At 59.3% G+C, this 68464-nt stretch overlaps 3 protein-coding genes across 9 annotated transcripts in view; 1 reads left to right on the forward strand and 2 right to left on the reverse strand.

Annotated features, from left to right (window-relative positions):
• Positions 1-13204: 13204 nt before the first annotated feature.
• Positions 13205-28838, reverse strand: LOC122464371 (EPM2A-interacting protein 1-like). Its single transcript, XM_043538900.1, has 4 exons — positions 25893-28838; positions 23752-23754; positions 23178-23188; positions 13205-13335 (listed from the first exon to the last, which is right to left on the reverse strand). The coding sequence occupies exons 1-4, from the start codon at positions 26452-26454 to the stop codon at positions 13309-13311; spliced, it is 603 nt and encodes a 200-aa protein (XP_043394835.1). The 5' UTR covers positions 26455-28838; the 3' UTR covers positions 13205-13308.
• A 1342-nt stretch (positions 28839-30180) lies between these two features.
• Positions 30181-54396, reverse strand: PARP10 (poly(ADP-ribose) polymerase family member 10). 4 transcript variants are annotated; one of them, XM_043538899.1, is made up of 11 exons: positions 54334-54396; positions 52000-52166; positions 51528-51773; positions 41787-42020; positions 40539-41407; positions 39837-40049; positions 39360-39489; positions 37808-38824; positions 32721-32866; positions 31915-32089; positions 30181-31538 (listed from the first exon to the last, which is right to left on the reverse strand). In XM_043538899.1, the coding sequence occupies exons 2-11, from the start codon at positions 52163-52165 to the stop codon at positions 31228-31230; spliced, it is 3507 nt and encodes a 1168-aa protein (XP_043394834.1). In that variant the 5' UTR covers position 52166; positions 54334-54396; the 3' UTR covers positions 30181-31227. The 4 variants fall into 4 exon arrangements, 3 of the variants coding, with proteins under 3 accessions (XP_043394834.1, XP_037747693.1, XP_037747692.1); XM_037891765.2 differs by lacking the exon at positions 54334-54396 and adding an exon at positions 54176-54266 and having other exon boundaries at positions 39360-39486; XM_037891764.2 differs by lacking the exon at positions 54334-54396 and adding an exon at positions 54176-54266.
• Positions 54397-61373: 6977 nt separating this feature from the next.
• Positions 61374-68464, forward strand: part of GRINA (glutamate ionotropic receptor NMDA type subunit associated protein 1) — a 22301-nt gene continuing 15210 nt past the window's right edge. For 3 of the 4 annotated variants that reach the window (XM_043538901.1, XM_037891766.2, XM_037891769.2), the window contains exon 1: positions 65493-68464. This exon is cut by the window's right edge. The gene's annotated coding sequence lies outside the window, so the exon portion shown is untranslated. Of the gene's footprint in view, positions 61497-65492 lie in introns of those variants that run through there. The other variant, XM_037891767.2, reaches the window with a different exon arrangement.

Here is a 68464-nt window from a genome sequence, read left to right on the forward strand (position 1 = left end):
CTGAGAACCCAGCTTCTATCCCACGGTTCTTGCTGGGAGATGTCAGCAGGTGGGTGGCACCATGCCTGGCACTGCCAGGTCTGTCTGCCTTGCTGCACAGCTGGGCACTGGCCCTGGCAGCTGTGGGGATGCAGTGTGCAGTCCTTGTGCTGACATACCCCGGAGTGTGCTCTGGGTCTGGCCCCGGGGGTGCTGCTCCCATGGCCCGGGAGCCCCGGCTGCAGCTGCCCATGGCTAGGCCTGGCGGCTCTGGGAGAAGTGGCTACTCCTCTGAGCCAGCTGCAGGAAATGGCTGTGTCCCCCTCCCCCCAGTCTCCATGCACACTGGGGGCAGCGACCGACGCCAGAACCATGCCTCTGTGGGGGCTGCCCATCTCACCACTGGGACCATGAGGGACCTGGTGCCAGGATTCACATGCTGCAGGGGAGTGAGGGAGCAGCGGGAACTGCCAGTGCCTGCAGGGGGCAGGGAGCCACCCTCTGCCGTGGGGTAGGGGAGTGCAATGGGGGAGCAATGGCGCAGCGGGGAGATGGGCCCGGGCAGGGAGAAGGGATCTGCTGGGTGTGGCTCTAAGTGGCTGGATAGGTGAGTCCCCTGGGCCCGGGGCCAGGCCAGTACACGCAGTGCCAGCCCGGCCCAGTTGCCCCCCCCCCACCCCAAGTTCACAGTGGCTTTAGGCAACGCATTGGGCTGGCCACGGCGGCCTGATTTCCACAGGCACCCCCCCACACCCCAGCGTGAATCAGGAGTTGTGACGAAGTGGGACTGTTCTTAATGTTTCCTCCGAATATTGTGGGGGTGCCTCAGTTTCCCCTATGCAGTTCTTAAGTATCTAGGGGGTGGGAGAAGGGTGTATGATCATTGCAGAGCCCTAGAGGGCAGGTGTGTGCAGGGGTCTGGACACAGAGGATGGCCGACACCCTGTTTCCTGGCAACTGATGGCCTGAGCCCTTCCCCCCTGCAAGGTGAGAGCTAAAGGGTTGGAGAACAAAGGAATCAGGTGACCTCCTGGCTCGGGAAAGGAACAAAGCCCAGAGGAGGAGGGGCTGGTGGGAGTTTCAGTTTGGGGCTGGCTGGGACATGGAGTGAAGTGCAGACGTGGTTGTCTGGCTCACTGCCCCCCCCCAAAATGGACCCAGCTGAGGGGTCCTGTTCTCTGCACCAGCAAGCTCTGTTTTAGACCATGTTCCTGTCATCTAATAAACCTCTGTTTTACTGGCTGGCTGAGAGTCAAGTCTGACTGCGAAGTTGGGGTGCAGGACCCTCTGGCTTCCCCAGGAGCCCTGCCTGAGCGGACTCGCTGGGGGAAGCGCACGGAGGGGCAGAGGATGCTGAATGCTCCGAGGTCAGACCCAGGAAGGTGGAAGCTGTGTGAGCTGTGTGTCCTGAAGACAGGCTGCTCACAGGAAGGCGACTGCCCCAGAGTCCTGACTGGCTTCATGGGGAGCAGTTCCAGAGTATCGCCCAGGGACTCCGTGACAACTGGTGGCAGTGGTGGGATGTACTGCACCCCGTGGACGGCGCTTCCGGCAGTAAGTGACTGGGGAACAGTAAAACGAAGGGGGATTGACGGGGACCAGGCGTGCTGAAGATTCAGAGAGAGACGGTTTCAGGGGGTGGTTAACTCCTGGAAGTGTGTGACCAGAGAGGAGGACTTTTGCAGTAACAGGGTCCCCCGGGGGATTGCAGCGAGCGGTCCCAGGGGCGGAGGAGTCTGCAGCTCGACCCTGGCAAAGAGGTGGTGACCTCGAGAAGGGCTGGCACACTAGGGGTTCTCCCTGGAAACCGTGGGGAGCTGAGAGCGCACAGGCCTGTGAGTCCACAACAACTTGGGAAGAGTGGAGTGATGGCCTGTCACCGTCTCCTTAAGAAGGACGTTGTAACCCTGTGCAGAAAGAGAGGGTTGAGCATTGGAAAGTTCAACAAAGCAGAGTTAATCGTGCAGCTGGAGGAGGATGACCGCTCTAAGGGACAGATTCCTGACCCCAAATGGGGCGATAGCAGGATCTGGGAGCAGCTGGAGTGGGAGCCAGGCATCGCCAAGACTCCTGTCCCTGACTAGACGAGGGTCTTCACGATCGGGTTCCCCATCCGGGGATCGGAGACGGACGGGATTGGAGCTGAGTCCGAGAGAGCCAGAGGACTATGAGAGACAGCGAGAGCCCGAGAAAGAGCTGCAGAAGCAGCAGCAGCATGAACTGGCGGTGGGGGAGCGGAGAGGCCTAGGGGACCTCCCAGGTGTGCGTGGGGATAGACCCCGGGGGGCCAGCTCCGCAGGGAACCTCGAGACTAAATTGCTGCCCCTGGTTAAGGAGGGGGGGGATGTGGATGCCCACCTCACTGCCTTTGAGCAGGCTGGAGATTTGAACCAGGGGGATCCTGCGGAAAAGCCCCGGTGTCTAGCTCCCTTGCTGGGTCCCAAGGCCGTAGACTCCGTCAGCCAGATGGGTGGGGAGGTGGACAGGCTCCCACTCCCGACCCCAACCTATATGTCTGTGTGGAGTTTCCTGGGGCCAGGCCCCTCGGACCCCCAGTGGCAGCGGAAGGTGATGGCCAGCTTGTCGGGGAGAAGACCCAATCCCAGTTTGACCCCCTGGGGTTTTGGGGTGGCCAAAGGGCACGGGTCGCAGAAACCTTCCCACATGCGGCCTGCGAGTGCTAACGACCACCCCCGACCTAAGGGAGGGCGTGAAACTGGAAGGGCCTGGTGTAACTCCTACCAAGGAATCGGAGAGATGCTGGGGCATCCATGGGAACGTTGGTGGCTTCGAACTTCCCCAGGTCACCGGGTAAAGTGACCCCGCTCAGTTCGATCTCGAAGGGGGGAGAGATGTGACGAAGTGGGACTGTTCTTAATGTTTCCTCCGAATATTGTGGGGGTGCCTCAGTTTCCCCTATGCAGTTCTTAAGTATCTAGGGGGTGGGAGAAGGGTGTATGATCATTGCAGAGCCCTAGAGGGCAGGTGTGTGCAGGGGTCTGGACACAGAGAATGGCCGACACCCTGTTTCCTGGCAACTGATGGCCTGAGCCCTTCCCCCCTGCAAGGTGAGAGCTAAAGGGTTGGAGAACAAAGGAATCAGGTGACCTCCTGGCTCGGGAAAGGAACAAAGCCCAGAGGAGGAGGGGCTGGTGGGAGTTTCAGTTTGGGGCTGGCTGGGACATGGAGTGAAGTGCAGACGTGGTTGTCTGGCTCACTGCCCCCCCCAAAAATGGACCCAGCTGAGGGGTCCTGTTCTCTGCACCTGCAAGCTCTGTTTTAGACCATGTTCCTGTCATCTAATAAACCTCTGTTTTACTGGCTGGCTGAGAGTCAAGTCTGACTGCGAAGTTGGGGTGCAGGACCCTCTGGCTTCCCCAGGAGCCCTGCCTGAGCGGACTCGCTGGGGGAAGCGCACGGAGGGGCAGAGGATGCTGAATGCTCCGAGGTCAGACCCAGGAAGGTGGAAGCTGTGTGAGCTGTGTGTCCTGAAGACAGGCTGCTCACAGAAAGGCGACTGCCCCAGAGTCCTGACTGGCTTCATGGGGAGCAGTTCCAGAGTATCGCCCAGGGACTCCGTGACAGGAGTGATTCCCTGGCATCCCATGTAGCAGGGGCAGGGAGCAGGGAGTCGGGTCTGGGGTCTCTTGCAGGAGTGTGGGTGGTTAGGTGGTGTGACGTTATTGACATGAACTGGGACCGTATAGATCGTTGTTGCAACCAAAGTCCTGGTTAGTGGCACCAAATCTATAAAGGGGGTTAAATAGGGTGTCTAAGACAAGGTTATGGTTTGCTGCTTATGATTATGCTGTCTGTGCGTAAAAAGAAAAGGAGGACTTGTGGCACCTTAGAGAGTAACAAATTTATTTGAGCATAAGCTTTCGTGAGCTACAGCTCACTTCATCGGATGCATTCAGTGCATTAACACGGCTGCTACTCTGAAACCTTTCTGTATGTGTGTCTCATTTTTGTAGTTAAAGTTATGAATATTGGCTCTGTACTGTCTGCATTTCAAACTTCTGCTCTGCTTCTGGGTGACACGCCAGACAAGTTGGTGTCAGCTCTGCCTAGCCTGCTGGATGGCCCATTAAGGACCATCCGCTATACAACTGACCCATTGAGAGAAGGCAGACACGCCTGGGGACTCAGGCAGGTAGGCAGGGACTTGCCATGTGACTCCAAATTCTATTTTTGCTGTAATTTTCCACAGTAAGAACAAAGAGGGGTTCTTACACCTGGAGGAGACTATAAAAGGCTGATGCCTCATCTCCATCTGGTCTTCAGTCCTGCTTCTTACCTCTGGAGGGACTTTGCTACAAATAGAAGCTCTACACAAAGGACTGAAGGACCCATCCCAGCTGGGGATGTTCTCCAGAGACTGGATTTGAACCTGCCGTTTATTCCCTCACTGCTGCAAGGCTGAACCAAGAACTTGGCCGTTCCTCTCTGTCATTGATTCCATTTCACCCATTCTAGCTCTCATCTCTATTCTTTTCCTTTTCTGAATAAACCTTTAGATTTTAGACTGACGCCTGGGGGGGCTGGCTGTGCTGTGGGGGGCAGGACCTGGCCCTATAGCCTCTGTAAGTGGCTCCCAGGGCCGGGAACTGGCTGTGTTGGCCAGCAATGTCCCTTGGGAGGAGCCTGTGAGCCCGGCACCTATCCCAGCCCCAGGGTGGGCGTCTCTCATCTCCCGGGCTTCTGACAGGAGGCAGCGGATTCTGGCAGGGACCCGCTGGCTGGCTCCCTCGTCTGGGGGGAGAGGGGCTGTGTAGGTTGCTGGCACCAATAACAAAGGGTGGGGGTACAGAGGGGGCAGATCTGAGCACTTAGCACCAAATCTAGATGTTGAGAATGAAAATGATGAAGGACCCAAAGGACACACAGTGAAGAAATGTGTGAAGTGCCTGTCATGGAGTCCCCGGGCAATGCTCTGGAGCTGCTCCCTACGAAGCCAGGCAGGACTCTGGGGAAGTCTCCTCTCTGGGAGCAGCCTGTCTGCAGGACACACAGCTCACCCGGCTCCACCTTCCTGGGCCTGACCTCGGAGCATTCAGCATCCTCTGCCCCTCCGTGCGGTTCCCCCAGCCAGCCCCAAACTGAAACTCCCTCCAGCCCCACCTCCTCTGGGCTTTCCCCTTTCCCGGGCCAGGAGGTCACCGGATCCCTTTGTTCTCCAACCCTTTAGCTCTCACCTTGCAGGGGGGAAGGGCCAGGCCATCAGTTGCCAGGAAACAGGGTGTCGGCCATTCTCTGTGTCCAGACCCCTGCACACACCTGCCCTCTAGGGCTCTGCAGTGATCATACTCCCTTACCCCACCACCTAGATACTTAAGAACTGCCTAGGGGAAACTGAGGCACCCCCACACTATTCAGAGGAAACATTAAGAACAGTCCCGCTTCGTCACAGTGCCCCCACCCTACCCCAGTGCTTGGGGCCAGGGGAGCAAACAAGGGGACTTGGAATGGCTCATGGGTCAGTGTAAATTTGATCGAGCTGGTATATCTGAAACCAGGTGGGATGATTCCCAGGACTGGGCTCTGAAAATCTATGGTTATAACGTGTTTAGGAAGGATTGAATGGTCCAGAGGGGAGGGGGCGGGGCAGAAATGGGTCTCTCTACATGTCAAAAGCGGCATTATCTGTTTCGGAGTCACTGAGAACTCAGAAGAAAATGGTCTTGAATAAGATGGGGTGTTAGTGGCTGCTACAAATCTCCAAATCCCACTGGGGAACAGGCGGACCAGCTCCTTTCACACCTATCTGCACTGTGTACGAAGAAAAGCTGCGTGATCACAGAGGATTTGGGGGACGGACACTTCAGTCTGCGTGACACATGCTGGAGGTCTCACGCTGCCGCGGATGTACTCAAACATCCTCAGTCTTTCCACAGTATGCATCCGATGAAGTGAGCTGTAGCTCACGAAAGCTTATGCTCAAATAAATTGGTTAGTCTCTAAGGTGCCACAAGTCCTCCTTTTCTTCAAACATCCTCGGAATTCCTAAACGTTACAGATGATAATTTCCTAACTCAGAAAATGTTGCAACCAACACAGGAGAATTCTGTGTTGGACTTTGTCTCGACAGATAGGGAGGCACTGATCAGAGAACTAAAACCTAATGGTAACTTAGATACAATTGTCACAGAGAGTGCAGGAGTCCAGGCCCTGCACCCCTCTTCCTGGGATTCACTGTGACTCTCAGCCAGCCAGTAAAACAGAAGGTTTATTGGACAACAGGAACACAGTCCAAAACAGAGCTTGTGGGTACACCCAGGACCCCTCAGTCAAGTCCTTCTGGGGGGCAGGGAGCTTAGACCCCAGCCCTGGGGTTCCCTGCGTTCCACCACCCAGCACCAACTGAAACTAAACCCCCCCAGCAGGTTCCCTCCTGCAGCCTCCGTCCACATTCCCGGGCAGAGTTGTCACCTCCCCCTCCCCCTCCTGGCTCAGGTGACAGGCTCTCAGGTCTCCCACCCCCAGGGCACATTCCCAGGTCAACACTCCCCCCTCCCTGCTGCGTCACATCGTCACATCTCTCCCCCCTTCGAGACTGAACTGAGCGGGGTCACTGTGACCAGTGACCTGGGGAAGTTCGGGGCCCCCTCTCCGGGACAGCACATCCGCTATCATGTTGGCACTTCCCTTCACGTGGACCACGTCCATGTCGTAATCCTGCAGGAGCAGGCTCCACCTCAGGAGCTTGGCGTTGGCTCCTTTCATCTGGTGCAGCCAGGTCATGGGAGAGTGGTCGGTGTAGACGGTGAAGTGTCGCCCGAAGAGATAGGCCTCTAGTTTCTTGAGGGCCCACACCATGGCCAGGCACTCCTCCTCGATGGCTGCATAGTATTGCTCCTGGGGTAGCAACTTCTTGCTCAGGTACACGTGGGGTGTCTCTCCCCCTTTTCATCCTCCTGCATTAACACCGCCCCCAGTCCCGTGTCCGAGGCATCGGTGAACACCATAAAGGGCTTGTCAAAGTCTGGGTTTGCCAGAACTGGGCCACGGACCAGAGCCTCCTTCAGCGCCCGGAAAGCCTCCTGGCACTGCTCGGTCCAGACCACCTTGTCTGGCTTCCCCTTCTTGCATAGCTCAGTGATGGGGGTGGCTATGGTGCTAAAGTGGGGCACAAACCTTCGGTAGTATCCTGCCATCCCAATAAAGGCTTGGACCTGCTTTTTGGTGTGGGGAGCGGGCCAGTCTCTGATCACCTCCACCTTGGCCGGTTCCGGCTTTAGGCGGCCGCTCCCCACCCGATGGCCCAGGTAAGATACTTCAGCCATCCCCACCTTGCACTTCTCCGCTTTTACAGTCAGCCCAGCCCCCTGGAGTCGGTCCAGCACTTGTCTAACCTGGGACACGTGGTCCTCCCAGGTCTGGCTAAAGACACAGATGTCGTCAATATACGCCACGGCAAAACTCTCCATCCCCCTCAGTAGTTGGTCCACCAGGCGCTGGAAGGTGGCCAGCGCTCCCTTGAGGCCGAAAGGCAGGGTCAGGAACTCATAGAGCCCCAGAGGGGTGATAAAGGCCGATTTCAGCCAGGCATCTCCATCCAGCGGCACTTGCCAGTAGCCCTTTGTAAGATCCATGGTGGTAAGGTATCGAGCTCCTCCCAGCTTGTCTAGGAGCTCATCAGGCCTGGGCATGGGGTAGGCATCAGATACAGTGATGGCATTGAGCTTCCGATAGTCCACACAGAACTGGATCGACCTGTCCTTTTTGGGGACCAGCACCACCGGCGAGGCCCAAGGGCTGGCAGATGGCTGGATCATCCCCAAAGCCAGCATGTCCCGGACCTCTCTTTCCAGGTCCTGAGCAGTTTTCCCTGTGACTCGGAATGGGGAGCATCTTATCGGCGGGTGCGACCCTGTCTGCACCCGGTGGACAGTCAGATTAGTGCGTCCAGGCTGGTTGGAAAACAGCTGTCGGTACGGATGCAGCACCCCCCTGATCTCAGCTTGCTGGGCAGGGGTGAGCTGATCCGAGAGGGGAATTGTTTCCAGGGGGGAACCAGCTCTGGTCCCAGGGAATAGATCTACTAAAGGGTCATCTCCCTGCTCCTCCCACTGTCCACACACGGCCAACACCACATTCCCCCTGGCATAATATGGCTTCATCATATTCACATGGTACACCCGGCGATGGTGCGCCCGGTTCGACAGCTCCACCACGTAGTTTACCTCATTGAGCTGCTTGACGACCTTGAAAGGGCCCTCCCAGGCGGCCTGTAGTTTGTTCTTTCTTACAGGGATGAGAACCATCACCTGATCCCCGGTGGCGTAGGCACGGGCCCGCGCCGTGCGGTCATACCAGACCTTCTGCTTCCTCTGGGCTCTGGCCAGATTCTCCCTGGCCAGGCCCATGAGTTCAGCCAGTCTCTCTCGGAAGATCAGGACATACTCCACCACTGACTCTCCATCGGGAGTGGCCTTCCCCTCCCACTCGTCTCTCATCAGGTCCAGGGGGCCCCTCACCCTCCTGCCATATAACAGTTCGAAAGGTGAAAATCCGGTAGACTCCTGGGGCACCTCCCTGTACGCGAACAGCAGGTGAGGTAAGTACTTGTCCCAATCCTGCGGGTGCTGGTGCATAAAGGTTTTCAGCATCATCTTTAGCGTCCCATTGAACCTCTCCACCAGCCCATTGGACTGGGGGTGATACGCTGAGGCCCAGTCGTGCCGGACCCCACATTTCTCCCACAGGCACCGGAGCAGGGCCGACATGAAGTTGGAGCCTTGGTCTGTCAAGACTTCCCTGGGGAACCCCACTCGGCTGAAAATGGTCAGGAGCGCATCTGCCACGGTGTCTGCTTCAATGGAAGCTAAGGGCACTGCCTCGGGGTAGCGGGTGGCGAAATCTACCACCACCAGAATGTATTTCTTCCCCGACCGGGTCATCTTGCTGAGAGGCCCCACGATGTCCATGGCCACCTTCTGGAAAGGCTCCTCTATGATGGGCAAAGGTCTCAAAGCCGCTTTCCCCTTGTTCCGGGTCTTCCCCACCCTCTGACAGGGGTCGCAGGATCGGCAATACTGCCGGACCGTGGTAAAGACCCCGGGCCAGTAAAAGTTCTGTAGCAACCTCTGCCGGGTGCGCCGGATTCCCTGGTGCCCTGCGAGGGGGATGTCATGGGCCAGGTACAGGAGCTTGCGGCGGTACTTCTGGGGGACCACCAGCTGCCTCCTGATCCCACAGGACTCCCCTTCCCCTGGGGGAGCCCATTCTCGGTACAGGAACCCCTTCTCCCACAGGAACCTCTCCTGGCAGCCTCTCCTCGTGGTCCGTCCCACACTGAGGTCAGCCAGGTCCCTGAGCTTCCGCAAGGAGGGATCTTTCTGCAACTCGGCCGGGAACTCAGCGGCTGGGGAAGGGATGGGGACTGGTTCCCCCTCAGTGGCCAGGTCTGAGGCCACAGCCTCTCCGAGCCGTGCCCCTCGGCGCTCCCTCGCCACCAGAGTAGGGTCCTGCGCCTCCGGTGTGGTACCCTCCCCAAGGTCAGGGTGCAGTGCCCCTCGCCGGCTCTGGCTACGGGTCACAACCAGGGCGGTCTGGGGGTTGCTTGGCCAGTCCTCTAGGTCTCCCCCCATCAAAACTTCAGTGGGCAAATGGTGGTGCACCCCCACATCCTTGGGGCCCTCCTTGGCCCCCCATTTCAGGTGTACCCTTGCCACGGGCACCTTGAATGGGGTCCTGCCCACCCCCGTTAGGGTTAGGTAGGTGTTGGGCACCACCCGATCTGGGGCCACCACCTCGGGCCGGGCCAGGGTCACCTCCGCGCCCGTATCCCAGTATCCATTGACCTTCCTCCCATCCACCTCCAGGGGAACAAGGCACTCTCTCCGGAGGGACAGCCCCGCACCCACCCTGTAAACTGAGCACCCTGAGTCCGGATCATCCGGCCCTCTGGCGGAGCTGGCCGGGGGTACTCTTCCCTCCCGAGCAGGTGGTAAACTGGTAGCCCCCCTTGCCTGGGTCGTCTGCCCCTCGTCCAGCTGGGTCCCTACCCAGTTAACCCTGGGTAGGTTGGGTCTGCTCAGTTTGTCCCTGAGCCCGGGGCACTGGGCCCGTACGTGGCCTCTCTGGCCACAGTGATAGCAGCTCAGGTCACGTTGGTCCCCTCGAGCGGGTCGGAGGGGCCCGACGCCAGGCGTTCCCCTTGGGAGGGGGTTCTCCCTATTTCCCCGCTGGGAGGCCCCATGGTGACTCTCTCTCTGCATCGGGGGGGGGGGGGCCTGCTCTTTTGGGACTCCTCCCGGCTACCCCCTGACCGACTGTTCACAAACTCGTCGGCCAGCTGCCCTGCGTGCTGGGGGTTCGCGAGCTTTTTGTCCACCAGCCACAGCCTCAGGTCGGAAGGGCACTGTTCATACAGGTGCTCCAGTACGAACAGGTCAAGCAGGTCCTCTTTAGCTTGGGCCCCAGCTGTCCACTTGCGGGCATATCCCTGCATCCGGTTGACCAGTTGTAGGTAGGTGGCCTCAGGCATTTTACGCTGACTCCGGAACCTTCTCCGGTACATCTCGGGGGTCAGCCCAAACTCACGGAGCAGGGCCTGTTTGAACAGTTCATAGTCCCCTGCCTCTGCCCCTGTCATCCGGCTGTACACCTCCACGGCTTTGGGGTCCAGTAAGGGGGTGAGGAACTGGAGCCTGTCTGCAGGGTCAACCCTGTGCATCTCGCAGGCATTCTCAAAGGCCGTCAGGAAGCTATCGATGTCCTCCCCCTCCTTCCGCTGGGCCAGGAAGCACTTATCAAAGCTCCCTGCGGTCTTGGGTCCCCCCGCACTCCCCGCAGCCGGGGCCCCACTGCTCCTCAGCCTGGCCAGCTCCAGTTCATGCTGTCTTTGTTTCTCCTTCTCCTGACGCTCCCCCTCCTTCTCCTCCTGCTCATGTTGACGTTGTTTTTCATGATCCTCCAGCTCCCTCATTTTCCTCTCCCTCTCCCATTCCAGCCGCATCCGCTCCAGGGATGGGGAGCTCCGCCGGGAGGATCCCCTGCTGGCTGCTGGGGTCAGGGTGCCCTCGGTATTCGCTGGGCTTCCCACAACCCCTCCCCCAGGCCTAGGAAGGAAGGGTCTCGGGATGTCCTTGGCAGCAGTCTGACCCCTCCCAGCCCGGTCAGGCCCCAGGGCCCACGCTGCGTCTGCCGGACGGCTTCCCTCCGGGACAGGGATCGGGTCATCCAAGCGATCCCTCTCCTCCAGCTGGGCAATCAGCTGTTCTTTGGTGGACCTCCCAATGCGCAGCCCCCTCTGCCTGCACAGCTCCACCAGGTCGCTCTTCAGGCGTTTAGCGTACATCTCCCGGCTGGCCACTCGCAGGCCGGGCAGCTTTCTACGGTTTCCAGGAAGAATCCCTCATGTGCCAGTCCTTTTTGAGGTCACCACCTCTTTGCCAGGGTCGAGCTGCAGACTCCTCCGCCCCTGGGACCGCTCGCTGCAATCCCCCGGGGGACCCTGTTACTGCAAAAGTCCTTCTCTGAATCTTCAGCACGCCTGGTCCCCATCAATCCCCCTTCGTTTTACTGTTCCCCAGTCACTTACTGCAGGAAGCACCGTTCACGGGGTGCAGTACATCCCACCACTGCCACCAGTTGTCATGGAGTGTGGGGGAGTCCAGGCCCTGCACCCCTCTTCCTGGGATTCACTGATACTCTCAGCCAGCCAGTAAAACAGAAGGTTTATTGGACAACAGGAACACAGTCCAAAACAGAGCTTGTGGGTACCCCCAGGACCCCTTAGTCAAGTCCTTCTGGGGGAGCAGGGAGCTTAGACCCCAGCCCTGGGGTTCCCTGCGTTCCTCCACCCAGCACCAAACTGAAACTAAACCCACCCAGCAGGTTCCCTTCTCTGCCTGTCTTCACATTCCCGGGCAGAGGTGTTACCTTCCCCTCCCCCTCCCGGCTCAGGTGACAGGCTCTCAGGTCTCCCATCCCCAGGGCTCATTCCCAGGTCAACACTCCCCCCTCCCTGCTGAGTCACATCGTCACAACAATGGATCAGGACTTGATCACATTTATAACGTGCAAATGGAATAAAGTCCAGACCATAAGATATACACTTGGTAATTTAAAAAGGGCAATTTCCCAAAGCTGAAAACAATTATATGCCAAATTAGCTGTGAGGAAGAATTTAATCAGAAAAATGTGAATGATAATTGGGAAGTGTTTAAGAACAGTGTACTAGATTTCCAAAAAGCCACAATCCCACGATTGAGGAAGAAGGCCATGTTGGTTAAAAAAAGTGACCTGATTTAGAGGTTTCAGAGTAACAGCCGTGTTAGTCTGTATTCACAAAAAGAAAAGGAGTACTTGTGGCACCTTAGAGACTAACACATTTATTTGAGCATGAGCTTTCGTGAGCTACAGCTCACTTCATCGGATGCATACATCCGATTTAGAGGGGAAGTGAAGACAGCTGCTACGAATTATACCTCACAGGTCACACACACAAACTGCAACGAATTATACCTGATAGGTCACGCACAGTTCGAATCTAGGCTGAGGCACATAAGCAAAGTCCACAACTGCAGAGTTCCCAAAGATACTGAGTTGATTATGCTCGAGCGTGGTGCCCCCCTGCTAGCCAGGAGGGGACCCCGAACACAGATTATACAAAGGTTATATACCTCTTAGCAAAGCATGTTGCCCTCGTGCATCGGAAACCTTAGCCAATAAACAAACCCTTGTCTTATCTACCACCTATCCCTGCTTGGTGCATTCCTCGTGCTAAACCAGTATGTTAATGACACAGCAAGGTCCTAAAGCGATGCATCAGTAACTTTTATTATCAGGATGGGAGGCCTCACATCAAAGGCCAGGAGATAGGGAGTTAGGGACAGACAAAGAACAGATACCGGGAGTCAAGGCAGGCTGGAGACAAGAAGGAGGATTTTCACAGGAATGCAGTATCTAAGGAACACTCCTCCTGGTGCATGATGTGCTTGCTTTTAGACAATAGTGGGCTCCAAACCAAAATGGAGTCACATGTGCTAACTTTTCCTTAACACAGCTATAATAAAAATAACAGTATATAACAAATGGCAGAAAGGGAAAGTTGATAGTAATGAATATAAATCAGAAGCTAGGAATTGTAGAAAATAGATAAAGGAAGCAAAGGGACACAAGGAGAAATGTATGGCCAGCAGAGTTAAGGACAATAACATGGAGATTTTTAAGAATATTAAAAACAAACAAACAAAAAATCCTAACAATGGGATTGATCTAGTACTAGACAGAAATGTTAGAATTGTAAATAATAATGCAGAAAAGGCAGAAGTATTCAATAAATATTTCTGTTCTGTATTTGGGAAAAAACAGATGATATCATTATACCCTATAACACTCTTTCCATACTGTCACGGAGTCCCTGGGCAATGCTCTGGAACTGCTCCCCATGAAGCCAGGCAGGACTCCGGGGAAGTCTCCTTTCTGTGAGCAGCCTGTCTGCAGGACACACAGCTCACACGGCTTCGACCTTCCTGGGTCTGACCTCGGAGCATTCAGCATCCTCTGCCCCTCTGTGCGCTTCCCACAGCCAGTCCGCTCAGGCGGGGTCCTGGGGAAGCCAGAGGGTCCTGCACCCCAACTCCGCAGTCAGACGGGACTCTCAGCCAGCCAGTAAAACAGAAGGTTTATTAGACGACAGGAACATGGTCTAACACAGAGTTTGCAGGTGCAGAGAACAGGACCCCTCAGCTGGGTCCATTTTGGGGGGCAGTGAGCCAGACAACCACGTCTGCACTTCACTCCATGTCCCCAGCCAGACCCAAACTGAAACTCCCTCCAGCCCCCCCTCCTCTGGGCTTTGTTCCTTTCCCGGGCCAGGAGGTCACCTGATTCCTTTGTTCTCCAACCCTTTAGCTCTCACCTTGCAGGGGGGAAGGGCCAGGCCATCAGTGGCCAGGAAACAGGGTGTCGGCCATTCTCTGTGTCCAGACCCCTGCACACACCTGCCCTCTAAGGCTCTGCAATGGTCATACACCCTTACCCCACCCCCTAGATACTTAAGAACTGCCTAGGGGAAACTGAGGCACCCCCACACTATTCAGAGGAAACATTAACAACAGTCCCACTTTGTCACACATACCACTAGTATCTCAGGAGGATTTTAAACTACAGCTAATAAAGTTAGAAATTATTAAATCAGGCTGTCCAGATAACTTGCATCCAAGAGTTTTAAAAGAGCTGGCTCAACAGCTCGCTGGACCGTTAATAGGGAACACTGGAGAAGTTCCAGAAAACTGGAAGACAAATGTTGTTCCACTATTTAAAAAGGGTAAAGCAGATGACCCAGGTAATTACAGGCCTGTCAGCCTGACACTGATCCTGGGCAAAATAACGGAGCAGATGATATGCGACTTGATTAATAAAGAACAAAAAGAGGGGAATGTAATTAATGCCAATCAGTTTGGGTTTCTGGAAAATAGATCCTGTCAAACTACCTAGATATTTTTTTGACAAGATCACAAGTTTGGTTGACACAGGTAATAGTGCTGATGTAATGTACTTAGACTTCTGTAGGGTGTTTGACTTGGTACTACACAATATTTTGATTAAAAACTAGAATGATATGAAATTACCATGGCACCCAGTAAATGGATTAAAAACTGGCTAACTGATAGGTCTCAGAATGTAACAGCAAACGGAATCACCATCAAGCAGGTATGTTTCTAGTGGGGTCCTGCTGGACTTGATTCTTGGCACTGCGCTATTGAACATTGTCATCAATGACCTAGAACAGAACATAAAATCATCACTGATAAAGTTTGCAGCTGACACAAAAATTGGGGGACTGATGAATAACAAAGAGGCCAGGTCACTGATACAGAGTGATGTGGATCACTTGGTGAGCTAGGCACAAGCAAAAAATACATATTTCACTACAGCCAAATATAATGTCATTCATCCAGGAACAAGGAATGCCGGCTGGACTTACAGGATGGTGGACTCTAGCCTGGGAAGCAGTGACTCTAAATGAGATTTGGGGGTTGTGGTGGACAATCAGCTGAGCGTGAGCTCCCTGTGCGATGTTGGAGCCTGTTACGAATTACACCTGGTAGGTGAATGAGGTTCAATGAGGTTCAATAAGGATAAGTGCAGGGTCCTGCACTTAGGACGGAAGAACCCAATGCACAGCTACAGACTAGGGACCGAATGGCTAGGCAGCAGTTCCACGGAAAAGGACCTAGGGGTGACAGTGGACGAGAAGCTGGATATGAGTCAGCAGTGTGCCCTTGTTGCCAAGAAGGCCAATGGCATTTTGGGATGTATAAGTAGGGGCATTGCCAGCAGATCGAGGGACGTGATCGTTCCCCTCTATTCCACATTGGTGAGGCCTCATCTGGAGTACTGTGTCCAGTTTTGGGCCCCACACTACAAGAAGGACGTGGATAAATTGGAGAGAGTCCAGCGAAGGGCAACAAAAATGATTAGGGGTCTGGAACACATGACTTATGAGGAGAGGCTGAGGGAACTGGGATTGTTTAGTCTGCAGAAGAGAAGAATGAGGGGGGATTTGATAGCTGCTTTCAACTACCTGAGAGGTGGTTCCAGAGAGGATGGTTCTAGACTATTCTCAGTGGTAGAAGAGGACAGGACAAGGAGTAATGGTCTCAAGTTGCAGTGGGGGAGGTTTAGGTTGGATATTAGGAAAAACTTTTTCACTAGGAGGGTGGTGAAACACTGGAATGCGTTACCTAGGGAGGTGGTAGAATCTCCTTCCTTGGAAGTTTTTAAGGTCAGGCTTGACAAAGCCCTGGCTGGGATGATTTGATTGGGGATTGGTCCTGCTTTGAGCAGGGGGTTGGACTAGATGACCTCCTGAGGTCCCTTCCAACCCTGATATTCTATGATTCTATGATTCTATGACACGCACACAACTGCTGTGAATTATACCTTGTAGGACATGCACACCAATGCTGCGAATTACACCTGATAGGTCACGCACAGTTCGAATCTAGGCTGAGGCACATAAGCAAAGTCCACAACTGCAGAGTTCCCAAAAGATACTAAGTTTATTACGCTCAAGCGTGGTGCCCCCCTGCTAGCCAGGGGGGGACCCTGAATACCGATTATATAAGGTTATATACTTTTTAGCAAAGCACGTTGCCCTCGTGCATCGGAAACCTTAGCCAATAAACAAACCCTTTTCTTATCTACCACCTATCCCTGCTTGGTGCATTCCTCGTGCTAAACCAGTATGTTAATGACACAGCATGGTCCTAAAGCCATGCATCAGTAACTTTTATTATCAGGATGGGAGGCCTCACATCAAGGCCAAGAGACAGGGAGTTAGAGACTAACAAAAACCAGATACTGGGAGTCAAGGCAGGCTGGAGACAAGGAGGAGGATTTTCACAGGAATGCAGTATCTAAGGAACACTCCTCCTGGTGTATGATGTGCTTGCTTTTAGACAATGGTGGGCCCCAAACCAAAATGGAGTCACATGTGCTAACTTTTCCTTAACAAGCCAAAAGAACAAATGAGACCCACGGACATGTAAACAGGGGAATCTCGAGCAGGAGAGCTGTTACTGTACCTCTGTATTTGGCCCTGGTGCAAATGCTGCGGGGATCCTGGTGCCCACAGTTCAAGAAGGACATTGATAAATTGGAGAGAGCCCAGAGAAGAGCCACGGGGGTGACTGAAGGATAGAAACCTGCCTTAGAGCGAGAGACTCCAGGAGCTCCCTATTGAGCTGACCCAAGAGAAGGTTAAGGGGTGACTTGATCACAGTCTACAAGGCTAAACCCTGGCCACCCTGCGGCGCTGGCCCCACCTCACCTGCCAGGCGTCTGTGCAGAATCACCTGGCACCTAGCTCTGCACTCAGCGCCAGGACCACCACTGCACCACCTGCTCCTGACTCTTGGGGCGGTGGCAAAGTTTTCAGACAAGACAAAACCACTCAAGACAGTTAAGTCCCAGGCAGACTGTGAAGAGCTACAAAAGGATCCCACAAAACTGGGTGACTGGGCAACCAAATGGCAGATGAAATTCAATGTTGATAAATGCAAAATAATGCACGTTGGAAAACTTCATCCCAACTATACATACACAATGATGGGGTCTAAATTAGCTGTTACCACTCAAGAAAGAGATCCTGGAGTCAGTGTGGAGAGTTCTCTGAAAACAGTTGCTCAATGGGCAGCGGCAGCCAAAAAAGTGAATAGAATGTCGGGAATCATTAAGAAAGGGATGGAGAATAAGACAGAAAATATCCTATTGCCTCAATATAAATCCCTGGTACACCCACAGCTCAAATACTGCAAAGAGTTCTGGTCTCCCCATCTCAAAAAAAAGATACATTGGAATTGGAAAAGGTACAGAGAAGGGCAGCAAAAATGACGAGCGGTTTGGAATGGCTTCCGTATGAGGGGAGATTAATAAGAGTTGGGACTTTTCCGCCTGGAAGAGAGACGGCTAAAGGGGGATACGATGGAGGTCTGTAAAATCATGGTCGGTGCAGAGAAAGCGAAGAAGGAAGTGTTATTTACCCCGTCTCATAACACAAGACCGAGGGGTCACCCACTGAAATGAATAGGCAGCAGGATTAAAACAAAGCAAAGGACGTATTTCTTCCCACAGCGCCCAGTCAACCTGTGGAACTAGTTAGCAGGGGAGGATGTGAAGGCCCAAAATATAAGTGGGTTCAAAAAAGAACTAGATGAGTTCCTGGAGGACAGGTCCATCAATGGCTGTTAGCCAGCATGGTCATGGACACAAGCCCATGTTCTGGGTGCCCTTAAACCTCTGACTTGCAGAAGCTGGGGATGGATCACTTGATAATTGCCGTGTTCGGTTCATTCCCTCTGAAGAGCTGGCCACTCTCAGCAGACAGGACCCTGGGCTGGATGGACCATTGGGCTGACCCAGGCTGGCAGTTCTTACGTTCTGTTCTTACAGCAGCCCTCCAGCATCTGCCAGGTCACTCTACCCCGTAAGTGCCGGTCCGGCGATTCAGCACCTTGGGGTTGGGGGTGCTGCTGTTGCTCAGGGCTGGGCCAAGACCTGCAGCCCGCGCTTTGCCAGCGTTCTGCTGCGGGGTGGGTTAACCAGCGCTGGGAAGGGGGTCTGGAGTAGCACTGTGTGGGCAGAGGGAGGGGACACGCCCCCAGGTGTTGTCTGCACTAGGGAAAGGTCTGTCCTGACCACGTGCTGGTTACCTGCCCCCCGTACCCTGCGCCCGGCTCCCGGGGGAGCTACAATCACCCTGTCCACGAGTGTTTTGCGGGTTAGTCGCCCCCAGGGGGAGGAAGGTGGCCAGCAGCCAGCCAGGGCTCCAGCTTGCGGGAACAGAAGCAGCAGAAGCCAGGCCCTTTGAGCCCGTGGCCAGCCCAGGCCGGGGGCCGAGTGCCCGGCCCTACCCCCGAGGGGCTACTTGCACCAACCCTGCCCTCCTCGGTCTCCTCACCTCAGCTGCACCCCCACCTGCCCCTCTGCCCCCCTCATCCCGTCCCCTCCCTGCTCTGCCCAGTTAGCTGCTCCCCTCCTAAACAACCCCCCTCCTGGCACTAACATCTACATGGCACCGTCCGCATGCCCACTCAGCTGGCGTGGGCTGCCCCGTCCCCCACCCTGGGGCTGCCGGGGCCAGGGGACACTCTCCGCTGGCTGCAGGAGGGGCTGGGGAAACAGGTGTTGGCCCTAGAATGCGAAAGGCCTTTTCCCTACAAGCTGGGAAGGGGTTACTGCAGGTCAGTTAGGGACACCTGAGTCCAATTAAGGGCTGCCTGAAACCTGTTAAAACCTCTCTCCTGGGCCAGGGGACAAACCGCTGCAAGGCTGGGGCAGCAGGGAGATCAGCCTCTCCCATGGGAGAGACACCCAAACCCAATGCCTGGTTAGGGGAAGGACTGAGCACACGGGGCCAGCCACAGGCCAACACCTGCCCCAGTGAGGGGGCCAGGGAAAGGTCTCCCCTTTTGTTTTGACAGGTTTCAGAGTAACAGCCGTGTTAGTCTGTATTCGTAAAAAGGAAAGGAGTACTTGTGGCACCTTAGAGACTAACCAGTTTATTTGAGCATGAGCTTTCGTGAGCTACAGCTCACTTCATCGGATGCATGCTATGCATCTGATGAAGTGAGCTGTAGCTCACGAAAGCTCATGCTCAAATAAACTGGTTAGTCTCTAAGGTGCCACAAGTACTCCTTTCCTTTTGTTTTGGTGCGTTATAGACTTTTCCCCTTTGTTGGGCAGGGGAGGGCTCCTCCGGCCTGCCCCGGGACAGTTCTGAGAAACAAGCCCCGAAGAGGGGAGACAGACACCCTCCAGTGTGGGGCTGATTTTCCCCAGGCCCTGTCCCTGCCATAGGAAGGAGCACTAGGTCCGGTGAGGCAGAAGGGGCCTTGCCCCAGTAGCTCCTTGTGCCCTGGGGCTGGGCCCTCTCTGGGGCAGGGCCCGGCTCTGCTCTGGGGTTGTGCCATGCAGCGGTGCCTGCAGCTGTCTGCACGTTTCGGAGGGCGGGCACCAGTGCCAGCGTGGGGGGAAGTTGCCCCCAGCTCCCCCTTTGAGAGGCCTTCGAGCTGCATGGCGTGACTGGCACGTGGGGTCACAGCACCACTCAGCTTCAGCTTCATGGCCCCTTGCCAAACCCACGGGATGCTGCGACCCTACCAGGAGACGTTCAGCCGTGCATACCATTGGCACCCCCGGGGCACCCAGTGCAGCGCCTGGCACCGGGGGTGGGCGAGCCTTGGCAGGGCTCTACGGTAACACAGTCAATCCGAAGGGAGAAGCCTGTCTCTACTGCCTGACGAGGACGGGGTATGGCTCTGTCCCACGGGCCCCCTGGCCCAGTACGCCGCACCCGGGCTCGGAGCAGGGGCCCCTGCAGGCGCGAGTGCAGGGGGAGCTGCCCGACGCTCAGGGCCTGGGCTGGCCGGACATGCCGGGACACATTAGGGTTCCTGACAACGTGGCCCTGGGGCTGCGGCATGCGCAGAGTTAACCCGCGGCGCCAGCCCTCCCCGGGCTGCAGGGGAAGGAATGTTTCCAAAACGATTCTTTTCATGTGTGACATGAACAGTGGCTCCCGCGCCAAACCACAGCCCTGGCAGGGCAGCTCAGGGCCGGGGCTCCCACCGAACCAGGCAAAGGAAGAGGGCAGGGCAGAGGGAGGGGAGCGAGGAACGGGGGCCAGGGTCTTTGGCTCAGGCTGTTCAAACTCGAATGACCTTTTCAGCCTGTTACTCGAGGCCATTTGGCGCCTGTGAAATGGAGGATCCGAGAGACCCAGCGTGTGAGGGACGGGAGCTGGGCAGATTTCAGCCGGGGCTCTGCTGATGCCCCTCAGTCCTGACCCACAGCCCCCGGCTAGCCCAGCCCTGGGCTCCCCCCACCCCCGCAGCTCGGCCGGTGCCCCTCACTCCCGACCCGCAGCCCCCGGTTAGCTCAGCCCTGGGTTCACCCCAGCTCGGCCGGTGCCCCTCACTCCCGACCCGCAGCCCCCGGCTAGCTCAGCCCTGGGTTCACCCCAGCTCGGCAGGTGCCCCTCACTCCCGACCCACAGCCCCCGGCTAGCCCAGCCCTGGGCTCCCTTCTTCCCCCCAGCTCTGCCGGTGCCCCTCACTCCCGACCCGCAGCCCCTGCTAGCCCAGCCCTGGGCCTGCCCGTGCACCCACGGGCCCTCACACCGGTCTGTGGCTGGGGACGTGGGAAGCGCTGAACACAGACCAGCTCCGACTCCTTCACATCGTTTCCCTGATCTGAATTCAGAGCTGAGACCGAGATCCCTGCGTGGCTTCCCAGCCTCCACCCTCTCCACCCCCACGGCAACCCCCTCCCAGCCCCCAGGGCTCTGACATCCCTGCCCCACTGCACCCCCCTCCCAGCCCACATGGCAGCCCCTCACTGCCCCTTTCCCACGGGCACGCAGCTCCTACCCCCAGGCTGTTGCCCCCTAGTGCCCAGGAACCTGCCCCCTGCCCCTCGTGAGCCTGCCTTCCCCCTCCCCCTGCCCACTGAGCTGCCGTCCCAGGGGTCCCGAGGGCAGCGTCCCCCCCTTTTTCTGTAACAGAGGCCCCCACTGTTCTGGGGGGTGAGCACAAGTCCCCATCCCCTACCCCACACAGAACAGCCCCACATGTGCGGGGCGGGGGCCACGCCCTATTTGTCTTTGCTGGAACATTCCCCCCCCTCCCTCCCCCCGCCCCCGGTTAATGAGCCCAGGGAGCAGCCACACAAAGGGGCGGAAATGCGGCATGCACAGAGCTGCCAGGGCAGGCCGGGCAGCGGGCCAGGCCAGGCCTGGCACATGGCACTGCTGCAGCGGGGACGCTGCCCCCCTCTTGTGCCAGGAACCGGGAACGGCAGAGCCCTTTCCAGCCACGCTGCTCACGGGCCGGAAGGGAGGTTCTCAGCTCGTCTGGGCCCCTGGGATGGGCTCAATGCACCGAGGGACGCTCTGGGCAAAGAACCAAGCCCCCCAAGCCCCACCCAGAAACCTGGGAACAAACCCCCCGCTTCCCCCGGGCTCCCGGCTGGCAGCAGCTCCCAGTGGCAAGCAGTGGAGTAAGGGAATCCTGCCGCGGATCAGGGCCAGCCCGCTCCACAATGGACACGCCTGTACGGAGCAAAGCCCACGCCCGGCCCAGGAACGCTGGCAGCAGCCCAGCTGGCAGCCTGCCCACCCTCCAGCGCTCACGTCCCCCGAGTTCCCAGAAGCTCGTCTGACCCCGTATGTTCCCGGCCAGGGAACGGCTCCCAAATCGCTCCTGTGTGAATGAAAGCAGATGGTTTAGAAACGTCACATCCATGCTTGAGTTTAAGGAGAATCCACCAGGAGCCCTGGGAAATGGGTCCAATAGTTAATTCCGCTCACCGGGAAACCTTTACACCCCAGTGTCAGCCTGTCTGTCTAGCAGCAGCGTCCCGCCCTTGGATCGTGTTGGCCCTCGGAAGAGCCCTGTTCTCCCCGCAGGTCCTTACAGCCTCGGGTCCAATCACCCACAACCGTCGCTTTGCTCAGCTCACTAGACGGAGCCCCCTGAGTCTCTCGCTACGAGGCAGGTTTTCTGACCCTTTAATCATTCCTGGGGCTCCTCTAGGCCCCTGCTCCGTGACAGGGCCAAGTAACCCTAGCACAGGGGCGGGCAAACTTTTTGGCCCGAGGGGGTGCGAAACTGGATGGAGGGCCAGGTAGGGAAGGCTGTGCCCCCTAAACAGCCTGGCCCTCGTCCCCTATACGACCCTTCCCACCTCCCCCGACTGCCCCCCTTAGAATCCCCAACCCATCCACCCCCCATGCTCCTTGACCCCTGACTGCCTCCCCAGGACCCCACCCCCTATCCAACCCCCCCTGCTCCCTGACCCCTATCCACACCGCCGCCCCCTGACAGGCCCCCCGGGACTCCCATGCCTATCCAACCCCCCCATTCCCTGTCCCCTGACCACCCCTCCCCAGAACCTCTGCCCCATCCAACCGCTCCCTGCTCCCTGTCCCCTGACTGCCCCCTGGAACCCCTTGCCCCTTATCCAAGCCCCCCCCGCTCCCCGCCCCTTACCATGCCGCTCAGAGCACCAGGACTGGCAGCTGCGCCGTCCGGCGTGGGGGGCTCGGCGGCATGGCTGCGGGGGAGGAGGGACAGCAGGGGAGGAGCCAGGGGCCAGCCTCCCTGGCCGGGAGCCAAGGGCCGGGCAGGATGGTCTCGCGAGCCGTAGTTTGCCCACCTCTGCCCTAGAGCATCCCTGGCAGGTGTTTGTCCAACTGTTCTTAAAACCCACCAATGATGGGGGTCCCACAATCTCCCTGGGGCACCTGTTCCAGAGCTTCCCCCCTGAGAGCAGGAAAGATTTTCCTAATCTCTGACCTAACGCTCCCTTGCGGCCGGTTGAGCCCGTTACTTCCTGTCCTGCCCTCAGTGGCCCCGGAGAACAGCTGATCCCGGGTCTCGGAGGACTCTTCTCAGCCCCCCCTCGATGCTTCTCTCAAGACTAAAGGCGCCCAGAGTTTCACCCTTTCCTCACCGGCAGGGTCTCTAACCCTTGATTGTTTCTGTGGCTCTCCTCTGGCCTCTCTCCAATTTGCCCCCATCTTTCCTGCGGTGCGGAGCCCAGAACTGACCCAGAGCTGCAGCTGCGGCCTCCCCGGTGCTGAGCAGAGCGGGCCAATGACCTTTATTAACCAAACTGGTCAGCTCGGCCAGCTAGTCCGGCAGGAGCCATCCCAGTAACCCCCCTGGACTGGCAGTAATGACACGACCCTCTTCTAATTCTTCAGTAAGTCCCGTATCAGCCGCCCCGTTACGTCGCCCGGGCGCGGGGTCAGGCTGACCTGGCCCAGCCTTCGCCCTCCCCCAGGCCCCCAGAGCGACCGAAAGCGACCAGGAGCAGCCCAGCGAGCGCGGCAGCAGCTGTCATGCCCCCCCCCGGGCGCGGCCGCCCCCGAACCCTGCACCACAGGGACCAGCAAGTAGCAGCATCCGCGCCTCTTCACCCCCCGTCCGTGCCACAGAACCCACATGCTGCACCCCAGAGGTGCCCGCCAAATCCCCCTGCCTGGCTGCCTGGCTCAGCTGCCTGGAGGGGCTGGGGTCAGGGCTGCCCTGCTCTCCCAGCACAGACGGAGCCCCCCTGCAGCCTCCCCCAAAGCCAAGTGCCTGGCTCGTTATGGTGACTGAAGGAATTATGGGGGCAGCCCATGCAAATGAAGCTCCATGGCAGCACGTTCCCCTTGTCACCAGCAGAGGGCGCAGGGAGCTCCAGCCTAGGCTCTGACAGCCCCCTAGCCCCAAACCTCACCCCGTGCCCCCTGCACCCGGCCGCTCGCACCCGCTGAGCCAGGGGCCCCGCCGGCCGGGATTACAGACTCCCGGCAATGGAGACTCTGCCCCCTCACCCCCCCAGCCGAGCTCTTCCAGTGGCTAATGATCCTCATTTCAAAACGTGCCACCGAATCGAGGCTAGCCAGCTGGTGCCCCCCGGCTTCCCACCATGGGGTCCCGTTCTGCCCTGGCTGACAAATCAAAGAGCCGGCTACTCTCAGAAATCGCTTTCCTGTGGAGGTAGAATTCCTCCCTCCGACCCGAACCGCCCCACTGCTTCAGGTCACCCCGCGTCAGCGGCAGAGCCAGGGAGAGAACCCAGGAGTCCTGGCTCCCAGCCTTCCCTGCTCTAGTGCACCAGCCCCCACGCCCCTCCCAGAGCCAAGCATAGAACCCAGGAGTCCCATGTGGACTAATATACGCTGGGTCGCATATAAATATATGTCATATTAATAACATGTATGATCCACACCATCCACACCTTAGCCCGCATCAAGCAGCAGGAAGAGTTTCAGCACAAACACAGGCCCATCCCATACCCCCGTCCACGCCTGCGAAGGGTCCCCCACACCCTGCATTGCTGACCTAGGGAGGAACTGTCAGTATCAGGCCAGAGACTTGTTTCCTCCTAGCCCCAGAAAGGGAGTTCCCCACCCAGACCTACAGAGCTCGGGGGTCTCCGGGTGCCCTCCGGGCCTGCACTGCGCGTGCTCAGAACAAGGACAAAGGGGGATGGGCGCCATGGGACCAAACACGGTAACGAGCTGCTGACCTGCCTCCAGGCTCCGGTGACGTGCACAGGGCCTTTTACGGCCGAACAAGTAGGGGATGGAAGGTGGCTTTAGGGGTGCAATTGGGGGTGACGCCTGCATGCAAGGTGAACGGGACATCGCTGCCCGGGCCGGCTCCTCGGGGCCTTTTTCCCAGGCCGCGTGAATAAACCGAGGGCCATTATGAGAATCTCTCCCAACGAATCAAAGCATGGGCCAGCGCTGGACTCTACAATTTACCAACACCTGGCTTCCAGCCCCTGCTCCCGCCTTGTCCCCTCCCCTCTACAGCCGTCTCTGCCCCACAAACGGGCTGTTCCCATCCTGCCACGGCTGGCACAAGGCTCTCGGCAGAGAAGGGGGGCCTTGACTCCCGGGAAAGGAGCTCATGGCCCTTCATGGGGATCCTATTGGGCCCCAAATCCATGGCTACTGGAAAAATCCTGGTGCTTGATTGCCAGCCAGACAATGGGGGCTCCCTAGGGTGACCCGTACCAGCCCTTCCCTGCTGGAGCCTGGCCCACTGCTGTACAGCTGGGAATGGATTCCTCCACCCTGGGCAGGAGTTGGGTCTAATGGTCAGAGCAGGGGCCTGGGAGCCTGAACCGCTAGCCCTGGCACACAGCAGCCAAAGAAGCAGAAGGGGGCTCCTGGGACATCGGCTCCCACCAGGGGCAGGGCAGGATGCCGACATCCCCAGCAGAAAGATCATCTAGTCTGAGCTCCAGGACTGGGAGAACAGGCGTGAGGACCATCAGAGCAGCCAGACTGGGTCAGAGCAAAGGGCCATCTAGCCCAGCGTCCTGGCTCCCGACAGTGGCCAGTGCCAGGGGCCCCAGAGGGAATAAACAGAGCAGGGAATCACCAAGTGATCCCTCCCCTGTCGCCCATTCCCAGCTTCTGGCAAACAGCGGCTAGGGACACCACCCCTGCCCATCCTGGCTAATAGCCATTGATGGACCTATCCTCCAGGAACTTATCTAGCTCTTTTTTGTACCCTGTTATAGTCTTGGCCAGGCCTGCACAACTTGTAAAGCGGCGAGGGCCACATTACTCCAAAGAAAACAGCTGAGGGCCAAAACCTCCCCCTCCCAGCGCCGCCTGGCCCTGCGGAAACAACCCCCCCCAGCGCCGCCCACTCCGTGGAAACAAACCCTCCTGCCCCAGCACCACCCCGCCGAAACAGCTGTGGGCCGAAAAGGAAGGTGGGGTGGGGTGGGGGGGTGATAATTTATTAAGAATTTTTCAATTAAAGCAAACAATTTTTTTATTTTAATTTTTTTTTATGAATCATGGAAAAATGAAAAACACCTGTTCCGTTGAAATAAAACATTTGCACTTTTCATAATTACCTTGCAAATTTCATGAGAGATCGTACATCTCTTTTCGGCAACAAGCTTGTTGTATTCGGGGGTCATATTTGAAGTGGATATTTTCACAATGTCTTCCAAATGGTCGTCAGTCAGAGAAGAACGTTGCTTGGTTTTATTCATGTTCATGATGGAAAATGTTTGTTCACATATGTAAGTGCTTCCAAAAATGCCGAACGTTTTCAGTGCAACTTCGATAAGATTTTTTTCATTGTCCAGACTTTTGCAGACGTCCCGCAGGCTGCTTTCTCTGTGCCTGTTTTGGTAAACTGCCAAAAATTGAAGTTCAATAACCTCCAAGCGCAGATCTAGTGGCACTTCCTCTGGATCCACAGGAAAGGGATCTTCAACCAGCTTCAACTGGACGTCGTCTTCTTTAGACAAAGTAAGTCTTCTGTCAAATTCTTCCATCAAAAGATTAATGTGCTTTGTGTATTTGTCTTCTAACTCGGCGTGTTTGTGCTGAGGGATACGCTGTGCACAAGCGGGAAAGTGACACATTTCGCCTTCTGACAGCTGACTTGTGAAAAGTTTCAGTTTCATTTTGAAAGCTTTTACTGCTGCACACATTCGAAATAGAAGTTGACTTTTTCCCTGACGTTGAACGTTGAGATCATCCAGGGCTGCTGCACTATCACAAAAGAAAAAGAGATCTGGATTCCAGGACTCATTTTTAAGCTCTGGGAATTTTATTGGCCCATTTTCTAGGAATTTTGCTACCTCCTCTTTCAAAGCAACGAAACGCTGGAGCGCTCTTCCTCGACTCAACCGCCTCACTTCCGTAGGGTAGATTAAGTCGCTGCCCTCGGCGTCTACCCCTTCAAGAAAGGCTCGAAATGTCCTATGTTTTAGTCCTCTAGAACGGGTGTAGTTTACAATGGAAACTACCGCTGACTTTACATGCTCAAATTTTAAGACTTTGCTACACAAAACCTGCCGATGCACAATGCAGCTGATGTTCGGTTATTTGTCTCCCGGTAAATTCTTCAAGAAGAGTAACTGCTCCAACATTTTTTCCGCACGTAGCTGGAGCACCGTCAGTACAAATGGCCACGCAGTTTGTGAAATCTAATCCCGACTGATCATTCGTGCACTTTCTCACTTCACTGGAGATTTCTTTTCCGGTTGTGCGACCTGTCATGGAGTGCAGGCCAGCAAGGTCTTCAGTAATTTCAGTTTTGATCACTCTCTCTCATAAAAATAAGAAGTTGGGCGGTGTCTTTAAACCGGTGCTTTCTTCCATAGCTGGGGAGTAAAAGCAGAATTCACTGGCTCTCTGCTTTAACCGATCACGTAGATTGGTAGAAATGTCAGCTCTTCTTCCCTGTACAGTCAGGCGTGGCAGACTGACAGTCTCAACTACGCCCCTCTTTTCTGGACAGAACTCAGACCCAGCAATCAACATACACTGTTTCAACAACTTGCCTTCTGTGAAGCATTTCCCAGCAGTAGCTTCCCGTTATGAAGCTCAAGATTGTATTGAATAAATTCACACACAAGGGAAACACTCACAGTCACACACAAAGAGAAGAGATATCTCACAGCGCATGGCACACTAGCAAGGCCCTGATGGTGTCTTGAAGCCCGTAGAGGGGGAAAGAAACGGTGTGCATAGGGTGACCAGATCACAGCAGTAAAATAGGACCCGTCCCCTCCCCGCTCAGCCCCACCATCACACCCCTCTTCACCCCCTAGCGCCCCACTGGCTTGCTGCGTCCCACCTAGTCAGTCCCCACCCACCAGTCGGCTCCTTTCACCTCCTCCCTCCCCTGCCAGAAACCCGCATGCCGGCCCCTAGAGCCCCTGCTGGCTCACTGCTCGCCTCTTTGCCCACCCGCTTGCCCCTGACTCGCCGCTCGCCCCCCCAAGTATAAAGCCTCATTCAAAGACCCAGGGGTCACTATATTACTGCACACAGCAGTCAATCAATGCAGTTGTAGATTAATCTCTGCATTATGCATTTTTGTATAACTTTTATTTGACTTTGTCTTGAACCTTGGTAATATGTTATAGCGGGCCCCTAAGCTAGTACAATTAAGGTAAAAGAAAAATGTCTTTTTGCTAGAATCATAGAATATCAGGGTTGGAAGGGACCTCAGGAGGTCATCTAGTCCAACCCCCTGCTCAAAGCAGGACCAATCCCCAATTTCTGCCCAGATCCCTAAATGACCCCCTCAAGGAATGAACTCACAATCCTGGATTTAGCAGGCCAAAGCTCAAACCATTGAGCTATCCCTCCCCCCAAGCAGAATAAGCTCTTCCCCCCACTTTGTAGTCAATGGCCCTGTTGAGTGAATGAGGTGTGACTGAGGAAGGCATGGAAGGCAGGCACCTCCAGGCAGCTGCAACCCTTGGAGAGGTGATGGGAGCCGGACCAAGGACAATCACACTTGTCGAGCGGGCTGACTCGAGCAGAGCAGACATGCTGACGGCCGCGGGGGTAGAAGCCAGCACCCTCCTTTGGGAACACCCTCTCTGCAGCACTGGGACAACCCCCAGCCCCGAGAAAAGCAGCACAAAGGACCAATGGACACAGGCCCAGATTTTGACTCTGGGAGATTTGCATGAGAGGGAAGCGGCTATAAATTGAGGTGTCTGGCAGAGGACCCCGGGTCTCGTCTTGTCAACATCGGAGCATCGATCCGCGTCGGCAGAAGCCCGGCTCCACCCCTCCCCCATCTAACTCTCCTGGCCAGTGAAGTTAAGGGGAGCAACTCGTTGGTAACACCAGCGAGACGGAGCGTGTCAGGCGTGTGTGAGTGTGATATAGATCGTGTGCATATGACAGTGCTGATTATTTCATGCAGTACTAGTAACTGCGGTGTTTTGCCTTATGCCCCCCGAAAAGATCCTGCACGGTACTTTAAGTACAACACAGTAAGAAAAAGTAAAACACTGAAAAGGGATGCCCCCCTCCGGCCACGACTCGCCGCTCGCCTCCTCAGCCCCCCGCCCCCCAGCCACTCGCCTCTTCACCCCGCCCACCCACCCGCTCGCCCGCCGGGTGTGGAGCGCTGACCTGGGGAAGCTCCTGTTGGTGCTCAGGTTTGGGGTGGGGAGGGGCAGGGGGTGCGTGAAGGGGGGCAGGGGTCAGGGCGGGCAGAGGGCTGGGGGTGTGGGCCGGGGTCCTGGGCTGGGGTCCTGGGGGTGCTCACAGCAGGGGGCGGGAGGGGATATGCCCCGATTCCAGCCCCTTCCCCAAGGCCACGCTCCCTCCTCTTCTCCGCCAGCTCCTCCCTGGAGCAGTGAGCTCGCTGCAGCTCCGCTTCTCCCCCTCCCCTCTGCCGGGGGGCAGGGAACGCAGCAGGCTGGGGCAAGAGGCCGGGGAGGAGCCCAGCTGCCAGCAGCATCAAGCTTCTGCCCCCACAGGAGAGAGCAGGGGGACGGAGAGGAGTGGGCCGGGCGGGGCGGGGCCCCTTTGGACCCGGTGCCAGTGGTGCCCTGGTAAATCCGGTATTGTCGCCACCCCCCCCCCCCCGCCCCGGCTCGCCTCCCGCCCCACCTCCTCAGCCCCACTCCCCCACCCCTGGCATCTTCACCACCCTGCCCGCCCGCCCTCCCGCAACCCCCCCCGCCCCGGCTCGCCTCCTCAGCCCCGCCCCCCTGCCGCCAGCTCACCTGCCTCCGACATCTTCACCACCCCGCCCACTCGCCGGCCGGCCGTTGGCTTGCCCCACCCCGCCGCTTGCCTACACCCCCCGCGGGCCGCACAGCGAGCCCATGGGGGCTGCATGCGGCCCTGGTCTTGGCCTTCGCAACATCCTTTGACTGTGCACTGTGTGAAGAAATACTTCCTTTGGTTTCTTTTAAACCTGCTGCCTGTTCATTTCATTTGGTGACCCCTAGTTCTTGTGTTATGAGGAGGAGTAAATAACACTTCCTTATTCACTTTCTCCGCCCCAGTCATGATTTTATAGACCTCAATCATATCCCCCCTCAGTCGTCTCTTTTCCAAGGGGAAAAGTCCCAGTCTTATTTCTCTCTCCTCATACGGAAGCTGTTCCAGACCCCGAATCATTGTTGCCCTTTTCCAATTCCAATATATCTTTTTTGAGATGGGGCGACCCCATCTGCACTAGGGATGTAAATATTGGTCTAAAAAGTTAACCGGTTAAACAAATAAAATTATATCATTTAACCAAAGTGACGCCAGCAGGCCAGGGCCAGAGGCCTGGCTGGCCACCAGGGTTAACATCCAGGTAACGGTAAAACTAAGGCCTACTGGTTAACCATTTAACCTTTTACATCCCTAATCTGCATGAGTAGTCACGATATGTGGGCATACCATGGATTTGATATAAAAGCAATATGTTCTCTGTTTTATCATCCATCCCTTTCTCAATGATTCCCAACTTTCTGTTCGCTTTCTTGACTGTCGCTGCCCACTGAGCGGATGTTTTCAGGGAACTCTCCACCCTGACTCCAAGATCTCTTTCCTGAGTGGGAACAGCTCACTGAGACCCCATCATTGTACATGCAGAGGTAGGATTATATGTTTTCCCATGTGCATCACTTTGCATTTATCACCATTGAATTTCATCTGCCAGTCGCTTGCCTAGTCACCCAGTTTTGTGAGATTCCCTTGTAACTCTTCAGTCTGCTTAGGACTTACACTAGTGTGAGTAATTGTGTGTCATCTGCAAATTTTGGCACCTATTTACCCCTTTTTCCAGATCAGTTACGGGCGGTCAGCCATGGCACGGCCCCACACAGCCCCACCCCCAGTGCGACTCCAGGCAGGGGTAGCAGTAGGCTCTTATCCCCAAGCAGGGGAGCCACACAGCCCACAGAGCCGGCCTTACAGCTGCTCCAAGGAGGGACCCCCCCAGCCGCCTGGAGCCCAGGGACGCAGAGGGAGAGGCTCAGGTTGCCGTCTTTATTCCATGTCTGGGTTCCAGTGCTCTCCATGACTTGTGAGGTTCAGGCTCCTGGTCCCGCCCCCCCGACAGAGCCATGGCACCAGCCCTTGGGCGCCATACGCGGGCAATGTCCGAGAGGCTGGGAATGGGGTGCCCCTTAGCTCCAGTTTGAGGGGGACCCGCCCTGCAACGGAGCCTGGGGACCCAGAGCAGCCCAGCTCCCTGTTGGACTGCCAGGGCCATGCAGCTCCAGAGTTGCTCACTGGGCAGGGGCTGATCCTTGGCCTCTCCACAGGGCACAGCTCGGCCAAGGAGCCCAGTACCAGGCCCCTTCTCCACTCCCAGCCAGGCTGGTGCAGGGAAGGCCCAGGGCAGGGGAGCCGCAGGCACAGAGCAGCGGAGAGGGGCATGAAGGCAGGGTGCGAGCTGAGGCAGGGTAACCCCCGCAGAGGGCTGGGACCCAGCCCGGCCTGCGCCCAGCAGCTCAGCGGGGCGCCGGAGGCTTGGACAGCTGGCAGGTGATGAGGTACTGCGGATAGGCCTGCGTGTCATTGAAGATGACAAAGATGGCCGGCTTCTTGGGGTTGTCGACCACGCTGTCATAGCGCAGCGGGGCCTCGGCTGCCTCCTTGAGGGGTGGCGCCCGCATGTCCCGGCTGCCCGCCGTGTAGTCCCCAGTCAGGGTCATGGCCACGAAGACGTATTTGTTGCCGTCGGCGCTGCGTGGAGAGTACTGCTCCTGCACCGACAACACGGCATTGACCGCGAAGTACACCCCGTGCCCGTAGAGCGTGGCTGCGGAGCAGGGAGGCAGAGGGTTAGCACAGCAGGCTCCGGGCTGCAGCACCCACAGAAGAGCCTCGATAGGGGGCCAGCTGCCACCTGCAGCAGGACAACCCGGCCCTGGGAGCCAGGACTCCTGGGTTCTGACCCCAGCTCTGAGAGGGGAGTGGGGTCTAGTGATTAGAGCAGGGGGGGCTGGGAGCCAGGACTCCTGGGTTCTATGCCCCACTCTGGGAGAAGTGTCCAGGGCTGGAGCAGGGACGGACTCTGCCAGGCAGAGCTGATTCCAGAAACATCAGTTCCCTCCTGGGCGCGGAAGGTCTTGGAGCCCCCGAGTTCCACACGCACCTGGCCTCTCCCTGTGCTGCTCCCGCCCCTGCCTGCTCACCATTCTTGCCGCAGAAGCTGCGGTTGAAGCCGTGCTGGCAGATCTCCCGGCTGGCTTCCTCCGTGGTGCCGTGGAAGAGGAGGCGCTCCACGGCTTCGTGGCCGCATGCCTTCTCCATGCAGGCCTTCTTCAGCTGGTACTGCTTGTACAGCAGCGGGTGGATCAGCTTCTCCACCTGCCGCAGGGACACGGGTCAGCCAGGCCCAGCCAGACCAGGCCCCTTTGCCGCGGAGAGGGACAGGCGCCCCTACTGGGGCAGCTCCTGAGGAGTCTGGGTGGGGGGGTGGTACCAGCTCACGCCCAGGCTCAGGCAGGCCCTGCCCCAGACTCCCAGAGCAGTGGTGAGACTGGGGAACACCCCTTCTGGCAGCCTAGAACAGCCAGGCAGTGCTGGGGTACCAGGCTGCCTCACGGTCACTGGTGCAGCCAGCAGGGGGCGCACACAGGACCACAGGGAGCAGGGTCCCAGGCACGGCCCATCCTTTCGGAATGAGACTGCACCAGCATCAAGTGGCAGGGAGTCCCACAGGGTAACTGTGTTTGGCTGAGAGGGTCCATCTTAGTTGGTCTGGAACTGTCCGTGCCACAGCCTGCCTTGGTGACCTGTCTGGTGACCAGTGGGGACGAGGCTGCGGCAGTGTCCCATCCATACGCGGAATAAATGTTCTCCCACCCACTCCTTGTGCGCCGGTTCCCCTGCTGCACACTGGGACACGGGCAAACGAAATCCGACAGCCAGCCCCCAGCACAGCCATGGCCCTGGGGCGGGCAGAGCAATCGGCCCGTCTGCGCTGCCCCCCGGATACCTTCACAATGCGAATCTTGTTGTGGAAGTCCTCCAGCGTGTCGTAGAACCGACGCACGGTGTCGCGGAACTCCTCCGAGCCCTGGGCCAGCGGCACCAGCTTCACCGCCTCGTCCAGGTCCAGCGCGGGGCCCTTCTCTTCCGTGGCTGTGGGGGTGCGAGGGGACAGGACATCACTCAGCAGGTGGATACCAGACCCACCCCCCTGCACTGCATCGGGTCAGCGCCCCGCACGCTGCAGCACAGCGCCCCCTAGCCTCACGCTGGGGCATTGGGATCAGCACAGACTGAGGGGAGAGCGCCCCCCACTGAGCACCTGCACGCCACAGCACAGCGCCCCCTAGCCTCACACTGGGGTAACAGGGCCAGCACGGACGGAGAGGGGAGAGCGCCCCCCACTGAGCACCTGCACGCCGCAGCACAGCGCCCCCTAGCCTCACGCTGGGGCATTGGGATCAGCACTGACTGAGGGGAGAGCGCCCCCTACTGAGCACCTGCACCCCGCAGCACAGCGCCCCCTAGCCTCACGCTGGGGTAACAGGGCCAGCACGGACGGAGAGGGGAGAGTGCCCCCTACTGAGCACCTGCACGCCGCAGCACAGCGCCCCCTAGCCTCATGCTGGGGTAACAGGGCCAGCACAGACGGAGAGGGGAGAGCGCCCCCTACTGAGCACCTGCACCCCGCAGCACAGCGCCCCCTAGCCTCACGCTGGGGTAACAGGGCCAGCACGGACGGAGAGGGGAGAGCGCCCCCTACTGAGCACCTGTACGCCGCAGCACAGCGCCCCCTAGCCTCACGCTGGGGTAACAGGGCCAGCACAGACGGAGAGGGGAGAGCGCCCCCTACTGAGCACCTGCACCCCGCAGCACAGCGCCCCCTAGCCTCACGCTGGGGTAACAGGGCCAGCACGGATGGAGGGGGGAGAGCTCCCCACACTGATCCCCACCCCACTGCCTGCAGCACAGCGCCCCCTAGCGATGCATTGGGGTCACCCACGGAGTGCAGAAGGGACCATTACAATCTAGCCCAGGGTTCTCAGCCTTTGCAGGGTGGCAGCCCCTTCATCAAAGGGCCACCCCCCTCCTTACCTTTACAAAGAAGAAAACAGTCTCTGAGCCACCAAATAAACTCCAGAGACTTCTGCACGCACGAGGCCAGCGAGGCTGACAGAGCCGACATGGCCCCAAAGGCTCAGGGTGCGCAGAGGGGCCGCTCCACAACTGAGGAGAAGGGCTTCCAGCTACGCAGCAAGGGGAAGAGGCTGGGACAGACCCGTGAGATCTCCATGCCTGACTTTAGTGCAGGAGGAGGAAACTCAGCTCACGGAGGTGCGAGTACGGGGACGAGAACGGAGCCCCCGCTGACTGGAGCAGCAGCAGGCAGGTGTTCCCGTGAGTGAAAGGGCCCTACTTAATCTGCTTCGGAAACTGGGCGAGGACCAAGGGACACAGCTGAGATGCTTGTACACGAACGCAAGGAGGCTGGGCAATACAATGGAGGCTCTGGAACCATGGATGCAGGCGATCACACTGGGAATTACAGAACCATGGTGGGATCGCGCTCGGGGTGGACCTGGGCTGTTTCGGAGAGAAGAAAGAAAGGCCGATGGAGTAGCATTGCACAGCAACGGAGCTGTAAAGGAAGATGAAATGACAGTGTGGACAAAACTGAGGCTGTTTGGGTCCAAATCACTTTGGGGGAAGGGGGATTGTGGGGTTCCGTGGGGGACAGTGTTAGAGATCTGCTATAGACCCCCAGGATCAGCCCTTGGTATGGACAGAGATCTCGTTAATATCATTAGAGAGAAACACTCTTGGGAATTGTCTCACAATGAAGGACTAATTTCACAGATATAAACTGGAGGATAAATGCTAGTAACACAAACCAACCAACCAACCAACAGGAAGTATTTTGTCACACAACACACAGTCAACCTGTGGAAAACTCTGCCAGGAGATGTGGCGAAGGCCAAAATATAATTGGATTCAAAAAAGAACTAGATAGGTTCCTGGACGATAGGTCCATCAATGGCTATTAGCCAGGATGCTCAGAGATACAACCCCTTGCTCTGGGTGTCCCGAAACCTCTGACAAATTGGGACTGGATGACAGTGGATGGCTCACTCAACAATTGTTCTGTTCTGTTCATTCCCCCTGAAGCATCTCGCACTGGCCTCTGCCAGGGACCGGACCCTGGGCTAGATAGACCATGGGTCTGATCCAGTCTGGCCTTTCTTATGTTCTTAACACTGGTAGGTCCCACTTACTCCTGGATGTGATAGATGACAGATTTCTACATCAAATAGTCACCGAACCAACAAAAGGTGATGCAATTTTGCACTCCATTTTGGTAAGTAGCAAGGGCATCAGAGAAGAGCTGGTCACAGAAAAAGAACCTCAGATCGAGTGGTCATGTGCTGAAGATCTTTCCATTTAATTTAAACTGAATCAAAACCAGGCCGTCAACTCTGGTTTTCGATTTCTGAACGACAGACTATGGGAAACGAAGGGAGTTTGTTAGCGAAGTCGGCTGGACTGAAGAGCCCAAGGAAATAAATGAAGAGGCAGCTTGGAATTTCTTCCAATCACTCTACAAAACCATCTGCAACTGGCATTCCCAGTAATGGGAAGAAGCTTGTAGGGAAGGGCTCCAGGCCCACCTCACACAGTTGTTGGGAGTCAGCAAAGAGTTCCTCGGGAGTGAAAAAGGGGGTTAATCAGCAAGGAAAGGTACATTGTGGGGGTTGGGAAGAGCAGGGATAAAGGGAGGACTGCGGGAAGTGAAGCTGAATTAGCTCTTGCCAAGGACATTCACACACAATAAGAGGGTTTTTTAGTCCCCTCAATAATAAAGGAATAAGGAAGGATGAGGCTGGGCCACCTGCGGTGGGGCTGGGAAGGAGATTAAAGACACTCTAGGTACGAACATCGTGGCTGGGTTTTCAATCCGGACAACAACAGGGACCATGCGCATGAGGCTGGATGGTGGCACAAAAGGAAACTCCGACCGCTGCGGCGGAAGAAAATCTTGCAGGGTTTAATGCACTCAGCTCCGGGGCACTGGGTCATGGCTGTCCCAGAGGACCGAGAGAACCGGCACAGGAGGCTGCGAGTCCGGGAGCAAGGCGTGGTAAGAAATCCAGCTAGTGGGGGTGGGACCATGTGCCTGGAGAACAGCTGATGTCGTGCAGGTATTTAAGAAAGAGACGCAAAGCGACCCGGGCAATTACAGACCCGTTAGTCTGTCCTTGGGAGCACACAAGGCTTTAGAACCAACGGGGGAGGAAAGCAGAACGAAATTCCTGCAGGTGCATGGGAAAGAGGCCGTAATGCAGCTGGGCTTACCAAGGCAGCCCGGGCCAGACTCACCTGTTCCCCTCGGAACAACTCCGTTCTTTTCTCAGGGAAGGAATACGGCACACTGGATACACTGGGATTTCAGGGCAGCCTTTGGCACAGGAAAGCGAGTTATGTTCGGGAAGCTGGGGCTCAGTCGGAGCCCGGTACGGTGGGGAGGACCTGGCCGAAGGCTTGTGCTGCAAGATGAACTATCGCCCCGCAGGGAGGTGACCTGGGGAGCGTCTCCAGGATCGGCCTGGGGCCCAGTCTCCTTCAGCAGCAGGAGCATGCGAATGAAATGGGCCGATGGGAAGCCGGGAGGCCTGGTCAATCTGGGGGGCAGAGGGAGATCAGAAGCTTCCAGGAAGATCCGGAGCGACAGGAATAGGATGAAATTCAATAGTACAAAGCGCAAAGGCAGTCATTTAGGGTCTAATGATAAAAATGTCTTCTCCAGGCCGGGGGCCTGTCAGCTGGCAGTGACAGAGGAGAGACCTGGGCTGGGGGCTGAGCGCAGGATGGCTACGAGCCACCAGCATGATGGGCTGTGAAACAGGGAAATGTAGGCCAGGGATGTAGCAGGCAAGGCCTTTCTAGCCGAGAGACAGAGCGACAGTGTTACTGCCATGGAGCGAGGCCCGGAGGAGATGCAGGTTGGACAGTGCACTGTTCTGGACCCCAAGCTCAGGAACGGTGCGCTCCAGCTGGACCAGGTGCAGAGAGGAGCTATGTGGATTAGCAGAGGCATGGAGGGCCAGTCTGATGGGAGCAGACGTTGGCTTGTCTGGCCAGGCTGAAGCAGGGAGCGGATTGCTCTGTATAAATACATCGGGGAAAAGCTAAGCAGGGCAAAGAGCTGGTGAAGCTTAAGGACAACGTTGGCACAAGAACAAATGGAAAGAAACGGGCCAGGAACAAATTCCAGCCGGAAATCAGAAGGTTTCTGAGCATTCGAGGGGGGAGATTCTGGAGCAGCCTCCCAGCCAGGGCAAACAGCTGGAGAATGTAACCGATGGGACCAGACGAGACAAGGGGTGGTTGTGCTGGTAGGGGGAGGGGCTCACTCCAGTTTGTCTCATGTTCCTCAGGGGGTCTGGTTCCCTCCCCCCGATACTCTGGGTTGTATCAGCTCTGTCCTCCGAAGGTCAGGGGTGGCCCCGGCTAGAGCTGGGACATTGGCTGGGCCGGGCCAGGGCTGCAAGCAGCCTGCAGGCGCTTGGCTGGCTGGTTCTCACTCGCATGCCCAGGGGCTGACTGACGGCTTGTGTGGGGCTGGGAGGGAATTTCCCCAGCTCAGACTGGCAGGGACCGGGGGGCGGGGGAGGAGAGGATCGCCTTCCCCTGCAGCGTGTGGGTCCCTTGCCAGAATTACCTGGGGGTCTCTCACCTCCTCCTTCCCCTGCCATTGTGGGGCCTCGGGCACTGGTGCCCCTCGGTGTTTGCTACCCATGGCCCAGCCCACAGGGGGCCCAGCCCACAGGGGACCCAGCTGGCGTGAGAGTCTCTGCTCTCATTCCGGGTGCTGGGCTAGCATGCAGAGGGTAGGGGTGGGGTGCGAGACACGGGAGCTCAGACTGGACAACCTGCCTGGAACCCTGACTCCACCCCGTGGGACCCACCAGCTGCCCAGGCCTGGCTGGTCTGACTGCCTGCACGACAGGCCGGAGAACTACCCGGGGCGGGCCCCGCGGGACAGTGCCGAGCCCCCCCATGGCCGGAGGCAGCAGCAGCGGGGCTGGGAGCACGCACCTGTGGGGCGGCCGTTCTCCGGGGCCGGGGGCTCGGTGCGCGAGATGGCCAGGGTGCGGGCACTGCCAATGTCGTACTCCTCCATGCGCTCCAAGTCGATGGCGAAGGGCCTGCCGTCGAAGAGCACTTCCAGCCGCGCCTGGCGCTGGCGCCAGGCCTGCTCCAGCAGGGCGCTGGCCTCTGAGGAGTAGGGGGTGGCGGTGCCGGGGGGCTCCCAGCGCACCCAGCGCGCGGCCGGCTCCCCGAGTGGGCGCCGGGCCTGCAGCAGGCGGGGGAGGAGCCGGGCGAGGTCGCGGGCGGCGCGGGCCGTGTAGTCGGCGAAGCCATGCACAGTGGCCGCGGCGTCCTGCAGGGAGATGCGCACGGCGTGCTGGCGCTGCAGCTGGGCCAGGTACCCGCGGCAGCGCAAGGGCAGGGCCCGCAGGCCCTCGCTCACCACCTTCTCCTGGCCCTGCTGCGCCCGCAGTGCCTGCTCCAGCTGCCCCGGCAGCGCGCTCACGTCCTGCTCGTAGGCCGAGTAGATGGTGAGCCGAGCGGAGCCGGCCACGCACAGCGCCTCCTCCAGGGACTCCTGCAGGGCGGCCTGCAGGCTGCGGTCAGGCGCGGGCTCCGCCGAGGCCTGGTGCTGCTCCTGCTCGTAGGAGCGCAGGGACAGCTCCGTGGCGCGCTGCAGCTCCTCCTCCTCCCAGCGCTGGCTGTCCATGGACTGCTGGATGGCCAGCAGCAGCTGCGCCTCCTCCTCCACGCTGCACTCCGACTGGACGGCGGCCTCGGCGGCGCAGCGCTGCTCCTCCTCCTCCTCCTCCTCCTCGCCGCCGTCTGCCAGACCCCTCCACTCCCCGCCACGCCCCGCCTCCTCCTGCCCCTCAGCAGCGCCAGGCTCCCCCTCGGTGTACAGATCCTCCTCGGGGCTGCTCGCTGCCGAGCCCGGGGCCTCCCCGGCAGTAGGGGCGGCCAGCTGAGGAGCCTCCGCCACTTCTCCGGGCTCCAGGGCGGCCAGCAGGCCTTTAATCTCCTCTGTGGGGCGACAGCAGGTCAGACAGGCAGCGCCCAACCCTCGGGGCAGCCCAGGTGCTGGGGGAGGGGAGGCCTAGCCTCTGCCCCTGGACCCACTCTGCACAGCTGAGCAAGGGGAAGATTTGCCAGGGTGGACGGGTAGGGGAGTCCGAATGACAACTCCTCCTGCCGCGGCCGGTACCCAGGGCACAGCCATGCTGCCGGCCGTGGGGCAGGCTGCCTGGCCCGGAGAGGCGGCGACAAGCTGCCAGCCACCACAACGGTGCCGGGGCTCACACGGCAAGCGCAGGCGAATGGTGCTGCCACCCTGGCCCTGCGTGCTCCCCCAAGGGGGGCTGGGGCTGCAGGATCGGACCCCTGACCAGCGCTAACCCACCCCAGCCGCACAGAGCCAGGAAGTTCTGCCCTTTACCCAGGCTCCAGCAGGGGGAGGGCGGGCGGGCTGCCTGCCCACGCGCTGGGTTCTAGCCCCTGCCCTCCCCCAGGCACAGGACAGAGCCCGCTGGGGGTCCGAGTCCCACGGGAGTGGGCCTACCTATGTTGGTGGTGCACCAGTCAGTGGTGGCGCCGTCGGGCGGCTCCAGCCGTGCGAGCAGCTGGGCAGTGGGCAGGGAGTCTCGGCGGCAGCTCAGAGGAACGGGCTCCTCGGGCAGCTCCAGGTCCTGCTGAGACAGGCAGGCAGGACAGACGTCAGTGCCGCAGACACTAGCCAGGGACCCGGCTCCCTGCCTGCACCCAACCGCCAACAGCCTCTGCCCAGAGCAGCCCCCCGCCCCAGCTCTCTACCCGCCCTCATCCGGCTGCCCCTGCCTGCAGGCTCCCCGAGACCTGCACCACCCCCACGGCTGCACACCCCTCCCAGACCCACTGCCCAGCTCCCACCTGCCGGTGGCTGCCCGCCCCGTCCCAATGGGCCAGCACTGAGCCTGGCAGGCAGGGGGGAGGAGCAAGGCCCCGGCTGTGCTCATTCTGGGTCCCAGCCGGAGCCCCGCCCCAAGAGCCACGGCCGTACCTGTGTATACGGGGGGCTCCAGCGGACCTGCTCCAGCCCAATCACACACTGGAAGCGGCTCTCCAGCTCCCGGAGGATGCTCTGGCCTCGCTCGTCCAGCAGGAAGCGAGCGATGCCGGGGTGCCGCAGGGTCACTGGCTGGGAGCTGATGGTGCCCAGCAGGCTCTGCAGGAACTCCGCCGCTGCCCGGCACGCGCCCGCCTCCCCACTCAGCTGCAAGAAAAGAGATGGCGTGAGGCACTGGTAGACTCTGCACCCGGGGGTGCTGGAAGGGGTGCAGCACCATCTCTACTCCGCGCCCGCAGGGCGTGGGAGGGGGACAACACGTGCAGCGTCAGCTCCCCCCCCGGGGGGTGTTGGGGGTGGGGGGGACGACACGTAGTGCCAGCTCCCCTGTGGGGTGTTGGGGGGGGAACATGCCAAGGGTCACAGTGAATGAAGCTGGCTGCAACCTCCACCCCTTTCAATCCAGCTTGGTGCAGACTACAGCTCCCAGAATGCAGTGCTGGCGTGACCCACGTGACCTGCCCGCACTGGCTGCTGGGACCTGTAGTCCCCCCAGGCTGCATGGCCCTAAATGAGCCGCAAGGGGCCATGGGGCAACAGCCCGCAGGCTGCCCAGAAACAGCCGTGGGGGCCCGGGGCCATCCCGCCCCGCCGCCCATACCCAGCCCCACGGGCCCGGGGCGCCCGGCTGCTCACCCTGAAGCCGGTGACGTCGGTGCCCTCCAGCGGCAGGAGCGTGACCTCGGCGATGCTGGCCAGCAGCTCCTGGTAGTAGAGCTGCAGGTAGCGCAGCATCCCCGGCTCCATGGACACCAGGCTCTCGTCCAGCGCGGCGTCCTGCAGGAAGCCCTGCAGCTTCTCCCGGTTCTCCTGCTCCAGGCCGCGCAGCGTCAGGGCCTGCAGGTGCTCGCCGCCCGGGGCCAGGCGCACGGAGCAGCAGCGCAGCGAGGCCTGGAGCTGCTCCCAGCGGGGCGAGCCCAGGGCATGCAGGTGCTGCGCCGACACCGCCAGGCAGAAGGGGCTCAGGGCCGCGCTCAGCGAGGAGGCGGCCTGGCGGGCGGCCGCAGGGCTCAGCGCTGTGACGCTCAGCGCGCTCCCGCTGGGCGCGTAGCAGGCCGGCAAGCCCTGGCTGCCCAGCAGCTGCTCCACCTCCTCCCGCACGTCGCCGCACTGCAGGAAGCAGAGGGTCTGGGCCGGGAGCGGCAGGAGCTCCTGGCCCATCCCCTGCAGGGTGTCCAGGAGCCGCTCCTGCAGCTGCTGCCGCCGGGCTTCATCCCCACCCGAGATCCAGGCCCCACTCTCCTCCAGCCGCAGCTTCAGCTCCGGGAAGACAGCCTGCAGCTCCGGCAGGGCCCCGCTGGACTCCAGCAGCTGCCGCTTCGCAGCGTCCTCAACGCTCACGCAGATCGCCGGGGGCCCGCCCTCCTCTGCCGCTGCCTCCCCTGGAGGGGCCTCGGCTCCCTCCTCCGGGGGGCGGTCAGGGGGCTCCAGGAAGTCGTAGTATGGGCAGAGGTCCAGGTCACTCTCCTGGAGCCTGTGGGGCTTCTCCAGCACCCGCTGCACAGCTGCAGGGCAGTGAAACGGGCACATGGGGTCGAGAGCTGCCTGGGAAGACGGACACACCCAGACCGCCCAGGGAGGACACACCCAGACTGCCCCAACAACCTCAGCCAGACCCGGCTCCGCTCCCTGCCCCCGCCCCGGAGGGGGGCTCCGGACCCTGTACAGGGGCCCGCAGCAGCAGTCTCCTGCCTCTCTGCCTGCAGCACTGAAGGGTCTGTGTGAGCTGGGCCACGTGCCAGTGCCAGGCTGGAGGCACCCGCCTGCGTTCACAGCAGACGCCCCCCTCCACGGCCTGCCTGGACCAGCCTCCAGGAGCCCTCCAGCCCCAGAGCCCCAGCGGACAGCTGAGCGCTGATCCCGCCCTGCCCCAGCCCCACGCACCTGCCCGGTCCTGGAAGGAGACGACGGCCGCCCTGCCCCCTGCCAGCACCCTCACGGCCTGCACGCTGCCCCCGCCGCTCCGCTTGTTCTCAAAGTAGAGCTCCAGCAGATCCCCGCTCAGCCCGGTGCCCCGGCTCCACACCAGCACGCTGTCTGTCTGCTGCACCCGCTCCACGGCCAGCGGCGCCCCGTCCAGCAGCCGCCGGCGCACGCGTTCCTCCACGGCCAGGAGCTCTGCCAACACAAAGAGCCTGCCACCGCCAGCCCAGCCCGGCCCAGGGCAAGGGGAAGAGATCCCCCTACCGCCAGCCCAGCCCGGCCCAGGGCAGAGATCCCCACCCCTGCCCCACAGCCCTGCCCAGGGCAGAGCGAAAGAGACACCCCCACCCAGCACCACATCACAGAACTGGCAAGGTCAGAGCGGGGAGAGAGCCCCCTCAGGGCTCCTGGGGGCATCTGCGGGAGGGAGGGCCTGCGGGGAGGCAGCTGGCCAGGCTCCAGGTCACCCCGCTTACTTTCTGAGATCAAGAACGCCTGGTCACGACGGCTAAGCCTGGCCATGAGCAGAGCTCAGAGATGCTGCAAACTCCCACTTCTGCCACCTGCTTCCCAGACACTGCGAGCACCAGGCACTCCTGAGCCAGGAGGGACCAAGCCACCCAGCGCCTGGAGAGGGCAGACTCCAGCCAGCAGCAGGTGCCCATCCCAGGCTTCCCCAGAGCGACCGAAGGAGCAGGGGAGCACAGTGATAGAGACTAGCCCTCTCCCCAGCCTGGTCAGGTGATGGCCAGACACGCAGGAGCCAAAAGTGCTGGGAAGGGGTCGCTCCCGTCACCTCTTTAGTTTCTAAGCCATTTGCCTGGGGTGGGTGAACAGAGGACAGGCAGAGGGTCAGAGCCAAGGTCCAGCTCGCCTGGGCTCCTGCCTCTGAAGCAGAAGAAGGTGCGAGAATGCCGCAGGTGCAGATGGGAGACAAGCTGCCTCCCTAGTTAGGAATCAGCCTGCAGGCTAGCAGACAGTGATGGGCTTAAACCCCAGGGCCAGAGGCTGAACCTCCCCTCCAGCCTGAACTGTCCCAAGTGGGGATCCTGCTTGTCCATGGACTTGGCTCGCCAGGTTGCGCCACCGCCCTGCTCGCCCCCAGTTTGCAGAGCTGGCTGGAAATCCAAATCCTCTTCCCTGGGAACTCCCACAACCGGCAAAAAAGTTAGAATGGCCCAAAGCTGCAGCTTTCCGTGGAGCAGGAACGCCCCAGTTTGCTTCGGAACAAGTCAAAAGGACATTTCCATTGGAGTTTTCAACATGTTTCGGAGTCTCCCTGCACTGCCTGCAATATCAGAGAGCCCTGGCTCTGGGCAGGCCAGTGGCCGTCCGCCCCACAGCGAGGAAGCCCGAGCTTCTGAGGAGAGGGGGAGCCGCAGAGCTGGGAACCAGTTTCCAACAGAAAATGATTTTGTGGAAAGTGAATTTTCCAATGGAAAGTCATTGACTGAGAACTCCTGACCAGATCCAATAAAACGTATGAAACACCTAGGAACCTAAACGTAAGAACGGCCAGACTGGGTCAGACCAAAGGTCCCTCTAGCCCAGTATCCGTCTGCCGACAGTGGCCAATGCCCGGTGCCCCAGAGGGAATGAACAGAACAGGGAATCATCAAGTCATCCATCCTGTCGCCCATTCTCAGCTTCTGGCAGACAGAGGTTAAAGACACCAGCCCTGCCCATCCCGGCTAACAGCTAAGGCCCTACCAGATTCACAGCCATGAAACATGCATCACAGACTCTGAAATCTGGTCTCCCCGTGAAATCTGGTCTTTTTTGTACTTTTACCCTGTACTATACAGATTTCATGGGGGAGACCAGTGTTTCTCAAACTGGGAGTCCAAGCCCAAAAGAGAATCGGGTAGGGGGTCCACAAGGTTATCGTGGGGAGGGGGGGGGTGTTGCGATATCGCCGTCCTTATTTCTGCGCTCCCTTCAGCGCTGGGCGGCCTGAGAGCAGCGGCTGCTGGCCGGGCACCCAGCTCTGAAGGCAGCACCCTGCCAGCAGCAGCAGCAAAGTCAGGGTGGCAGCACCAAACCAGGCCACCCTCCGTTCTGCGCTGCTGCCTTCAGAGGTGGGCTCCCAGCCAGCAGCTGCCGCTTTCCCACTGCCCAGCTCCGAAGGAAGAGCCATCAGCAGCAGCAGCGCAGAAGCAAACGTGGCAATATCACGACCTCCTTACAATAACCTTGTGATCCCTCCACGAGCCCCTTTGGGGTCGGGACCCCTACAGTTACAACACCGTGAAATTTCAGATTTAAATAGCTGAAATCATGAAGTTTACTATTTTAAAAATTCTATGACAGCGAAATTGACCAAAATAGCCATCGATGGACCTATCCTCCATGAACTTTAGCTCTTTTTTGAATCCTATTATAGTCTTGGCCTTCACAACATCCTCCGGCAAGGAGTTCCACAGGTTGACAGTGCGTTGTGTGAAAAAAATACTTCCTTTTGTTTTAAACCTGCTGCCTGTTAATTTCATTGGGTGATGCCTAGTTCGTGTGTTATGAGGAGTAAATAACACTTCCTTATTTATTTTCTCCACACCAATCATGATTTTACAGACCTCTGTCATCTGTTTTCCAAGCTGGAAAATCCCAGTCTTTTTAATCTCTCTGCATATGGAAGCCATTCCATCCCCCTCATCATTTTTGTTGCCCTTGTTTGTACTTTTTCCAATTACAATATATCTTGTTTGAGATATTGTTCGCTTTTTTTGACTGCTGCTGCACACTGAGTGGATGCTTCCAGAGAACTCTCCACAATGACTCCGAGATCTTTCTTGAAGGGTAACAGCTAATTTAGACCCCACCATTTTGTATGTATAGTTGGGATTATATTTTCCAATGTGCATTACTTTGCATTTATCAACACTGAATTTCATCTGCCATTTTGTTGCTCAGTCACCCAGTTTTGTGAGATCCCCTTGTACCTCTTCACAGTCTACCTAGGACTTAACTATCTTGAGTAGTTTTGTATCATCTGAAAATTTTTCCACCTCACTGTTTATCCCCTTTTCCAGATCATTTACGAATATGTTGAATAGGACTGGGCCCAGAACAGACCCCTGGGGGACACCACTATTTACCTCTCTCCATTCTGAAAACTGCCCATTTATTCCTACCCTTTGTTTCCTATCTTTTAACCAGTTACTGATCCATGAGAGTGTAGCAGTAGAATTTTATGTTTGTATTTTGTATGATTTAGAATGAAGGGTAAAGAATAATGAGACAATAATGTAGCATGTATTAAATGATTGATGTATGATTTGACCATATCCTGCCAGCCACCCTTTTTGAATAGCAGAAAGGAATGGCCTGATACACCATTGGTAGAGATGCATCAGCCAAAATGTGTGTGTCTGGACTGATTTCAAGGAAGTAACAGACCTTTGTTGTAGCTTTAGTATTTCTAAATAAGTAAAAGAATGCCATGATTGTTTTCTTTGGCATTGCAACTTGATGTTCCTATTCAAAATGTTCTGTGCAAATCAATTCTGTTTTGTGTGTGAATGAGGAATGTGTGTTACGAGGTAAGTGTGATGGCCATTGCTGAACTAGATATTTTAGGGAGCACCGGAGACAGACACGAGGGCGCCAGGAGGCTGGAACACGCCCCTATTGAAATGTCAGAGGAGGGCAGATTGACGACTCTAAAGATGAGATAGGCACTTAATAAAAAGAAAAAGGAGTACTTGTGGCATCTTAGAGACTAACCAATTTATTTGAGCATAAGCTTTCGTGAGCTACAGCTCACTTCATCGGATGCATTCAGTGGAAAATAAGGTGGGGAGATTTATATACACAGAGAACATGAAACACCCATTGTTTCATGTTCTCTGTACATACACACTGTAACCAGAGTGATCAGATAAGGTGAGCTATTGGGGGCGGGGCGGGGGAGAAGAGGGAACCTTTTGTAGTGATAATCAAGGTGGGCCATTTCCAGCAGTTGACAAGAACATGTCAGGAACAGTGCGGGGGGGGCGGGGGGAAGAAGGAATAAACATGGGGAAATAGTTTCACTTTGTGTAATGACCCATCCACTCCCAGTCTTTATTCAAGCCTAAGTTAATTGTATCCAATTTGCAAATTAATTCCAATTCAGCAGTCTCTCGTTGGAGTCTGTTTTTCGAGTGACCAAAGAGACTGAAGTGTTCTCTGACTGGTTTTTGAATGTTATAATTCTTGACGTCTGATTTGTGTCCATTTATTCTTTTACGTAGAGACTGTCCAGTTTGGCCAATGTACATGGCAGAGGGGCATTGCTGGCACATGATGGCATAGATCACATTGGTAGATGTGCAGGTGAACGAGCCTCTGATAGTGTGGCTGATGTGATTAGGCCCTATGATGGTATCCTCTGAATAGATATGTGGACACGGTTGGCAACGGGCTTTGTTGCAAGGATAGATTCCTGGGTTCGTGGTTCTGGTGTGTGGTTGCTGGTGAGTATTTGCTTCAGGTTGGGGGGCTGTCTGTAAGCAAGGACTGGCCTGTCTCCCAAGATCTGTGAGAGTGATGGGTCATCCTTCAGGATAGGTTGCAGATCCTTGATGATGCATTGGAGAGGTTTTAGTTGGGGGCTGAAGGTGACAGCTAGTGGCGTTCTGTTATTTTCTTTGTTGGGCCTGTCCTGTAGTAGGTGACTTCTGGCTCTGTCAACCTGTTTCTTCACTTCAGCAGGTGGGTATTATAGTTGTAAGAATACTTGATAGAGATCTTGTAGGTGTTTGTCTCTGTCTGACGGGTTGGAGCAAATGCGGTTGTATTGTAGAGCTTGGCTGTAGACGATGGATCGTGTGCTGTGGTCTGGGTGAAAGCTGGAGGCATGTAGGTAGGCATAGCGGTCAGTAGGTTTCCGGTATAGGATGGTGTTTATATGACCATCGCTTATTAGCACCGTAGTGTCCAGGAAGTGGATCTCTTGTGTGGACTGGACCAGGCTGAGGTTGATGGTGGGATGGAAATTGTTGAAATCATGGTGGAATTCCTCAAGGGCTTCTTTTCCATGGGTCCAGATGATGAAGATGTCATCAACGTAGCGCAAGGAGAGTAGGGGCGTTGGGGGACGAGAGCTGAGGAAGCGTTGTTCTAAGTCAGCCATAAAAATGTTGGCATACTGTGGGGCCCTGCGGGTACCCATAGCAGTGCCGCTGATTTGAAGGTATACATTGTCCCCAAAGGTGAAATAGTTACGGGTGAGGACAAAGTCACAAAGTTCAGCCACCAGGTTTGCCGTGACATTATCGGGGAGACTGTTCCTCATAGAATCATAGAATATCAGGGTTGGAAGGGACCTTAGGAGGTCATCTAGTCCAACCCCCTGCTCAAAGCAGGACCAATCCCCAATTAAAACATCCCAGCCAGGGCTTTGTCAAGCCTGACCTTAAAAACTTATAGAATCCTGACGGCTTGTAGTCCATCTTTGTGTGGAATGATGGTGTAGAGGGCTTCTACATCCATTGTGGCCAGGATGGTGTTATCAGGAAGATCACCGATGGACTGTAGTTTCCTCAGGAAGTCAGTGGTGTCTCGAAGATAGCTGGGAGTGCTGGTAGCATAGGGCCTGAGGAGGGAGTCTACATAGCCAGACAATCCTGCTGTCAGGGTGCCAATGCCTGAGACGATGGGACGTCCAGGATTTCCAGGTTTATGGATCTTGGGTAGCAGACAGAATATCCCAGGTCGGGGTTCCAGGGGTATGTCTGTGCGGATTTGTTCTTGTGCTTTTTCAGGATGTTTCTTGAGCAGATGGTGTAGTTTCTTTTGGTAACCCTCAGTGGGATCAGAGGGTAATGGCTTGTAGAAAGTGGTGTTGGAGAGCTGCCGAGCAGCCTCTTGTTCATATTCTGACCTATTCATGACGACGACAGCACCTCCTTTGTCAGCCTTTATGATGTCAGAGTTGTTTCTGAGGCTGAGGATGGCATTGTGTTCTGCACGGCTGAGGTTAGGGGGCAAGTGATGCTGCTTTTCTACAATTTCAGCCTGTGCACGTCGGCGGAAGCACTCCATGTAGAAGTCCAGTCTTTTTTTCGACCTTCAGGAGGAGTCCACCCAGAATCCTTCTTTTTGTAGTAAGAAAAGGAGTACTTGTGGCACCTTAGAGACTAACCAATTTATTTGAGCATAAGCTTTTGTGAGCTACAGCTCAGCTGTAGCTCACGAAAGCTTATGCTCAAATAAATTGGTTAGTCTCTAAGGTGCCACAAGTACTCCTTTTCTTTTTGGAAATACAGACTAACACGGCTGTTACTCTGAAACCTGTCTTTTTGTAGTGTTGGTAGGAAGGTCTCTGTGGGTTAGTATGTTGTTCAGAGGTGTGTGGGAAATATTCCTTGAGTTGGAGACGTCGAAAATAGGATTCCAGGTCACCACAGAACTGTATCATGTTCGTGGGGGTGGAGGGGCAGAAGGAGAGGCCCCGAGATAGGACAGATTCTTCTGCTAGGCTAAGACTATAGTTGGATAGGTTAACAATATCGCCGGGTGGTTTAAGGGAACCACTGTTGTGGCCCCTTGTGGCATGTAGTAGTTTAGATAGTTTAGTGTCCTTTTTCTTTTGTAGAGAAGCAAAGTTTGTGTTGTAAATGGCTTGTCTAGTTTCAAGTCAAGAATTATAACATTCAAAAACCAGTCGGAGAACACTTCAATCTCTTTGGTCACTCGATTACAGACCTAAAAGTGGCAATTCTTCAACGAAAAAACTTCAGAAACAGACTCCAAGGAGAGACTGCTGAATTGGAATTAATTTGCAAACTGGATACCATTAACTTAGGCTTGAATAAAGACTGGGAGTGGATGGGTCATTGCACAAAGTAAAACTATTTCCCCATGTTTATTCTCCTCCCTCCCCTGCACTGTTCCTCACATGTTCTTGTCAACTGCTGGAAATGGCCCACCTTGATTATCACTACAAAAGGTTCCCCCCTCCCCCCGCTGGTAATAGCTCACCTTAAGTGATCACTCTGGTTACAGTGTGTATGGTAACACCCATTGTTTCATGTTCTCTATGTATATAAATCTCCCCACTGTATTTTCCACTGAATGCATCCGATGAAGTGAGCTGTAGCTCACGAAAGCTTATGCTCAAATAAACATGTTAGTCTCTAAGGTACCACAAGTCCTCCTTTTCTTTTTGCGGATACAGACTAACACGGCTGCTACTCTGGCACCTATCAATGGGGACAAGATAGCTGTGATCAAAACCAGCATGGGATAACTCCCTGAGCAACTTGATGAAACAACAAGATAAAGGATGAGAAGGACAATTTAAGGAAAAAAAGCACCGAAAACAAGAATTTTATAGACCTCAGTCATATCTCCCGACGAAGGAGGACAGGTCCATCAATGGCTATTAGCCAGGATGGGCAGGGGTGGTGTCCCTAAACTCTGTTTGCCAGAGGCTGGGAGTGGGCGGCAGCGGAGGGATCACTCGATGATTCCCTGGTCTGTTCATTCCCTCTGGGGCCCCTGGCATTGGCCACTGTCGGCAGACAGGAGACTGGGCTAGATCAGGGGTGGCCAACCTGTGGCTCCGGAGCCACATGCGGCTTTTCGGAAATTAATATGCGGCTTCTTGGGTAGGCACCGACTGCGGGGCGGGAGCTACAGGCGCCAACTTTCCAATGTGCCGGGGGGTGCTCACTGCTCAACCCCTGGCTCTGCCACAGGCCCTGCCCCCACTCCACCCCTTCCTGACCCCTCCCCTGAGCCTGCCATGCCCTCGCTCCTCCCCTCCCCACCTCCAGCTTCCTGCACACCACCAAACAGCTGCTCGGGAGGTGAGGGGAGGGAGAGGTGCTGATCAGTGGGGCTGCCGGTGGGTGGGAGGCGCTGGGAGTGGGGGGAGCTGACGTATTACTGTGGCTCTTTGGCAATGTACATTGGTAAATTCTGGCTGTCGCTCAGGCTCAGATTGGCCACCCCTGGGCTAGATGAACCTTTAGTCTGACCCAGTATGGCCATTCTTATGAATTCATTTAGTTTCTCTGCAGTGGCCTTATCCCCCTTGAGTGCTCCTTTAGCATCTCGATTGTCCAGTCGCCCCACTGGTTGTTTAGCAGGCTTCCTGCTTCTAACGTTCTTAAAATTTTTGCTGTTACAGCTAGCCAAAGACTCAAAAAGTTTTTCAAATTCTTTTTTGGCCCTCCTAATTATATTTTTACACTTCACTTGCCAGAATTTATGCTCCTCTCTATTTTTCCCAATAGGATTATACTTCCGCTTTTTAAAAGGATGCCTTTTGGCCTCTCATGGCTAAACAACAAAGTAAAACAGCACTTTTTTGGTTCTTTGTGGTTTTTAATTTGGGGTATAGATTTAACTTGAGCCTCTGTTATGGTGTCTTTAAAAAGTTTCCATGCAGCTTGCAGGGATTTCACTTTTGGTGCTGTACCCTTTAATTTCTGTTTAACTAACCTCCTCCTTTCTGGGTAGTCCCTCTTTCTGAAATTAAATGCTACCATGGTGGGCTGCTGCGGTGTTCCCCGCGCCCACCCAGGATGTTACATTTTATTATGTTATGAACCTTAAGACTCCTGCCGTGAACCTTAGGCCATGATCCAAATGGATCGTTTAGCTTCTCTGGGGGCAGATGTCTGGAGTGGAGATCGGACTAGATGATCACAGTGGTCACTTCTGGCCATGGGATTGCTGAATCCCCAGGCTTTGCTTTCTGTCTCCTAGCTAGGTTCCGACCCATGAGGATACTTCGCCTCTCGCTCCATGACGACTCAGCTTCTCCAGCAGCCTCTTGTGCGGAACCTTAGCTAAGGCCTTTAGAAAGTCCAAATACAAGTATGTCATCATCTGCATTCTCCTTTAGTTGCTTCTTGACTGAAACAGCCGAAGAACTCTAAGAGCCCAGTGAGCTGCTCTTCCCATTCGCAGCACCTGCGCTGGCGAGACCCTGTCACATATTGAACTTCCCGGGGTTCTGTGATTCTAGTTTTAAGGTAGGGCTTACTGGTCTCGAACACGCTGAATCTCTCCTAGAGCCTTTTAAAAGAATAAGTACCACACCTGCTGCCCAACTAGCCTCTGGAACAGCAGCTGGTTTAGTGAGATTATATAATTTTGACAGAAGCTCAGCTACTTCAGACAAACTCTTTCCCAGCTCTTGACTGGACCAGCGGGGCTAGTGGCTTACTGCTCCTTAGAGTCTCAGTTTGCTCCAGCACCCCTCCTGACACCCCGATCTATGAGAGCACCTGACCTCCGTTACCAGGGGCATGTCTACACTACAGCGGCACAGCTCCAGCACAGCCAGGGAATTCGTCCATTGACCTAGCTGGGTGTATGGGGGTAGGTCAGCTAACGACACAGAGGGCAGGAAATTTCCCACAGCCCTGAGCAACGAAGCTAGGTCGATTTCAGTTTTAGGTGCAGACCAGGCAAAGGGGAGAAGAGATCGGGGGCAGAAACCTTCCCAACATGCTCTGCGGTGAGCACTGAGCAAAGAAATCACTGGGCTTTGCTGATGGGTCCCCTGCGGACCCAGCAGGCCCGATTTCTGGCTGCTGACAGACAAGCAAACCATCTGGTTGTTAATCTACATCTTTAACTGCTCTCCAAACTCCATGCTGGCCCCTCGAGCCTCCCCCACACCTGCTGCCTCCTGTAGACCCCAAGAAATGAGGTGTGGCCTCGAGGCAGGCTCCTCCGGCCACTGCCTCCCCCCGTCAGCCCTACCTGAGTCACCGAGCGGCTCTGGCAGCTGCACCAGGGCTCGGTCCCCGGCTGGGCTGCGGTGGATGGTATAGCGCCCGCTCTCGCAGTTCAGCGCATACTCCACGTAGAGCTCCAGGACGCTGCCGTCGGTTTGGGGGTTCAGGCCCTGGAGAAGAACCTTCCCATAATCCTGTGGGGCAGCTGGGCGAACTGCCAGCCCAGTGTCCTGCAGGGTGTGGCTGGGCTTGGCAAGGACCCTCTGTGCATCTGGGAGGGAGAGACAGACACCGTGAGCCCCGCTGCCCTGCACAGCAAGGAGGGGCTGCCCCATCCCACACACCAGCGGCTCCGCTCCCCCAGAGCCTCCCCGGCACTGCCCCACCCCCAGCTGCGGCGTGGGTGCTCCCAGCCCAGGCGGGGCCCGAGGGAGGAGGGCTAAGCCCCCAGGCCCGCACGCGTGTCCCTGCTCGGTGCCCCTGCGCCCCACACTCACCCTCGGGGCTCTCGAAGGTCAGGACGGCGCGGCTGCCCTGGCGCCTGCAGTCCAGCACGGGGCCGCCCCCCGAGCGGCGCCTGTTCTCGAAGTACAGCACCAGCAGCTCCTCCTCCACGTCCGGGGGGACCCCCAGCACCTCCAGCGCCCGCACCGCCTCCGCCATCCTGCACGGGCACCCGCCGCTCAGCCGGGGCAGTGCTGCGCCCAGCGCCCCACCCCCACAGGTGCCAGGGACACGGGCGGCCCCCCGACACTGGGGCAGGGCCCCCCCCACAGCACCCGGCCGCCCCCCCCCCCCGACACTAGGGCAGGGGCCCCCCACAGCACCCGGCTGGCCCCCCCCCCCGACACTAAGGCAGGACGCCCCCCCCACAGCCTCCGGCCAGCCCCCCCCCCCCCGAACACTGGGGCAGGGCCCCCCCACAGCACCCGGCCGGCCCCCCCCCCCCCCGACACTAGGGCAGGGCCCCCCCACAGCACCCGGCCGGCCCCCCCCCGACACTAGGGCAGGACGCCCCCCCCCACAGCCCCCGGCCGGCCCCCCCCCAACACTGGGGCAGGACGCCCCCCCCCCGACACTGGGGCAGGGCCCCCCCACAGCACCCGGCCGCCCCCCCCCCCGACACTAGGGCAGGGGCCCCCCACAGCACCCGGCCGGCCCCCCCCCCCCCGACACTAGGGCAGGGGCCCCCCACAGCTCCCGGCCGGCCCCCGCCGACACTAGGGCAGGACGCCCCCCCCCCACAGCCCCCGGCCGGCCCCCCCCGACACTGGGGCAGGGCCCCCCCCACAGCCCCCGGCCGGCCCCCCCCGACCCGGGGGCAGGGCCCCCCCCCCCCCCCCCGGCCGGCCCCCCCCGACACTGGGGCAGGGCCCCCCCCCCCGCAGCCCCGGCCGGCCCCCCCCGACACTGGGGCAGGGCCCCCCCCCCCCGCAGCCCCCGGCCGGCCCCCCCCGACCCTGGGGCCGGGCCCCCCCCCCCGCAGCCCCCGGCCGGCCCCCCCCGACACTGGGGCAGGGCCCCCCCCCCCGCAGCCCCAGGCCGGCCCCCCCCGACACTGGGGCAGGGCCCCCCCCCCGCAGCCCCCGGCCGGCCCCCCCCCCGACACGGGGGCTGGGCCCCCCCCCCGCAGCCCCCGGCCGGCCCCCCCCGACACTGGGGCAGGGCCCCCCCCCCGCAGCCCCCGGCCGGCCCCCCCCCCCCCCGACACTAGGGCAGGGCCCCCCCCCCGCAGCCCCCGGCCGGCCCCCCCCCCCCCGACACTAGGGCAGGGCCCCCCCCCGCAGCCCCCGGCCGGCCCCCCCCCCCGACACTAGGGCAGGGCCCCCCCCCCGCAGCCCCCGGCCGGCCCCCCCCCCCCGACACTAGGGCAGGGCCCCCCCCCGCAGCCCCCGGCCGGCCCCCCCCCCCCGACACTGGGGCAGGGCCCCCCCCCCCGCAGCCCCCGGCCGGCCCCCCCCCCGACACTGGGGCAGGGCCCCCCCCCGCAGCCCCCGGCCGGCCCCCCCCCCCCGACACTGGGGCAGGGCCCCCCCCGCAGCCCCCGGCCGGCCCCCCCCCCGACACTGGGGCAGGGCCCCCCCCGCAGCCCCCGGCCGGCCCCCCCCCCCGACACTGGGGCAGGGCCCCCCCCGCAGCCCCCGGCCGGCCCCCCCCGACACTGGGGCAGGGCCCCCCCCACAGCTCCCGGCCGGCCCCCGCCGACACTAGGGCAGGACGCCCCCCCCACAGCCCCCGGCCGGCCCCCCCCGACACTGGGGCAGGACGCCCCCCCCACAGCCCCCGGCCGGCCCCCCCCGACACTGGGGCAGGGCCCCCCCCCGCAGCCCCCGGCCGGCCCCCCCCGACACGGGGGCAGGGCCCCCCCCGCAGCCCCCGGCCGGCCCCCCCCGACACTGGGGCAGGGCCCCCCCCGCAGCCCCCGGCCGGCCCCCCCCGACACTGGGGCAGGGCCCCCCCCGCAGCCCCCGGCCGGCCCCCCCCGACACTGGGGCAGGGCTCCCCCCGCAGCCCCCGGCCGGCCCCCCCCGACACTGGGGCAGGGCCCCCCCCCACAGCCCCCGGCCGGCCCCCCCCGACACTGGGGCAGGGCCCCCCCACAGCCCCCGGCCGGCCCCGACACTGGGGCAGGGCCCCCCACAGCCCAGGGCACCGGAGGCCCCCCAAACTCACCCCCGCCCCACCGCGGCGGACCCGGGCTCGGACCCAGGCAGGCCAGAAACGAAAGTGAAAGTGGGGGGGAGGGGACGCCGCGCAGCCTCTGCCTGGCCCTGGCCCCGCCCCCTAACTCCGGCCCCGCCCCCTAACTCCGGCCCGACCCCCGGCGCTACCTGACCGCGGGGCCACCGCGGCTCGTGCGAAGACGTCAGGACGGGGCCGGTCGCTCCCAGCGTGCACTGCGGGGGGCGGGGCTCCGCGGGTCTCAGAGCTGGGGGAGGGGCTGCAGGGCAGGGGGCGGGGCCGCAGGAGGGCTCAGGGCTGGGGGCGGGGCTGCAGGCCGGGGGGGCGGGGCTCTGGGGGGGTCTCAGAGCTGGAGGCGGGACTGCAGGGCGGGGGGCGGGGCCGAAAGAGGTCTCAGGGCTGGGGGCGGGGCTGCAGGAGGTCTCAAAGCTGGGGGGCGGGGCTGCAGGTCGGGAGGGCGGGGCTCTGGGGGGGGTCTCAGAGCTGGGGGCGGGGCTGCAGGCCGGGGGCAGGGCTCCGTGGGGGGTCTCAGAGCTGGGGGCAGGGATGCAGGCCGGGGGGCGGGGCTCCGTGGGGGTCTCAGAGCTGGGGGCAGGGATGCAGGTCGGGAGGGCGGGGCTCTGGGGGGGGTCTCAGAGCTGGGGGCGGGGCTGCAGGCCGGGGGGCGGGGCTCCGTGGGGGTCTCAGAGCTGGGGGCAGGGATGCAGGCCGGGGGGCGGGGCTCCAGGGGGGGTCTCAGAGCTGGGGGCGGGGCTGCAGGCCGGGGCGGGGCTCCGGGGGGGGGTCTCAGAGCTGGGGGCGGGGCTGCAGGCCAGGGGGCGGGGCTCCGGGGGGGGGTCTCAGAGCTGGAGGCGGGGCTGCAGGCCGGGGGGCGGGGCTCCGGGGGGGTCTCAGAGCTGGGGGCAGGGATGCAGGCTGGGGGGCGGGGCTCCAGGGGGGGTCTCAGAACTGGGGGCGGGGCTGCAGGCCAGGGGGCGGGGCTCCGGGGGGGGTCTCAGAGCTGGAGACGGGGCTGCAGGGGGGGGCGGGGCTCTGGGGGGGGTCTCAGAGCTGGGGGTGGGGATGCAGGCCGGGGGGCGGGGCTCCGGGGGGGTCTCAGAGCTGGGGGCAGGGATGCAGGCCGGGGGGCGGGGCTCCAGGGGGGGTCTCAGAGCTGGGGGCGGGGCTGCAGGCCGGGGGGCGGGGCTCCGGGGGGGTCTCAGAGCTGGAGACGGGGCTGCGGGGGGGGGGGGGGCGGGGCTCCGGGGAGGTGTGGGGGTGGGGGTGTCGCTGACCCTCACTGTGCAGCTCCTTGTTCAGTGTTTCCAGACAGTCTCTGGTTCCTCACCCCAGGCATGGGGGCTGCAGGTCCATCATAAAGCTGCTAACTCTTCACACCCTATAGTTTCCCTAGCTCCTTCCCCTGCCCCCCAGCTCTGCAGGCAGCACGGGGGTGCAGGGGGGGAAGCTCCACAGGTGGGTATGGAGTTGCTGGGAGGCACAGGGGGTCCTGGGGGTACAGGGATGTAGGGAGCTCTGCAGGTGGGTATGAGGATACTGGGGGTACAGGGGTGCTGGGGTGTACAGGGATGTGGGTGGATATGGGTGTGCTGGGGGGCATGGGGCGCTGGGGTGTACAGGGATGTGGGGAGCTTTGCAGGGGGTACAGGGGTGCTGTGGCAGGTGCAGGGACCTGTGGTGATAATTGTTCCTACACGTGGACCCTAACTGGGAGCTCAGCCGTGAGCAGTGAGTGAAAGTCGATAAAGTCCCGCTGACCTGGATCAATCGCTGCTGCTGGGGAGAGGGGCGAAAGGGAGCCAGAGCCTGGACCAGTCCAAACACACCGGCCTGTCGAGAGAAGCGTGGCTGAGCCGGCCAAGGCTCTCGATCGCACACGGCTGGGAGCCCAGGATCACAGGGGCACGTAACAGTGCCCGTTCAGGGCATGGAAGTTACGTGTCAGCCTGTGACCAAGTGGGACTGTTCTTAATGTTTCCTCTGAATACTGTAGGGGTGCCTCAGTTTCCCCTAGGCATTTCGTAAGTCTCTAGGTGGTGGGATAAGGGGGTGTAATTGTTGCAGAGCAAAAGGCCAGGGAACATAAATGGCCGACTCTCTGTCTCCTGGCAACTGATGGCCTGGGCCCTTCCGCCCTGCAAGGTGAGAGCTAAAGGGTCGGAGAACAAAGGGATCAGGTGACCTCCTGGCCCGGGAACGGGACAAAGCCCAGAGGAGGAGGGGCTGGAGGGTGAGGCAGTTTGGGGGCTAGCTGGGGACATGGAGTGAAGGGCAAACGTGGTTGTCTGGCTCATTGCCCCCCAAAATGGGTCCGGCTGAGGGGTCCTGTTTTCTGTACCTACAAGCTCTGTGTTAGACCATGTTCCTGTCGTCTAATAAACCTTCTGTTTTCCTGGCTGGCTGAGAGTCACGTCTGACTGCGAAGTTGGGGTGCAGGACACTACGGCTTCCCCAGGACTCCACCTGGGCAGACTCGCTGTGGGAAGCGCACGGAGGGGCAGAGGATGCTGAATGCACCGAGGTCAGAGCCAGGAAGGTGGAGCCGGGTGAGCTGTGTGTCCTGCAGACAGGCTGCTCCCAGAGAGGAGACCTCAACAGAGTCCTGCCTGGCTTCGTAGGGAGCAGTTCCAGAGCGTCGCCCGGGGACTCCGTGACACAGCCCTACGCAACCCCTGACATTTCCAGCGCTTGCCCCAATGTGCCGACTTCCCTGTGCAGGGACATTTCATGGGGCATTTGCTACGGGACCAAGCAGCTCTGCTCCCCGGATCCCAGACCTTGTGTAACCTGTGTGATGTTGGTCAGGGCAGAGTATGGGGGCAGGGCTATGGGCCAGGCACCAGGGCCCACAAAAGGTTAATCCAGCCCTGCCTGCAGGGAGTTCCAACACTGATCTTCCCACATGGGGCTGAGGGAAGTGGGCAGTCTGTGTGCAGTGGGGCAGCAGTGCCAGGGGTAGACGCTCTGGCCTGCTCCACCCAGGCCAGCAAGAGGAGGACAAAGAGCAGCTGCAGGCAAACACCGTCCAAGGTGCAGTCCCCGGTGTGCTGTGAATTCCCCTGACACTGGCATCCATGCACCCATCCCGATAAGGCCCGTGTGGAAGAGAGCCCAGGCTCTGCACAGTCACGCAGGAAAGACTGATCGGGGTGAGGAACGGTTTGATTTCCTTCTTGGACAGGGTAACTGGTTTGGTGCACAGGGGAATGTGGGGGACATAATACACCTGGACATCAGCCAGGCTTTTGACACAGTCCCACGGGACATTCTGATCAGTAAGCTGGAGAAATGCGGGCTTGGCAGAAGTGCCATTTAGTGGATACAGAATTGGTTAAACAACCGCAAAGAAAGAGAAGCTGTTAATGGGATGCTGTCAGATTGGAGGGAGGTCTCAGGTGGGCTTTCAAGGGATCTGTTCTGGGTCCGGTGCTGTTTAACATCTGAATCAATGACCTGGATGGGGGACTAGAGAGCGCACGATCTAAAGTGTACAGATGACACAAAGCTGGGGGCGGGATTTCTGACACTTTGGAGGAGAGAGCTAAAATTCAGAGGGATCGTGATAAACTGGAGAACTGGGCTAGAGATGTCAAAATGACAGGTTTCAGAGTTGCAGCTGTGTTAATCTGTATTCACAAAAAGAACAGGACTTGTGGCACCTTAGAGACTAACCAATTTATTTGAGCATAAGCTTTCATGAGCTACAGCTCACTTATGGAAGGTGCTCCACTTAGGCAAGAAAAACCAAATGCACAAATACAGACTTGGGCGGGGATGGGGGGGTGGGGAGTAACTGGCTTGGCAGCAGCACTGCTGAGAAGGCTCTGGGGGTTGTGGTGGATCACACCCTGGACACGAGTCAGCAGTGCGATGCTGTTGCAAAAGAAGCAAATGCGATTTCAGGTTGCGTTAACAGGAGGTGACAGTGCCGCTCTACTCGTCGCTGGTCAGGCCTCGGCTGCAGTGCGGTGTCCAGTTTTGGTCACCAGTGTCTAGAAAGGATGTAGAAACTGGAAAGGATCCAGAGGCGAGCGACAAGGATGATCAAAGGGGTGGAATGCAGCCATAGCAGCAAAGGCTGAAGGACCTGGGTATGTTTAGTTTGGAGAAGAGAAGATTAAGGGGGGCATGATCGGGGTCTTCAGATACTTGACAGGCTGCCATAAAGAGGGAGAAAAGTTGTTCTCTCTGGCCCCAGAGGGTAGGACAAGAGGTGATGGGGTCAAACTCCAGCAGAGCAGGTTTAGATTAAATCTCAGGATCAACTTCCTAAGTGTAAGAACAGCAGGACAATGGGACAGAGCAGACGCCTGAGGAGGTCGTGGAAGCTCCTTCACGGGCGGTTTCAAAAGGAGGCTGGAGAGCGAACTGTCTTGGATGGTTTAAACACACAAATCCTGCATCATGGCGGGCGTTAAGACAAGATGACCCTTGCGGGCCCTTCTAACCCTCTGGTTTATGATTCTAAGTTTATTTGTAGCCTCCAGTTCTTTAGATAGAGCCTTAAATTAACTGTTCCGTGATCTTTCCTGGGATTGATGGCAGGCTAACCAGTCTGCTGTCAGCAGTGGGGGGACGATGGATTTCTCATTCCGCTGACGTGGCTCAGGCCCCTGCCCCAGGATTCTCTCCTCCGGCTTGTTTCCTTCCTCTCAAAAATAAACTCTGTCGTCAGTTTCCCTCTCGGGGTCTCGTGTGCTAGAACAAGGGAGCAGGGACTGGGCTGCAAACATTTCAGGGGCAGGTTTGACTCTAGACAACAAAACCAGTTTCCACTGAGTTTAAAAAAAAAATCCATGGACACATTTCTATTTATCCTGGGTGCAATTGCTGAGCCTCAGTCCAGGGGAATTTCACCCACTAGGTTTTCAAGCTTTTCAGCCCTCACCTATCAGCATCTCCTTTAATGTCACAGCCACATGTCCCGTGCCCCTGCTATTCCCCCAGGCCCTCCGGACAGGTGACCATCACATCCCCCTTTTGAACTTTTGTTCCCTGTCTCGCTCTCTCTTCATTTTTTCTCTGGGCTTTAGGGGGTTGGGTCCAGCTGCCGCCTGCACAATATGGCAATGTCAGAGCTGCCTCCTTGGCTTATCACCTTCCCACAGTGACAGCCACATATACTGGGGGTGCTCAGATTGTGCGCTGGCAGCTCACTAGGTAGGTACCCAGGGCCACCAGTAACGGGCAGGAAACAGGGCAAGCTGCAGGTGTCCCCTCTGAATTAATATGGACAGGCAGCTCTGTGAGGCTGCAGGACCCAGGGACTCTCAGACCCCATGCTGGTGAGACAGGCACTGGGGTCCCTGCAGGCTGTACTGCAGACGCAGAATGGGGGCTGCATCGCAAAGGTCACCCTTAGGCCTCCCCTCGCACCCGCAGGCTGCCCCTCTGTGGAGCCAGGCTGCCATCGGCTTTGCCCGACGTGGGGCTGGGTTCGGGCACAGAGCACCCGGCCCCCCTCTGCGCTGGCTGGGGACAGGCGGCTGCTTGGAACCTCCCATCTGCACGGGGAGCCTGACCCGGGAGCCCCCCGCAGCCGGCAGGCTCCAGAGGCTCAGGGAGCAGCGAGCACCCCTGGGATCGGGCTGCAGCTGGGGGAGCGACCACGCAAAGAGCAGCCCGGGGCGGTCACAGGGTCTGCTCCCGGGGGCCGTGCCCCCAGCAGAGACTGGCGCTGGTCCCTGTCCCCTAAGGGCTGGGGCGCTGCAGGGCCCACTCCGCCTGGTACGGCCCCTGCCCCCAGGCATAACCCCCTCTCCCAACCGCTCCCTGGATACAGCCCACTCCCCCCGGGTATGGCTTCCTCCCCCTCCCCCGGGTACGGCCCCCTCCCCGGATACAGCCCCCTCCCTCCGGGTCCGGCCTCCTCCCCCTGCCCCCCGGATACCATCCCCTCCCTGGATACAGCCCACTCCCCCCGGGTATGGCTTCCTCCCCCTCCCCCCGGGTCCGGCCTCCTCCCCCGCCCCCGGGTACAGCCCCCTCCCCGGATACAGCCCACTCCCCCAGGTATGGCCTTCTCCCCCTCCCCGGATACAGCCCCCTCCCCCCGGGTCCGGCCTCCCCGGATACAGCCCCCTCCCCACGGGTATGGCTTCCTCCCCCCGGGTCCGGCCTCCTCCCCCGCCCCCGGGTACGGCCCCCTCCCCCTGCCCCCTCCCCGGATACAGCCCCCTCCCTCCGGGTCCGGCCTCCTCCCCCTGCCCCCTCCCCAGATACAGCCCCCTCCCCCGGGTCCGGCCTCCTCCCCCTCCCCGGATACAGCCCACTCCCCCCGGGTCCGGCCTCCCCGGATACAGCCCCCTCCCCACGGGTATGGCTTCCTCCCCCTGCCCCCTCCCCCCGGGTCCGGCCTCCTCCCCCTCCCCCCGGGTCCGGCCTCCTCCCCGGATACAGCCCCCTCCCCACGGGTATGGCTTCCTCCCCCCGCCCCCTCCCCCCGGGTCCGGCCTCCTCCCCCGCCCCCGGGTACAGCCCCCTCCCCGGATACAGCCCCCTCCCTCCGGGTCCGGCCTCCTCCCCCTGCCCCCTCCCCAGATACAGCCCCCTCCCCCCGGGTCCGGCCTCCTCCCCGGATACAGCCCCCTCCCCACGGGTATGGCTTCCTCCCCCCGCCCCCTCCCCCCGGGTCCGGCCTCCTCCCCCGCCCCCGGGTACAGCCCCCTCCCCGGATACAGCCCCCTCCCTCCGGGTCCGGCCTCCTCCCCCTGCCCCCTCCCCCGATACAGCCCCCTCCCCCCGGGTCCGGCCTCCTCCCCGGATACAGCCCCCTCCCCACGGGTATGGCTTCCTCCCCCCGCCCCCTCCCCCCGGGTCCGGCCTCCTCCCCCGCCCCCGGGTACAGCCCCCTCCCCGGATACAGCCCCCTCCCCACGGGTATGGCTTCCTCCCCCCGGGTCCGGCCTCCTCCCCCGCCCCCGGGTACAGCCCCCTCCCCGGATACAGCCCCCTCCCTCCGGGTCCGGCCTCCTCCCCCTGCCCCCTCCCCAGATACAGCCCCCTCCCTCCGGGTCCGGCCTCCTCCCCCTGCCCCCTCCCCAGATACAGCCCCCTCCCCCGGGTCCGGCCTCCTCCCCCTGCCCCCTCCCCACGGGTATGGCTTCCTCCCCCCGCCCCGGCCCCCTCCCTCCGCCCCGCCCCGCCCCGCCCCCGCGGGTCCTTTTCCTGTGGGCGGGGCAGCGCGACGCTTCCGGCGGCGGCTGACGGGGCGTGGCCAGGGGCGGGGCCACGCGACCAGGCCCCTCCCCCGCCCCCTTATCCCCGCCCCCGCCGCAGCCGCAGCGTCCGGAGTCGTTGCGGGCCCTGCTCGGTGAGTGTCTGGCGGGGGGGCTGCCTGGGGGCCGGTGGGTGCTGTGTTGGGGGGCTCGGTGCCGTGCCGTGGGGGGCGCCGTGTGGGGGGGGCCTCTGTGCCGGGGGGTGCTGCGGGGGGGTGCTGTGTTGAGGGGGGGCTGGGGCCTCTGTGCTGGGGGGGTGCCCTGGAGGGGGGGCTCTGTGCCAGGGGGTTGCTGCGGGGGGGTGCTGTGTTGGGGGGGCTGGGGGCTCGGTGCCAGGGGGGGACCCTGTGGGGCTGGGGGCTCTGTGCCGGGGGGTGCCCGGAGGGGGGCTCTGTGCCGGGGGGTGCCCGGAGGGGGGGTACTGTGCCCTGCGGGGGGGGCTCTGTGCCGGGGGGGTGCCCTGCGGGGGGGGCTCTGTGCCGGGGGGGTGCCCTGGAGAGGGGGCTCTGTGCCAGGGGGTTGCTGCGGGGGGGGTGCTGTGTTGGGGGGCTCGGTGCCAGGGGGGGACCCTGTGGGGCTGGGGGCTCTGTGCTGGGGCTGGGGGGGTGCTGTGTGGGGGGGGCTGGGGGCTCTGTGCCGGGGGGTGCCCTGTGGGGGGGCTCTGTGCCGGGGGGGTGCTGCGGGGGTGCCTGGAGGGGGGCTCTGTGCCGGGGGGTGCCCTGCGGGGGGGTACCGTGCCCTGCGGGCTGGCTGCAGGTGGGGGGCTTGGGCAGCGGCTGTGAGGGGCTGTGCTGGTCTCAGGGTGGGGGCTTTGGGGGGTGGGAGTGTCTGCAGGCTGCCCTGGGTGGGTGGCTCCCGGGGGGGGGCTGTGTGTGTGGTTAGCGTGTGGGGGCTGGTGTGTTTGGCGCAGCCCTGAGCACACGTGTCGCCCAGTCCCTGCCCCGAGGAGCCTACGTGGGCAGTGCTGCCGTCCCACAGCGCCCCTGCGAGGCCCCACGAAGGGCCCCGGCTGCAGCCGCGCCCCCCCCCAGGCCCCGGCTCCTCCCTTTCACCCAGAGCCTGGCGCACCGGGCCCTGCAGGCTCCTCGGGCAGCCCTTGTGTGTTAGGGGGCAGTGGCGAGGGTGGTTCCCAGGCCTGTGCTGGGTGTCGCACGTATTTCATGTAGGCCTGTGTGAACCGGGGAAAGGGTAAGTAAATCGGTCGGGGCCGGCAGCAGGGCAGCTGTGTGCGTGAGAGGCCCTGGTCCTGCTCCCATGGGGTGGCACTCATGCCTGATGATTGCTCCCCTCCTGCCCTCTCCTACAATCTGGGTTTCCCCCTTGCTTTGGCCCTGACCCTTGGCCACCAGTTCGTGTCCACAGGAGGGTGGCAGGATTGCCGGGCATCATCGTCTTTCACCAGAGGGCCTGTGCTGACCCTGTGTCGTCTTGTGGGCTGTGGCGATGCCCATGGGCAGTGCCAGGAGCCCATCTGATGCGGCAGGGTGAGGGCCCTGGCTGCTTGCTATGGCATTTAACGTCACACATAGGACTTATTGATGGTGTTGGAGCGGGGTAGCAGCACGCACCTCTCGCTGGCCGGCTGTCGTGGAGCTTCACATGGACACAGGCCTCACGCAATGAGCCTCAGATGTTCTGTGCCCACAGAGTGGCAGCTGCTAAGGGGCATTGGCTCTCAGCGGAGCGATAAAAGCTGGTTCGATTCCTCTTAATTACAGTCTGGCAGCGAGGGCAGGATCCTATCCGCGTGGGCCACGCAGAGAGGCCTCAGGAGAGAAGCGGGTGAAGCTAAAGGGCAGAAAGCTTGGCTGGCTGAGGGCAGGGAGAGCACTGGGTTCCCGGCCGGGGCAGTGCAGCTAGAGAAGGGTTTGTTTTGCTAGAGGCACAGACCAAGCGGGCAGCAGCTCCAGCATTTCCCCTCCAGATATTGGTGTTAAAGCTGGAGCCAGCGTTTGCCTGCTGGGCGGAGCTGCTGCCCACTGACCCTGGGCCAGTGAGTGACAGTCGGTCGGGGGAGCTGCCAGACAGCCCTCGGGGGTGTGCACAGCCCGGGAAAGGGGAAAGGCAAGTGCAGTGAGCCCAGGGCAAGTGAGCAGCTGGAGTCTCCTGAACTCTGTGCACTGGGATGGAGGAAACGCAGGACTCCGGCCTGCCTTGCCAGTGCTCCTTTCGGGCATGGGCCGATAGCCGGTGCTTTGCAGGCAGGCTGCCCCCTGTGCACCTGGCCAGCCACATGCGCTGGGTGTGGATGGGCAGGGCACACTCCCCCTGAAGCCTGACATCTGATGGCTTGTCCCCTAGTGTTGTTTGTCTGGGCCCCTGGGTGCTACCCCAGTCTGACCCCTGCAGTCTTGGCCTTGCTTTGCCACGTAACCCGTCTGCGGAGAACGGCCAGGCTTCACTGTGGCTGCGGGTGGCTCTCATCCTGCTGCCTGGGGGTCGCAGCACTCCTGACAGCAGGTAGCTGGTCTGGGTAGGGCAAATGCTGGGCCTAGCCAACTCGGCAGTCCTGTCTGATCAAGAGGGCTGGTGGCCCCAGAGTAGCAGTCTGGGCTGGAGGTAGCACGGTGGGCATTTCCCCCAGGAAACCTCTCTGTGAGGGGGCGCTGAGCTCTCGCACCCATTGGGAGGGGTGAATCCAGCTCTCTGTGACTTGCGCTGAATTCTGCACCTGTGCAGTGAGCCCTTGTGCTGGGCCAGCACCTGCCTAGGGAAAGGTGCCCTGCTCTGTGCTGCCAGCCCAGGAGAGAGGCTGCAGTGTGGTCCCGTGCCGGCCACCTGCTCTCCTCCCTTAGCAGCTCCAGCCCCTGCCCAGGCTGCGGTGTCTGGAGGCTACCCATAGATGCCCTGTGGGTGTGGTGCTCCCCAGTCCAGGACCGGAAGCGTCTGACCTGCCTGAAGGACAGCAGCACTTGTGTTAGTCTCTACGGTGCCACGCTTATTCAGCAGGTCCTTGTGAAAGTGCATGGCCAGCACTGCTTTGAGAGCTCGGAGCAGGCAGGGGCTGAGCAAGCTTCCTCCACAGTCATTCTGCCAATGCCCCTTGATCCTGACCTGCAGCCCCCCGGCTCCTCCCCGCAGGGCTGCTGCTGCCCCTCAATCCAGCTCTAGGATCCTCTCGCCTAAAGCCCCGGAGCTAGTGCCACCATCCCAGGCTAAGGCTGGTGGCTGCAGGGGCCGCAAGCCAGAGGCCAGCGATAGCTCGGCTGCGGTACCCAGGGCGCTGGCTGGGCGCTCTGCCTCAGGCTGCCGGGGAGGGCCCAGGCGTTTAGAGCCCTTCCCTTTTGGTCTTAAACGTAAATGGTCTGACCTGAGCCTGGGGATTGGTTCCAGTGGTGCTGCTGGCCCAGGTGCTTTCTCCTCCGGCCGACCCCATGCCAGGTTAGCCAGTGTCCCTGCGGCGCAGGGCCAGGTCCAGGAGGCTCTGGGTCATGCTGCTAGCCGAATGTCTGGCAAGGTCATCCCAGCCCTGCTGCAGCCACACTGTCGCCAGGCCCTGCGATGTGCCCGCTACTGCCAGACTGACGGGGGTTGTAGGCAGGTGAAAATAGCTTATGTGGGTGCCTCTCTCAGCTCGTCATGTGTGGGCAGGTCATTTCTTTAGCCTGTCAGTGCTGGCAGCATGGAGCTCGGCTGCACCCAGGTGCCGCCTTGAACTAGCTCAGTTCTGCAGCCCCAACACCCAGGCTGTCTCCTGGAACTGGCGCAGGAAGCGCTGGCTTGGTGCTAACCAGGGCTGCTACGCAAACAGAACGTTGGGGATCATTGGGAAAGGGATAGAGACTAAGACAGAAAATATCCTATTGTCTCTCTATAAATCCATGGTACGCCCACAGCTTGAATGCTGAATGCAGATGTGGTTTCCCCGTCTCAAAAAAGGTACATTGGAGTTGGAAAAAGTTCCGAAAAGGGCAACAAAAATGATGAGAGATATGGAATGGCTTCCGTCTGAGGAGAGATTAATAAGACTGGGACTTTTCAGCTTGGAAAAGAGACGACTAAGGGGGGATAAGATAGAGGTCTATAAAATCATGACTGGTGTGGAGAAAGTCAGTAAGGAAGAGGTGGGTTTTTTGTTGTTGTTTACTCCTTCTCATACCACAAGAACTAGGGATCATGCAATGAAATTAATAGGCAGCAGGTTTAAATCAAACCAAAGGAAGCATTTCTTCACATAACGAACAGTCAACCTGTGGAACTCTTTGCCAGAGGATGTTGTGAAGGCCCAGACTATAACAGGGTTCAAAAAAGAGCTAGATAAGTTCCTGGAGGATAGGTCCATCAATGGCTATTAGCCAGGATGGGCAGGGATGGTGTCCCTAGCCTCTGTTTGCCAGAAGCTGGGAATGGGTGACGGGATGGATCACTTGGTGATTCCCTTTTCTGTTCATTCCCTCTGGGGCCCCTGGCACTGGTCATGGTCGGAAGACAGGACACTGGGCTAGACGGACCTTTGCTCTGACCCAGTGTGGCCGTTCTTATGATTAGACCCAGCAGGTTGTTCTGGGCTCTGGATTCCATCTAGCTGCTAGTCCCCTTCGCTGGTTGCCAGTTCTGTTCCCAAAATGCGCTGGACGTCGGGGTTGGCGCTCATTGCTGTGGGCTCAGAGGGGGCTGCACAGAGATGCTGATAGGAAGCTGGGCTTGTGTGCACAGATTCTCTTGCTGCAGCTTTTCCTTCTGGTGCCTGTTTTTCCAGCTCCCTTGGGGCATTCTCTCAGCCTGTGGCTCGCTAGTGTTTACATTCGGGCTGTTTGGTGCAGGTCTCTGGCTCGCAGAGCAGGTCCTGGCAGAGGCCACGCTTGGCGTCTCAGGCCCTGCTCTGCAGAGCATTTCCTGGGGCTCTGACAAGCTGCTTCTGTCAGAGCAGCAACAAGGCACCCGACATGTTTCGAGTAGCAGCATTTCTTGCTTTGCCGCAGTCCAGTGCAGGGATCCCAGAGGCTCTGTTGGTGTTGGAGCTCACCCGCCCCCTCTGCTCACCACCCCCCCGGTTGCACCTGCTCCCTGGCTGTGCCTGGAGTTTCTCTGGTGCAGATCCAGCCCTGAGAACTGGAGCCCTGGACGACGGAGCTGCAGAGAGACCCTGGGGGCTGCGTGCAGTGAAGGGGTGTGAGCCTGAGAGGAAGTAGTGCAGAATGTGGGCTGGGCAGATGGAGCCAGGTGGCTGCACAGAGGTGGCCAGGGCAGGAGCTCTTGCTTCCGAGGGGGCTGCCTGCCTTCTTTAGTGCTCCCTCTCTCTGCCCCCCTCCCTGTGGTATCTGAGCAGCACTCTTGGGTCCCCCTGTGAGGCAGGGAGGCGTTAGCGCCATGTGGCTGAGGCCCAGAGACAGGCAGAGTCCAGCTGAGCCAGGAGCTGCATCAGGTCCCTCCAGTCCCAGCCCAGTGCTCCGTCCACTAGACCCTCCTTGGTTTGGAGCTAGCCGCACAATGCGGGTCTCCGGCTCAGCATTGGCATGTGCTGCCGATGCTGCTCCTCACCCTGGGCCATGCGCTGCTGGGCCGGGCCAGACGCAGCACCGAGCAGTTCAACAGCCTGGGGTGGGGGCAGGGGAGGGGCCAAGGCATCAGCTGCTACAGGACAATGGTTCCCAGCCGTTGTGGCTGGGAATAACACCTCACCCAGTGCAGTCTGCCTGAGTCTGCAGACCGGCGCGCTGCTTTCAAAGCTCCGAGCTGCTCTGGGGCAGTTCTCCGGCCTGTTACCCAGGAGATCCGTGTTCCCTTTTGGCCTCGGGGTCTCCCCAAATGGCAGCAGCATCGAATGGGCAAGGCTCCAGGCTAGTGAGGCACATCTAGCAGACGCTCCAGGGCTGGGAGCTGACCCGAGACCCCAAGGGGCAGAGGTTAGCGATGATGATGATGATTAGCCATTGGAGCTGCTCCCCTGGGGCCCCACGTGGAGTCTGTAAACCCAGACTGGATCTTTCCAAGTGCTCTGTTCTAGCTCAGCCAGGGGTTACGGGCTGGCTGCAGGAGTCACTGGGTGAGATGAGACTGACCCAGGAGGGCACTAGACCATCCTGGTCCCTCCTGGCCTTGAGATGGCTCTGCTGCAGCTTGGGGAGTCTCGGAGCGGGAGGCGCTGGAGCGATCTGGGGGGGTGGGGGGAAATGATCTGAACCCCCTGCGGGCTGGGGAAGGGCGCAGGTGCTGGAGGCTGTCCCCCCAGGAGGTGGTGGGGAGCCCTCTCCCTTCAGCAGCGAGGGGGTGCTGGCCCACTCGCCAGCCAGAGCAGGTTCCCTGAGGAAGCCCTGAGCAGTTTCCCAGGGCCTGCGGTGAGAAAGTCAGAGCAGCCCCCTTCCCTGCGGCTGGATCACAACCGCAGCTTGGACCCCACGTGGGGCTGGGTACGGGGAGTCTGATCTAGTGTCAGCCTCTGCTCCAGCGAATCCCTGGGCCAGGGTACAGCCTCTCCTCGCTGGCCGCGGGAGGAGCAGGCCTTGCTGCAGGGGATGGCAGGCGGGTGTGTGTGTGTGTCTAGCACAGACCCTGGGGATGCCAATAGGGGCTCAGTGCCCCTAGGACTCGCAGTGCCTCGCTGAGGTGACAGGATTAGGATTTCAGATGCCATAAATAGGCTGCACTGCAGAATTACAGGGAGTTCGAGCAGAGCTGCTTAGTGGCACTTCCTGCAAAGTGTGGCCGGGTAATACTCCACCCTTTTGGCCTGGGAAATGGTGCTCTGGGGCTTAAAATCCCCAGGGTGGTGACAGCTCCTTCCTCCTGTCCTGTCCTGTGATGGGATTAAGCCACCTCTCTAACTGCAACCCCCCCACCTCCCGCTTTGTATCTAAGGTGTTCCCAGGCCCTGCTGTCACCCCGCAGCCGCCTCCTTGTGTTGCTGGCTTCCTGTGCTCTGGTCCGGCCAAGGAGGGACTGACTGCCAGCCCCTTTCACCTCTGTTTGGGTTCCTGCTTCGGGCGCTAGCCCATGCTAGCAGCCTTGGGGCTGCAAATCGAGCAAGGTGGCTTCAGCTGCGAGCAAGGTGCTTTTTCTTGGTGCTGAGCAATTAAAGGAGAGGTTCCTCCCTGTCCCCTTGGCGTGCCGAGCCCGGGCGCTG

Source organism: Chelonia mydas, chromosome 2, assembly GCF_015237465.2.
Source record: "Chelonia mydas isolate rCheMyd1 chromosome 2, rCheMyd1.pri.v2, whole genome shotgun sequence".
Classification (NCBI taxonomy): Eukaryota; Metazoa; Chordata; order Testudines; family Cheloniidae; genus Chelonia; species Chelonia mydas.

Coding starts and splice junctions, on each gene's coding strand:
- LOC122464371 (XM_043538900.1), bottom strand. CDS start 26,454: ATGTGTGCAGCAGTAAAAGCTTTCAAAATGAAACTGAAACTTTTCACA.
- PARP10 (XM_043538899.1), bottom strand. CDS start 52,165: ATGGCGGAGGCGGTGCGGGCGCTGGAGGTGCTGGGGGTCCCCCCGGAC. Junction 42,021..51,527: donor AGAGCCGCTCGGTGACTCAG/GTAGGGCTGACG, acceptor TTGTGTTGGCAG/AGCTCCTGGCCGTGGAGGAA. Junction 32,090..32,720: donor ACAAGATTCGCATTGTGAAG/GTATCCGGGGGG, acceptor TCCCTGCGGCAG/GTGGAGAAGCTGATCCACCC.